We start from the raw sequence: 72,089 nt of genomic DNA on the forward strand, positions 1-72,089 counted from the left end.
CTGGATAGCTATTCCTGTTTTGAACTGACACTCGGTCTCATCTATTGCTAAATCCACACTTGACTTGTATTTGATCTTTGATACCTTTGAAAGCTTTATAAGAGAGAGGGATGGATGGTAAGGAGTTTTACTGAGTTCTAGATTGCTGCAGTTTCAGCCCAGATTGACAGCTGTTTGATGTTCCTTGTGTAAAATAAGTTTGGCGTTGTTACAATTCTAGAAGACCACCATCCCTATCACCAAAAACTACCATCACAGTTAGCAGTCTTGGTCTCAGCAGAGGCCAATGATTTAATGGTAAAGAAGACTGAATTACCTTGTCCCTTTAGGAGGTCCCTCCAGGTAACAGCACAATGGTGAAGGTGCTCTGCCTATGTACGTTTCGGTGGTAGAAGACTTTTTACTGTAGGACTGGAACTAAAATTAACAAGTGGTACAGAGGTAGCTGACTTTTCTCCTGGGCAAAATGTGAAATCCTCAGGCCTACCTCAGAAAAATGATCAGGCATCTCATTTGTTTTCTTTTCGGTAGTGCAGAGAGTGCACATATGCCTATTATGGACTGCGATCTTAAGACAGCGATTTTTCTCATGGATTAATTCTCTTCCTAACCTCAATTCTAAACCCTCCCTGTAGACTACATGAAAAGTAACATGATAGCAGGTTAAAAACAAACCAACCAACCTTACTTCAATTACATGAATGGGGCATTTGCTTGGTTATGTTCTCTGTTTCTATCCATTTTTATTCCCACTCCCTCATTGTAGGAATTTCACATTTAATACCAACCAATCTTCTATTTATTATTTCTTCAGGTCTATGTTTGCTTCTCCTACTGGTTTTGTGTTACATGGAAATTCGTTGAGGTCCTCTGGGGGAAGCTTGTATTTTGTTATATTTAACACAGGGGTGAAGAGGGCTTGAACTGAAAGCTCCTGAAGAGAGGGAGGTGGTAGTGTCCGGGATCACTGGATAGCATGTTATATTTTTGAGAATACTTCTTGTGATCAGTTTTTCAGCTTTTCATTTTGTTTAGATTATAAACAGTAGTCAGCATGCTCTCTTTATCTGTCCAGTTCTTACCCTCTTCCTTCAGAGCATGAGAATCCTGGCCAGGTATGGTCTTCTGTGGGAATAAGATGTGAAGAAGCAGTTGGGAAAAAGAGACATTTACTCTACCCACTCCTCTAACACAGGCTGTAACTCATCTCTCAGCATGCAGCTGCCAATCAGCCTGAAGGAAGCCAGAGCCTCCCAAAAAACATGGCTATCACATTTGCAGAAATATGCAATCCAGCTGCAAAATAACATACACACACACTGGGTCATTGTGGTTGCACTAGCCATGATTTGGGATCCATAGATATGACAAGCAGGACCCAACCAGGGAAAACACAGTCTGTGGCCACCCCCTGATTTGGACTTTGAAGCCAAAATGAGATTTTTTGGGGAGGTTTAAGTTTACGTAGGGGCAGAGAAGACTAATTTCATCTCTTCAGAGAAGGAATTATGTAAGCTCTACCATATATAAAATAAATAATTACACATTTATAATTGGTAGAACATCTTCCATACAAATTTGATCACGCCACTTTAGAATAATAAATAATAGCAGGGGAAAGAATTTGCATAGTATTGCAAGGGAAAACAGATACTTGTAGCTAAGGTTTGAAATGATTGCAAGTTGCTGAAGGAGAGAGACACAGGAAGGCTTTTTTGATGGCAGGAGTAGCAGAAGTAACTTCACTTGCACTGAGAGAGGTAAAAAATGGAGGGTCAGAGAAATCTGGTGAACTACTGATGGGCACAGTCTGCAAGAAACCATGTTAAGTAAAATCCTGAAGATGTACAGCCTGCTAGGTTAGATGCTAATACCAAGCAGGCAGAGTGGAGAACTAAGGGTTAGTCAGATTACTTAGAGTTCCTAGAAATGCATTATCAAATTCCTCCTACAAGAACATAAGAATGGCCATATTGGTTCAGACCAAAGGTCCATCTAGCTCAGTATCCTGTCTTCCAAGAGTGGTCAATGCCAGGTGCCCCAGAGGGAATGAACAGAACAGGTAATCCTCACGTTATCCATCCCCTGTTTCCCCCAAAAATAGATTATTGCAATTGTTAAAACTATTTCACGGTGAGAAATTCTACGTGAGAAATGTTCACTCTTTCACATTCCATTGCCCATCCATAATTTCCACCAAGGAAGTGCAGAATATTAAATAGCAAATTGTCAGTGTGTGTAGAAAGCACTATATATCTTTAGCACAAAAAGTGGAAGGCAAATCTTTCTGGAAACAGAACAGCAAATTGAAATATAAGATGGAAAAAAAGTTTGTATAAATCACAAGAACATATAATGTATCTTGTATTACACACTTTGTATCAGTTGGTGGGTATTTCCCATCTATTTTCTCTCAAGGGCATTCCCCAGAAGTCATAAGCAGAATTAGTCACTTCTGGAGCTTCAAACTGTGCTCCACAAGACTTTAGAGCAACTTTTAAGTAGTCTACAGGAGCCAGTTTAATGAGGAAGAAAAAAAATCTGACAAACCGTGAGATGGATTAAATAGGATAAAATTAAATAATCAGAACTACTAGTTTCTTTGCTGGGTGTCATTTTAAATGAAAGCTTAGGCCTGTGTGGCCACTAAGCAGAAACTGACAAGTACAGGATGCTGACTCACTGAAGCTACTGTGGTTTTATGTTGCTTATGAGAGTGCATCAGAACTACAAAATTAGCCACAGTATTCTATTGAATTTTGCATTGTGTAGCGTTGCATGTATAAATTTCTTAAACTTTAAAATGGTGCTAAAGCCATTTGATGAGTGAGTGAGCCAATCCCTCTCCCTTAACTTTTACTAAAATCAAATGAGACATTGCAACTAACACCCAATTCGTTCTGTCTATTCTGCATAGATATTCAGGCTTCCATGGAAATGTTCACAAGAGAAATGGCTTGTCTGTGTGTCATTGGCCAAAGTTGAGCTCTCCCCACATAAATGTCTAGTGCTGGCTGCTGCCTTTCACCCATCAGATGTCTGCATGTCAGTGGCACTGTATGTATATAATATTTAAAAAATCTGAGCCTTTTTCAGGTGGAAAGAGTCTATTTTGCATAAATATCAAATATGATATCGAAATATTATTTCAACTGTATTGCACTCATCACCATGGTTATCTGGGTGCCTTACAAAGCTTGAGTTGAGACAGTCAAGATCTCTGAGATGAAGCAGCGTGCTTCCCTACAGGTGTACCAGTTAGCTAGAAAACCAAGATCTCAGCAGTTGCTAGCACTTGGGCAAAAATATGTTACCACAGTATTTATTTCAGTTCTCATATCACTGATTTCTTCTTTCTCTCTTCCTCTTCCTAATTGTGTGTGGATTTTCTTTTTTTAATGTATGCTGTGGTATGTACTTTTATTAGTGAAGGCAAAGGCAAACAAGTGTGCCTTGCACTTGGAATGGAAGATGGTGAAGCTTAAAATAGTTCTTAGATTCTGCCAGAATTCATTCCAGTCTTGGATCAGCCTCCAAGAAAGCTGTCTCCTGCATAAATGAATTATTCTTCCAGTACACAATACCATTGCACCAGAGGAGCAAGGTTATAATGGTGGTCCTCCTGGTGTTTTAGATGATTTTTTAGGTATTGTAGACCCAAATCCTTAAGCATTTTGAAGGTAAGTGCTGAAATCTTCAACTAGATAGGATATTCTTTGGCTAGCAAATGTAGTGATTTGAACATATCTTTGAAGTTTGCACACAGTATTAGTTGTAGTTTCCTGTGGGCTACTGTTTTATGCCAAAGTAGGCTACATTGCTGTAGTCCAGTTGGGAGGTAACAAAGGCATATATTATTACCAAGGCCAAATCATCCGCCAATAGGGGGGGCAGACTCTCATTCAGCTGTAAATGGTGGAATCCTAGAAAAAACGTAGGGCTGGAAGGGACCTCCAGAGGTCATCAAGCCCAATCCTCTGGGCTGAGGCAGAACCAAATAAACCTAGATCATCCCTGACAGATGTTTGTCTAACCTGTTCTTAAAAACCTCCAATGATGAGGATTCCACAACCTCTCTTGGAAGTCTATTATGGAGCTTCATTACCCTTATCATTAGAAAGTTTTCCTAATATGTAACCTAAATCTCCCTTGTTGCAGATAAAGCCCATTGCTTCTTGTCCTACCTTCAGTGGACACAGAGAATAATTGATCCTCCTAGTTTTTACAGCATCCCTTAATATATATGGAGACTGTTATCAAGTCCCCCTGTCAGTCTTCTTTTCTCAAGAATAAACATACACATTTTTTTTAAATCTTTCCTCCTTGGTCAGGTTTTTCTAAAGTTTTTATCATTTTTGTTGCTTTCCTCTGGACTCTCTCCAGTTTGACCCTGTTTTCTAAAGTGTAGTGCCCAGAACTGGACCCAATACTCCAGCTAAGGCCTCACCAGTGCTGAATGGAGCAGGACAGTTACCTCCCACGTCTTACATGTGGCACTCTTTTTAATACACCTCAGAATATTAGACTTTTTTCGCATCTTGGATCACATTGTTGACTCATATTCAATTTGTTATCCACTGTAAATCTGAGATCCTTTTTAGCAGTGCTACCACCTAGCCAGTTATTCCCCATTTTGTAGTTGTGCATTTGATTTTTCCCTGACATTGGCCACTCTCAGAAATCCCAGAGATCCTCCGCACCCAAAAGAGCAGTGTTCCCCAGTTTTACCTTAAACCACCGCTCATATAAACTACACAGCACTTGTAATTAAACGAAAGAAGGTTTATTTAAGAACGAATAGAGATTCCACTAGGAACAACAGAGAGTGATGGAAACAAATGATTATAATACAAAACAAAATCATAAAACATAAACTAGGGCCTACTCTTTAAAAGTTTCCTTTTCTATCTAAGAAAGTAGATTTCAGTCTGTTGCAGAGCTGGTTGGCTTCCCAGGAACCAGGATCCAAACTTTCATGAAAGTTGCTCAACAAAATGAATGGATACAGAGTGTCTCTCTCTCTCTCCACCACAATACTGTGCTTAATTATCTATGAGATGACAACTCCAAATGTGGAATTACATTTCCATACATTTAGTTTTAAACGATTTTATTCTTTCCTTTATTTGTTCTGCATGGTTTGTTTAGGAGTGTTTTTTGCATTTACTTTAAGGGTAAATGAAATAGTAGATTTGGTTTATTATTCAGTTATTGCAGACATGGTGAATTTGTACAAGAATAGTGCTATCTTAAGTATCTGTTCTAATAGTGATCTGTGACCAGTAATAAACACCGAATTGTCACGTGGCGATTGTTCAGATCTTTGGTGTGCCAGTTAATGAGATAACTAGCAAGTGAAAAAGATTACAGCACACGTTGTGTATAGGGTTGCCAACTCTGACTGAAACTATTCTAGGAGATTTTTCCCCCCAACATGACATAATGTCATTTTCTTAAAATATCCTATTAAAATCTCCTGGATTGCTTTCAGTAGTCACCGGGAGATCGATGCCGATTCCGGGAGACTCCAGGCCAATCGTGGAGGATTGGCAACCCTAATTGTGTATGTGGCATGTTCACGACAGTAGTGCATGGCAGTCTAATCAATGCAACCACTAACACAGCATTAGATTGACTTACATTTTCAGAATTTGTGAAGGAAGAACCTCAGTTGATTAAACATAATCAGTGCCTTGTGTAGGCCTGTGTGTCATGTGGGGATAATTCCATAAAGAATGAGCAAAAAATTTGCAGATACAATCTTTCATGGTAACCAGGTCTCAATATAGTATATTCTATCAGTGACAATATAGCAGTATATTACTAGTAAAAAATAAAATAAAATAAAAAAGTGTTTTATTCTCCTTTACAAGTAAGAAGAATTACCTAGCTTGCATCCTCCTGCAGATTTTAAAGCCCTACTTAATGAGATACTCAATACTACATTTGGACAGCTGTCAACAACTCAGCCTGTACTCCTACATGTGTGTTACCGTTAAAATGCTGGTGATAGAATGGCAATAAAGACTACATCTTCAGAAAATAATTAAAATCTTAGAAGATGTTGACTTGGATAATTCTAATGGCATTGAAATATAAATGTTATTTATAGAAACATGGGAAACACTTGGACACGTCGGCATGGCTGCCAGAGAACGAGTAACCCAGAAGTAGCGAATGGTGAACAGAAAACCATGTTAAAACAGAGGACTAGGTCAAACAGTTGTTCAGACCAAGAAGTTCCACAGGAGAGCGATCTACAATCATTCGAAGAGGAAGCAAACAGAGATTTAATCCAGGAAAAGCAAGATGGTGACATTTCTGAAGACTCTGACAAATTAAGGTAACGTTTTGGGTTTTATTTTATATGTTCCTGATGGAATTGCCTTCTATTTGAGTGTCTCAGTATATTCAAAGCATTTTTAAAAATGAATATTAAAAAATAACCCAGCACCCTGTATTTTTCTAAACAGATAAGCACATTACTGTTTTACAGAGGATAGTGCCATACCAGATCATTTTGACTTCAGATTTCCTTATACAGGTGTCTTCCTTTTTAAAAATTGTGCGCTACATATGTGCCAAATGCTACCGTGTGCTAGATGTATATCCATTCTCTAGTTATTGAAGTTCTTCTCTCTTTTTCTATATGAGAACATTTTCAAACTATTGTATGAGTATTTACTCCTCTTTTTAGTCTCACCTATATTATCTAGAAATATTCATAGAATATTAGGGTTGGAAGGGACCTCAGGAGATCATCTAGTCCAACCCCCTGCTCAAAGCAGGATCAATCCCCAACTAAATCCCCAAATGGCCTCCTCAAGGATTGAACTCACAACCCTGGGTTTAGCAGGCCAACGCTCAAACCACTGAGCTATCCCTCCCCCCTTGTATCCCTTTGAAGGAAAAAGATACTGCATGAAGGCAAAAGTCTTTATTCTTTTCTACTACCAATTTTCAGCTTTGTGGGTGCTTGTGAATTTGATGCTTGTGAAAGGAATAGGGTTTTAAATAGATCTGTACTCAGAACTCATATAGCAGGAACAATGGCTGTGCAAATGTAGATTTACCAGTGTTGCCCCCACTATGCACCATAGGTGCTGGAACTAGGGATGTTAGGGGTGATGCTGCAGCCGTGGCTTGAAGTGGTTTTCATTATATACAGCGTTTACAGTTTGGTTCAATGACTTTCAGCACCCCCACTATACAAATTGCTCCAGCACCCCTGCTACGCACTTCAATCCTAGTGAACTAAGTGGTCCAGCTCTAGCACTGAAAATAATGCACTGTCTGACCCTTTGATCCTTGGCCTCTCAGCTTAAATTGCCAACGAGGATCCTAATTGTGATTAGTTTTTATGATGCAAGCACCAGTTCATTAGGAACTAGACTAAGTCCATTAACTCGCTTTATATAGGACACAGAGTAACCACCAGGTTTCGGTCACTAGCAAAGGTTTCATATCCCATGGCAAATCCTATCAAAATGTTTGGCTTTTCTCTCAAAACTTACATTTCTCACTTTTTACTACTCACACTGATTTCCTCATAATTTTTCTTCTGTATTTAACAGTGTAGGCCCTGACTATATTCAAAAAAAATTTGAGCATAATCCTGACTTGTATTTGTAGTCTCAAAAAGTATTTATTTTATCAGTCTTTTTTTTTCTATATGTGACCTTCGTCCATGTGTCTTTTGTTTGTAATGTTATGAGTGTGGTCATTAGTGTTTTCGGTTTTATATTATACAGTTATTGTGCAGTGTTCTCATTGTTTTAGCAGAAGAAACTCTTGCAGTACTATACTTACGAATGGCTATCTCATCTCAAAACATTTGAAACGATTTGCTCTAAAGTGAAAATGTTACTTAGTTTTTTGTTTTTTCCTTCTCCGATTATTTTCTCCCTATATTTTAGTGTTTATTTCCCCTAGATTTCTTCAGCGTGTTTTTTCCCAGATTAATTCCACATTGCTATAGAAAAGAGTATCTGACTGTAGATAGGCATTAACTCCTTTCAGGGGTTCTCAGGACAAAATTTTTGGTGGCCTCAGAGTGCGGCCATCATCTCTTGCTGGTGGCCTCTCTCACACTTTTTCCTAAAATACTTAATTAACTTTAGGAAAACCAAATAAATATGCACATATACACGTCCAAATCATTGTAACTTATTTATTGCTAGCTAGTAAGTCTGTTGGGAAAAGTGATATTAACAAACATACAAGTATCACTTCACAGCAGACTTACTCAGCCCTGGCAAGCCTGGGGACAAATTAAGCCCTGGATGGAGGGTCATGGAAGGCAGTGGGGGCCAGAGGAGATCGGGGCAGGGGGCAGGTAATGGGGGGCTGGAGCCTGAAGCCCTGCGGCCAGAGCCTGCTGCCCCACCATGGCTGGGGTGAAGCCGAAAGCCTGAGCCCCACTGCCCCTGAGACGGTAGGGAACTCACAGACTGCCTGCTCCTACAGCGTTGTGCCCCGGGTGACTCCAGAGGGGGGCAGGGCCCAACCCCTGCTGGTGGCTCCAGCAACCAACACCAAGGCGGTGTATCCAGGAGCACAGGGGAGGAGGAGGGGGCGCTACTTTGCCCTCTTCCCCCACCCTCTCATCACTGCTCAGGAGGATGTGGCTATAAGAAAAGCCCCTGGTGGCCGCATTTGAGAAACACTGTTTTAGACCAGTGGTCTCAAAACTTTTTTGATCGCGCACCCCTATCAGTAAAAAATTTTTGAGCATGCACCCCCTGCTGCGCCGCAGGGCCGGCTCTACCATTTTTGCTGCCCCAAGCAAAAACAAAAAAAAAGGCGCTCGGACTCCTGCCCGAACTGCCGAAGCGGCACTGCTCCGGTGGCGCTCCTCCTGCCGCGCACCCCGAAGGATCCTCTTGAGCAACCCCTGGGGTGCGTGCACACCACTTTGGAGACCACTGTTTTAGACTATTAGATGTCACCGGTGATGTCATTGAAAAAGTGATTTCTTTAAAATTTAAATTTCCAGTAAAGGCTGATTTTTTTTTTTTTAATATATATGTAACCTCCATGTGAAGATAGTTTGGACATTAGTATAGCAATTTCTTATGGGAAATAATAGCATGGGTTTTCTATAATCTTTTCAGAGTATTATTTATTTCAGTTTCTTCTTTCAATCATAGATGTCAAAGGAATTACTATCACTAATTTTTTTCAACCTATATAGGCGTTTCATAATGTCCTCTTATTATATCTAGTTGCTTCCTCTGCTTTTATCTTAAATTTAATTTCTCTTTCCTCTTCAGGCACACCCCATTCAAATACCTGCTAACTATTCATGTCGCCATATGATAAATGATATGTACATTTAGCTATTTCACTCTTTTTTTTTTTTTTTTTTTTTTTTCATGTCTCCCATAAATTCTTGTTAATTTGGACTGCTTCTGTAGTCCCTTTCTATTTCTGTGTATCTTCTTCAGAAATTGCCTAAAACTGAACACGTGCACTGTGCAGGGAGAGGGGCAGTTCCTTTGTTGTGCCATTCGCCTTTGTGTATTGCAGCCCAGGCTTGCATTTGTATAGCACTACAAGTGCTTGTCTGCCTCCCTACCCACTGCTGCACCCCAGATCTGGCTTGGATTGTTTCTCCCCAGACATATCAGGCTCTGTGTTACCCAAACAGGCTCTCATTCTAGTCCTTTCTCATTTTCCTTTATTCAGAGCACTCTCGTTTTCTCCTTCCCCTGCGCTCTGTACTCCTGGAATTCTGCGCAATGCAGAATTTTGCAGAAATTAACGTGCACACAGAATTTCATTTCCCCCACAGAAATGGGCTGCAGTGCTGCTAGCCGCCACTAGAGGCTGCTGGACCCGGCAGAGCCCAGCTTGCACATAGAAGACAAGGCCAGTGGGAGGGGGAGGGAGCTAGAGGGTTCCTGGCAGCTGCAGTTCCCAGCATGCCCTAAGGGAAGGAGATGGCAGCACGCAGGAAACTCCATGCAAGCCTGGGACCAAGCATCGGGCTGTTTCTCCCTCTGGATCTCTGGGGGGAGGGGGTGCAAGTATCTGGGAAAGGGGGGGTGTGGCTGGGCTTGGGGGGAAAGGGGTGTGGGTATCTGGGCCAGGGGGCCCCCATGACTGGTCTTTGTGGGGGAGGAGGTTTGGGTGCGTTGGCTGGGGGGGATCCCTGGCTGGGCTCTGGGGGTGGAGGGCTTGTGGGTGTCTGCCCCCCCTGCTGGGCTCAGCGGGGGGCATCTGGTCCCCTGGCTGGGCTCTGGAGGGGGGGCAGAGAAACAGGAACTGGGTTGTCATAGGGGTTTCTTTAGCACTCTATTCCTGGGGAATTTTGGGGTGTGTCTGTATTGTTACAGACATACTCGCTGACAGATATTTTGAAATAAATTACCAAAATAATTGAAACTGGTGTGATTATATAGTGTTATTTTGACAAATAAAAATTGCAGAATTTTGCAGAATTTTAAAATGTTGTGCACAGAATTTTTAATTTTTTGGCGCAGAATTCCCCCAGGAGTAACTCTGTTTGCATGTGTGACAGGTGTGTGAGTGACTCAACATGGTTTCCCCTTCTGCACACCCTGAGCCCATGGGAAGCTGCATATGGCACCCCACTGCCTCCGTCCCTGCCCAAGCTTCTATCTGCCACCTACCTGCTCCCTCCTGACTTCTATATTGCCCGCAAGTCCTATCTCTTTCTTCACTACCCACCTGTGAAATTGGTATGGCCCATCTCCTCCAGGGCTGCCTAGGAGCATCTTAGTAGGGCTGGTGATATCACTGGAGTGGGCAGGGAACGGGGAGGAGGAGGAGGAAATGGCCATTGTCAATGTGCGTGTGCTGAAGGCAGGGCATGGGAGTGAGCTAAGGCGATATTAATTTAACAATAGGCGTTCTGCCCATTTGCAATAGGAGAAGTGGAGGAAGGGAAAAGAAACATTTTCCATGCATGCATCTACAGCTGAGCATGATAGAGAAAGAGGATTGCTGTACACTTGTGGTTCAGGAGTGCGATAATGTGCGTCTTGTGTAATCACTTTCTTTGGCCTTGGCTACACTTGCAGCTGTACAGCGCTGTAAGGTAAACCTGTCTTCGTACAGCTGAGTAGGGAAAAGCGCTGCAGTCTGTCCACACTGACAGCTGCCAGCGCAGTGGTGTGGCCACACTTGTAACATTTGCAGCTGTGTTGGGAGCGGTGCATTATGGGCAGCTATCCCAGCATTCATGTGGCTGCAACGTGCTTTTCAAAACGTGGGAGTGGGGTGGATTGTGACAGGGAGTGTGGGGGGAGAGAGAGTGCTTTTTGGAGCATGTCATCTCTCTATTTTGCAAGTTCCGAACTCCCGGCCCCCTGCTCATTCATTCACTCACTCACTCAAAGCAAGCTGCAAACTGTTTACTTTTCTCTGCGGTAGGAGCTTTGAAACCGGCACTTCCGCATTCCTGGAGCCGGTCACAACAATGGAGAGGATTGGCCACTTGACAAGGTGATTAGTGCAGCACTGCAAGCTGTTTACACTCACACCGGTGAGTCCTAGGCACTCCGCTGCAGCTGTTATTCCTCTCGGAGATGTGGAGTACCTGCAGCGGTGTACCCAGGGAGATACAGCGCTGTAAGTGCCCTGCCAGTGTGGATGGGGAGTGAGTTACAGCGCTGGGGGAGGCTTTACAGCGCTGTAACTTGCAAGTGTAGCCAAGGCCTTTGATGTTGGGGTTGCTTCTGAAGTTGCACGCCCGATGCAGGGACACTGTAGATCAGTGGTTCTCAAAGCCGGTCCGCCGCTTGTTCAGGGAAAGCCCCTGGCGGGCCGGGCCAGTTTGTTTACCTGCCGCGTCCGCAGGTTCGGCCGATCACGGCTCCCACTGGCCGCAATTTGCTGCTCCAGGCCAACGGGGGCTGCGGAAAGCAGCGCGGGCCGAGGGGTGTGCTGGCCGCCCTTCCTGCAGCTCCCATTGTCCTGGAGTGGCGAACCACGGCCAGTGGGTGCTGCTATCGGCCGAACCTGCGGACGCGGCAGTTAAACAAAGCAGCCCGGCCCGCCAGGGGCTTTCCCTGAACAAGCGGCGGACCGGCTTTGAGAACCACTGCTGTAGATCACAGGCAAGGGGTGATGCTGGTGTAGTGTTTACAAACTGCTCCCAGCACAATTTGCTCCAGGTAGCAGTTACTGATCTCTAGGGATTGGTTTTTGCTGCCCTGTCATAATTTGTAGTCTGGCTAAGAATATAAGAACAGTCATGCTGGGTCAGACCAATGGTCCCTTCTGACAATGGCCAATACCAGATGCTTCAGAGGGAATGAACAAAACAGGCAATCATTGAGTGATCCACCCCTTGTCCACTCCCAGCTTCTGGCAAACAGAGGTTAGAGACACAAGGATGGGAGCACTCCAGTCACAAATTTCTACCATTGTGAAATCTCTATTTTAAATTTAGACACAAATAAAGAAAGGTATTATTGCAGTTTGGAAATGCATTCTACAGAGCTAAACCTCAGGACTATTATATATAAAACCCTGAATGGAGATGATATTCTTTATTAGTGTCTTTCCTGTATAGATTAGGCCATACAATTTCTATGTTAAACAAACACTGAATGGACACAAAACATTAAAAACAGCATAACACATTGTAAACAGTATTTGGACTACTACGTATACTTTTTAAACACAAGCTGTTAGGCAGAAAAATTACTGTTCCCCCATTGTCACTGTTACGCATATTGAACAACTAGTTTTCAATGCAAAATTTGCAGTTCTGCACACATGAGCACACTTCCCTCTGATCTTATTTCAGAGATATTTTCTCAGGCCTTTTCCTCACTGCTAAAACTGAACTGCCTTGACCTCACTGTGTTTTTACCTCAGAATAGCTCACATACCTTAGTTACTTTGAGGTAAAAAAACAAAATCACCCTTTTTAGCAGTGAGGAAAGAGTATAATGGCTAGATTCTTACAGGGACTTAGGCATTGTGATGCTGAGCATCACAACACCTAATTTTTAAGTGTTTATCTAGAAAATCACAGGAACAACACTGCAATTCACAAAAGCTGAGTTAGGTGCCCGTACTTCCTATACAATGAATGGGAAGAAATTGGCTTCTGAGAATGTGACTCACAAAAGCCAGGTCACTAGCTGGACTCCCCCAATGTAGCCAATGGGAGATGCCAATGAGAGACACGTGTCCTAAGCCTTGCCCCTCTCACAGAAGTTGGGACTGCAGGGAGGCACCTATCCCTGCTAGCTATCCGCAACTGGGAACCACTCTCCTGGGCTCAGGAGTCTTAGGCGCCTAAGCTGTTTTGTGTCAGATTGAGCTAGGCAGGTGCCTAACTCCGCACAAAGCAGCCGGAGGAGGTGGTGGTAGTAGTGCCTACCTTGTAAGTTTAGCCCAGTGGTTGGAGAACTCACCTGAGATGTGGGAGACCACTGTTCAAATCTTCTCTCTCCCGCTGCCAAGGAGGGAGTTGAACTTGGAGTCTCCCATATTCAGGTGAGTGCTCTAATCACTTTGCTAAAAGTTATAAGGTGAGCAATGGCACAACCACCCCACCTCCTTCTCCAACCAGGCTTTGAATGAAACCCCATCTAGTAGGCAGCCTCTGAGCACTCCTACCACATTGGGCCCAATCCACAAAATAGGCATTTGCCAGCCTATCTGCCTTGATTGGTGAGTCGCTCTGGGGATTTGGTGGGAGATAGGCATCTGTATGCCTAGAATAAGGCCTGCCCTGAGGCTCTGCTCCCACTTCCTGTTTTTCCCCCATGGCCCTGCCCATGCTGCTCCTCTTCCCAACCTTGCTCCGCCTCCCTCCCCCGAAGCGTGTGAGAGCTCAGGGCAGCTTGGGCTGGCCCAGGACTCGGGGAGGCTGGGGTCATCTGGCGGGCCAGTGCTCAGGTCAGCTCAGGCTGGCCAGCTGGCTGTGGCTTAGGCCAGCTTGGGTTGGCCAGCAGCCCGGAGTGGCTGTGGCAGGCAGGCCAGGGCCTGTTTGGGCCAGGCGGTAGCCCAGAGCTCAGGGCAGCTATGGCGGGTGAGCTGGGCCTCAGGCCTGCTTGGGCATTAACTTCACAGCTTTAGCATGTCTATGTAAACCAGCCTTTACTAAGTAAAGGGAAGGGAATAAGGGAAATTGAGGGGGGAAAACGCACGTGCACCCACACACACTGCAGACATTCAGATGCAAATACTTTTGATTATGTCCTCCCCACAGTCAGTATCAGAGTTGTCAAGCCACAAACAATAATGGTGCATTTAACATCTCTGAGTCAGCATTATAATGTGTCTCCTCACTACTAAGAAAATGTTTTTACTGTGGGGTAACGAACATGCATTAGCTTTCCCACTGTAAAAATATAGTGGAGATAAGACACGATAGTTTCACGAAAAGGCAAACTAGGTTTGGTCAGCACTGTGACCCCTGCCAAACCAATGCAAATGAGTTCCTGATGCTGCCCCCTGACCCCAGCTGCTTGACACACTTGTGCAGTAAGTCCAACCCGGCCCTCCCCTCCGCCCTGGCCGCACAGCAGAGAGCGCGGCCTAACCCTGCCCATGTGAGGGCACTGGGCGGCTTCAGTGCGTGTTACTGAGCACGCTCCGTATCAGCAAAGCTGCGGATTGCGATGTCACGTTATTGCCTAAAACTTTGGACGCCGCATAAGAGCAAAAGGGGGGAGGGACGTGACGCGCAATGCATTTGCACTGGGTGAGGGAGCGCTGCGGTTTAACCCCTCGGCTGCTGGTGGATAGCTCCATTCTTTGTCCGCCTCGCGCCATGGTTGCCGCATGGGGCGGCCGGTCTGAGCTGGGAGCACTCCTGGCTGCAGAGGTCCGAGTGTGTCGGGGGGTTGTCATGGTGACTGGTAATAGGGCGCTGTTGTAGCATGAGGACCATGGGCCTGACATCGAGACCCCCTTCTCCCTCGTCTGCTGATGTGAGGCAGGGGGCTGAGGAAACGGGTAGGAGTAGGCCCTGTGTTGAGGGAGCTCCCCTGCTCTGTCCCCGGCCCCCACGTGGGGGAGGGTCTCCGCTGAACTGGGCTGGTCTGATCAGGTCACTGTGTGATGGTGAATGTAGCTGAGCCGGTTCCATGGCCCCAGTGGAGGCAAAGCCCCTCTGGGCCTGGCTGGCACCAGCGCTGTTCACCTGCCTTGGGGCTGGGTCACCTGACACTGCTGCTCTCCAGGCCGGAATGGTAGAGGAGTGGGACTTTCAATAGCTGTGAGCCTGGCAGATAATAGTGATGGTCTTTTTTAAGCACAGTTACCACTTGATGTTTTCACACTTGCAGGAAATTGTGTGCACATGTGAGGCAATAATTATTTAATGACCATCTCTGAGCAGTTCTCAAGCAGTGTTTTTCTTACATTGCCTAGCTGTACGTTTTGATTACTGTTGCTGGAAATGTTTTTCTGTTGGTCTGTGCGTGTACGGTGAAATCAGCGTTGACTCATGTTTACTGATAAAAATCCTTCCAGGCTTAACGACCAACACTAATGTTCCTGTTTCGGTAACTCTTTACATGTTGCAGAGCTCTCTGACATGCAAGCTCAAATCAGTCACCTGTGGAAATGAGCAAGGGAGTGTTTCTTGCTAAGTCTCAAAAAAATAAAAATGGCTCTGCCTTTCAAAACAAGCCCAACCCATTTCAGAGGGAGGGAAGTGGGAATATTTATACAAATTCCATATTTTTTTTTAGAAATAATGTAAATACACACATCTATTATTTTAGAAAGTGTAATGTGTAACAATGTTGTATGCAGCAAAACTAGTCCTAGAAATAAAAAAAGGGGTAGAGGAGTGGGACTTGCATACAGCATCTGCCCCCCACCCAACCTGCAAGGAGCTTGGGGTAGGGGAGTGGGACTTGCAATGAAGCATCTACCCTGCAGGCTCAGTGGGCTTCCATGCACCTTTTCCGGGCTGTAGCATCCTGGGCTGTGGTTCCCCTTAGCCAACCGGGTTTCACCGCCTCCCCCCATCCTTACTTGGGCTGGGACTGCACCCCTCAGTGCCTCCTCTCACTCCTGCTCCTCACAGCCACAGGCTGACCGGGGAACAGCTGCACCAGCTGCTTTGGGTGACTGCAGCTTGAAGTTCAGACTTCAGAGCCCCCCACAAACACCTGGAGAATGCAAATGCTGAGCTTTTTATATGCACCGTGCAGGTTCCGGGGCGGCTGGAGGCGGTATCTGCTACTCAGCGTCCCGGCTTCGTCAGTCATCTCCCGGGAGTCCAAGGGAGGTGAGTGGTGAACCCGGGAAGGTGAGTAGCACATACCGCCTCCTCAGCCGCCCCAGAACCTGCATGGGGCATAACAAGAAGCAAACACTTCCGGCGGAAGCCCACTCCCAGCCGGCGCCCAGCCCCAAATAAAGCAGAGCGGGCTCCCGCCGCAAGCCCCCGGACACCCAACTCGATGAAATTAGAGCAGCTGTCACGCAGCAAGAGCCCCGGGCTGCGTCTCGGCGCGGAGCTGCCGCGGGCTGAGGCGAGTGAGCAGGAGCCGAGAGCAGCTGCTGCGGGAGCCAGCGCGGGCGCTGCCGGAGGATAAGGAGAGTCTCGCGGAGAAGAGGCCTGCGCTGAGAGGCCGCCTGGCCGTGAGCCTGGCGTAACTTCGGCTTCCCAGTCAGCCCCCGGAGAGCCAGGCTGAGCGACAAACCGCGCGGGGGGCTCCCGGCACCGTGAGTCCTTCGCTACCTGCGCAGTTTCGAGCGAGAGAGAAACGGGGGTTTCTTCAAACGCTTCTTGGGTTTTGTGCTTCTCTTTAAAGTCATACTGGAGGAATATTAGCTGAGACTATTTCAAACATCGAATCTATCCCCCCTTGTAAGTATTCTCACTCTTCTTATCAAACTGTCTGTACTGAGCTATCTTGATTATCACTTCACAAGTTTTTTTCTCTTACTTAATTGGCCTCTCAGAGTTGGTAAGACAACTCCCACCTGTTCATGCTCTCTGTATGTGTGTATATCTATCTCCTCAATATATGTTTCACTCTATATGAATCCGAAGAAGTGGGCTGTAGCCCACAAAAGCTTATGCTCTAATAAATTTGTTAGTCTCTAAGGTGCCACAAGTACTCCTGTTCTTTTTGTGGATACAGACTAACACGGCTGCTACTCTGAAACCTGTCATGTATTGAGTGTTCTTTTACATTTGTTTACTCCTTTTCTATGTCAGGATTGAATAGTCTATAAATAAATACTAGGATGGAACGGGAACCAGATGCATAGAATTGTGTGGTTTAAAAGGTGTAACATTTTGCATTAACCTTGTTGGAAAGTTTTATAAATTCTGTAAAGATTGCCTTTTATACTAGAAGTAGATTTAGAGTATAAATTAACTAGAATATTGTATTCAGGTATTTTAGAATAATTATAGATCTTGGCATTTAACATTTACAGGTAGGTTACAAACCTCAATTAATCCTCAGCACACCCATTTTAGTTACTTAATCTCAGTTTAATAATTGAAGCACAGAGCTGTCATGTGACTTAGACAAAGTCTACTGTTTTGTTCCCTTATTAAGAGTCAACTAATAGGACCAGAGCATCCTATCTATGGGTAAGTGTCTGAAGGGTAAGAATGAAAACAAGAGAAGGCTGTTTTAGGGTTATTTAAAGAACTAAAAACCTTCCCTTTTTTAAATGGAGACAAACTTAAAATTTGTTTGTACATATTTTACCTGCTGCTATTACAAGATGCAAGTGATGCTGAAAATTACCATAACTGAAATAGTAAAGTGGATACAGACATTTTCCCATTTGGTTTAGTTTGTATATAGTCAATTTCACTGTTGCCCTATATTCAGTTTGCCCTATTTGGGGTCTTTAAAAAACGTTTCTCTCTCAAATGTTATTTGGAGTTTGGGAGACAAAAATGACAATGGAGTCCAGGGAAAATCTAGTATCTGAAACTTTTAATTAAATTTTTAAAGCTGATCAGATTTCACAGTGTCCTTTTATGTAGAGCCAAAAATGTAAATGGCATTTCAATAATTATAATCCATTCCCTCAGAAAGTTTGCAATCTAAAGGTATGGAGAGGTAAAATACATAGAATAAAATGATGTCTGTTTATCAGGTTTAGCAGAATATGTAGATTTTCAGAAATGTCCTGCAGGAGTTGGACTCAGGATTCATTAATTGAGAGATTGCCAAATGGTAGGAGTGAAAAAGGCAAATGCTAAAGGGAACAATAGGAGAGTTGCTAAAGGACAATGTATAAAGCAAGGAGAAGTGTAGCAGGAAATAAGGACAGAAGTGGCAGGAAAGAGGTGCAATTCATGTCTATTATTGTAAAGAGGTGCAATTCATGTCTATTATTGTAAATACACTTCACAATATTAGAAATGATTTCTGGGTTTGTATTTTTATTTCTGATACATATAAATTTTTCTGTGATATCTATAAAGCACTAGAAGTCCCTTCTCTGGAGTAATTTAAAACTGAAATGGATAAAGCAATAGAATAGTGATTCTTAGACTTGTGCATGACTATTGGTTAATTCCAATGGCGTCTTAGGGGATACTTGGTATATGAAAGGGCAGGTGTCTAAAGAGAGCAACTTTAGCTTAAGCAGTAGTCTGTAGAATGAAAAAGTTTGAGAACCATCATGTTAGAAAATAGACACTGTAGCTAAGAATCCTGCGCTGGCTAGATCTAATACATCTTCTTCATATCCAAATTTTCTGACATTGAGGACAGCCAGGAAATATTTTGTGTCAAAACATTGTACCTTTGGCAAAAATATACTCATTCATCCTCATGAATGTACCTTACATATTTATGTATTTCAAAGCCAGGGTATGTTTCAGCGAAGGACAAGCAAGTCCACTGGCCCTTCGGCTAGTGCAGAAGAGACACAGAAGAAAGATACTGCAATGATAAATTTGACTAGACATGAAAAGGAAAAATATATTCCCAGTGATGAACCTTCTTCAGCAAGTGCAGCTGGTGACCAGAAAGACAAACCTGCGTTAGAAACCAAAAAAGAACGTGCACATTCAGGACATGGAAAAACTGCTCAGGCACATGACCTGAAGGCATCCCTGACCAGCCACGATTCCCATAAAAACTGTGAAGTAAAGCTGTCGGCATCAAGTAGCTCTTCAGCAAAGGAGTCCTCTGTAGACAAGTGAGTTTTTTATCGAAAGTTTGCTGCAAATCAGGTATTTTAACTTCTGTTTTTAATATTAATGTAAGTAAAATAGGCATAAATGCCAAAGGAATTAATAGTTGTGTGCAGGTAATTAGTGTGCATTATTGCTGCATGACACTTAGCTTGAATCTTTCACTTCCTGAGTTGAAGGGATTTGGCTGCATCTCAGTAACCTGTGTGTAGATGGACCTCTTGGTACTCCATAGCAGTCCCCTTTGGCCAGTCTAGAAGAAGTGCTGATGAGCTTTGAAGACCTTTAGGCTGGATGCAGGGCCTTGAGAATTGTAGGAATACAAGGTGGTACTGTAAACCAAGGAACCAATCTTTTATAAACACTTAATTCTAGGGGCAGGGGCTAACTACTGGGAATAGGAATATATTTTATCTTAAAATTCTTAGTATCTGCTATGAAAGAATGCTCTGATATTTTGTACTCAGTGGAAGTTCTGTCTGCAAGGCCCACAAGAGTAGATGGGTTTAAACATCATCTGCAATCTTTAAAAGGAGAAATTAAGAAAAAATGGGGAGGTGGGCAGATGGCAGGATGGGAACTAGCCGATCATTTTGTGAGCACCCTCTGCTGGATCTTCAGGATTAGTTTAATGAACTAGTTTTTATTCCCAGAACTTTTCCAACTCTGCGTATTTCTAGAGTTTTGATCTGTTGACCCTGACTTTTTAAAGAAAGTTTTGACTTAAATATAGAGGAATGCTGGTATGTGAAGAAGGAACATTTTGCTTCCCTCAAGAACAAAGGCAAAACTCTAAGACCTGGTGTGCACTAGAAAATTAGGTTGGCATAAGATAAAATCTACATCCCTGGGTGGTGTAGTTAAACCAACCTGAGTCCCTGCGTTGACACTGTTAGGTCAGTGGAAGGATTCTTCCATCGCGCTTGCTTCCGCCTCCCAGGGAGGTGGATTACCTACACCGATGGGCGAATCCCTCCCGTTGGCATAGGTAATGTCTACACTGAAGTGCAACTGGCATAGCTGCAGCAGCGCAGTTGTGCTGCTCTAGCATTTTGAGTGTAGACAAGCCCTTATTGAAGTGAGAGCAGGATCAGAAATAATCTCTCTCGATATATCTATATATAAAACCTCAGGCCCAAATCTGTGATCTCATGCAAGTAAGAGAAGTAAGATAAAGTTGGGGACTACTTGTCTGAGTGAGGATTTGCTGCAAAGGCTCCATAAAGAGAAACTGGTGTTCTCAAAGTGGGAGGCCTGTGGGAATCATTAGGGAAATGAACCTATTGACGTTTTAAATGGGTATTTATAAATAGTGGAAAGTGAAAAGAAAATAAATAAATATAAATGTGGCTGCTCCTTTTCCTTCGTATAGATTGATAAAATGGTAGAGCAAGGAAGTGCTTTACCCTCATTATTCCATGACCCATGCCTTATTTACTAAACACCATCCAATGTGTACAGTGAGTACAAAATTATTCATTTCCTCATGGTGCTTTCTAAGGCGCTCATCAAACAGCATTATTTTTAATTTTAGTTGAGAAAAGTGAATAAGTATGAATATTGGCTTGAAAATGCTACTTATTTCATGTTTTCACAAACTTGCCACTTAAGTAATCCCCTTAAACAAGTATTGCAATTTTATGTATTTGAAACTTCCAGCACAAAATAGTTTTTCTGTTTTCTAGTAGATTGATCTCATAGACTTCATGAAGTCCGCCTCCTCTATTTTTCATTTATTTTAATTTTTGAAATTAGCTGTTGCTGTGTAACAAAGGCTTTTGTGCTTCTATATAATTTATGCAGTTGAGTATCTGGACTTACCAGTATTATGAATAATACATCTAATCATCACCATCATTAAAAAGGATTTACATAATCCTCCCTTAATAAGATCTCATTTTAAAAATGTAAAATAAAAATGGTAATTAACTGTATTGAAAATGCAATAAAACAGGAACTTCCCCCCCCTCTGATGCTTCATACAGTATTTTGAATCCTGTGATCTCAGTCCTGGTAACGCTTCTTTGTTTAGTAGTCCCGTTGAAGTAAATGGAGACTAGTCATATTAATAATTGTTTGCAGGATTGGGCTATTGTCTCCCCCCTCCCCCCCCCATTTGTAGGGTTTTTTTAATCTTTTTTTTTTCTTTGTCCGCTCTGAAAATTCTTGGTCTGCCTTAGTTTGTGGTATTCCATCCTTACCATTTCTCCTCTTCGCACTTCGGTTATATTATCCATTAAGATTCCTACAAATATCTGGGGTTATTTTTATCCTGGTGTGTACAACATGCAGCTCTTTTTCCCCCTTTTAAAGTTCTTGGGTACCATCTTCCTTCCTGACTGTTTTTACAATAGAACAAAATCTGCTTCATCAAAGTGTTATTTAAGAACTACTATTAATGTTTGTTTGAATTTAAAGTAGAAGATTTACTTACAGCCTGTTTGGGGTTCTTGTTCTATTCAGGTCATCTTCCTTTATGCCCATTGTATTCTCAAGTTTTCTAATGGCACCTGTTTTGAGAAGAAATTTCTCTCTTCCTTTGACCCAGATACACACAGAAATTGCAGTGGGTGCAACCTTTTTTTGTGTACACTCAACTTGAGTGTTTTTCACTCAATTTTAAAGCAAGTGCTGCTCACACCAATTTTGCTGACACCCTGCCAGCAGAAAGTGGGGCAATATCCTAAAAGAATTGGCTATTATCTTGCCCTGAAATCAATTAACTATTACATACAAAAAACATTCCTGGAAAAAAACAACATTCTTTAGACTGCTAAGTTGAACACTGGAAACTTGGTGTCAGAAGTTAGGTTGCTCATTTAACTTCAGTTCACCTTCCTTGTTCTTTTGTATACAGGCAGTTAATTAAAGCCTGTATTCCAGAGCATTTTTTTTTTCCCATAGGACCCTCTGCCTCATTCAGTGCACAGATTGGATAGTGATAAGAGAATGAGGTAGCTGTCCAATATTTTTATTCTTATAACTCTTACTGATCCCATATCTATTTACTGAATACCATCCAAAGCCTGCTGTGAATACAGAGTTATTCATTTCCTCCTGGCCTTTTTGTAGGGCACTCATTCCCATAATATCAGAGTGCCTCACAAACAAACATTAATGAATTGATCTCCACTGAGAGATGAGAACATTATCCCCATTTTGCAGATGGAAACTGAGACAGAGATTTGCCTGAGGCCACACAATGAATGAGTGTCAGAACCGAGATAAGTACTCGGGACTTCTAGACTTACCAGTAGGAGTTGTGGGGAAAAACAACTTGAGAGAGCAGGACAAATGTATGAGTGTGATTGTATGACGAGGTTGTTCGTAATGGTAGGGGGCAGAGCTCAGCAGCCCTGAGGCTCACTTCTGGCTTATGTCTCATGTTCCTAAAATCTCATGTTTCAGGGTTTCAGCTGGCCACCTTCAGGGGTCAGGAAGGGATCCTCCCCCTCACCCCACAATGTATTCTGATTTTTATTTTTTTTTTTTAAATTGGTCCTTTGAAGGATAAAAGATGGCCACAGCTGGAGAAATGGGACACTGGGCTGGGTGGACAAATGCTCTGAGGTGGCACCGAGCATTCTCTCTGGCTGGCTAGTTCTTGCTCACATGCTCAGGATCTGATTGTCATATGTGGAATCGAGAAGGAATTTCCCCCTATGTCAGATTGGCAGTGTCCTCAGGGGGGTTTCATCTTCTTCTGCAGCGTGTGGGTGCGGTTACCTGCCAAGATCATCTAGGTATATCTCACTTAATCATTTCCCTGCCATTGTGGGGTGCTTAGGTCTATGGTGCACCTCGGTCCCTCCTGTTTTGCCCGTGGCACACAATAGTCTAGCCTCCTGAGGGTGTAATACTTTGGGCTAACTTCAGTTGTTGGGTTTAATGTGTGGATGGATGCAGGATGGTGTTGATGTCCTGTGATATACAGGAGGCAGATGATCCATTGGTTTCTTGTTCATTTTTCCAGACCACACTGCCTTACTGACAGAGATGCTAAACATCTGCAGCTCCCATTTACTTCATCTGCAGTTGTTTGTGAGTGCTTAGCACTCCTGCAAATCAGGCCCTGGATGATTAAAGTTGGGCACCTGGGAAATTTTGGAACACAATTACCTGGAAACACTTTGGTTTAAGAGACTTGCTCAGTATCACATAGAAACTCTAATGGAAGCAGGGATACAAATGAGTGCTCCTATGTGGTGTTCATCAGTCTTAACCATAAGATTACCCTTTTTCTTCCTTCAGTCCACTGTCTCATTCACTACACACCTCCCAGCTTCTGCAGCATATGAGGCAGAGATCTTACAAACATCTCATTCAGCGCACAACTGAGTTCCGTCCATCCTGTGCACTGAATTGAAAAAATAGCATGTGATCATGTAACTAAGGAGTATCCTAATGTATATATGCACAGGAAAGCAGAATAAGGTTGCATAGCAATTGAAAGTTTGGAAATGGCAGAGGTGCTTAATGACTTCTTTGTTTTGGTTTTCACCAAGAAGGTTGGTGGTGATTGGACATCTCACATAGTGAATGCGAGTGAAAATGAGGTAGGATCAGAAGAGGCTAAACTAGGGAAAGAACAAGTTAAAAATTACTTGGACAGATTAGATGTCTTTAAGTCACCAGGGCCTAATGAAATGCATCCTAGAATACTCAAGAAGCTGACTGAGGAGATATCTGAGCCACTAACGATTAATTTTGAGAAGTCATGGAAGACATGAGAGATTCCAGAAGACTGGAAAAGGGCAAATATAGTGCCCATCTATAAAAAGGGAAATAAGGACAACCCAGGGAATTACAGACCAGTCAGATTAACTTCTGTACCCAGAAAGATGGAATGGAGCAGATAATTAAGCAATCAGTTTGTAAACATCTAGAACAGGGGTAGGCAACCTATGGCACGCATGCTGAAGGCGGCACGCGAGCTGATTTTCAGTGGCACTCACACTGCCTGGGTCCTGACCACCGGTCCGGGGGGCTCTGCATTTTAATTTAATTTTAAGTGAAGCTTCTTAAACATTTTAAAAACCTTATTTACTTTACGTACAACAATAGTTTAGTTATATATTATAGACTTATAGAAAGAGACCTTCTAAAAACGTTAAAATATATTACTGGCACGCGAAACCTTAAATTAGAGTGAATAAATGAAGACTCGGCACACCACTTCTGAAAGGTTGCCAACCCCGATCTAGAAGATAAGGAGATACGTAACAGTCAGCATGGATTTGTCAAAAACAAATTGCGTCAGTCCAACCTGATAGCTTTCTTTGACAGGGTAACAAGCCTTGTGGATGGGGGGAAGTGGTAGACATGGTATATCTTGACTTCAGTAAAGCTTTTGATACTGTCTCGCATGACCTTCTCATAAATAAACTAGGGAAATCCAACCTAGATGGAGCTACTATAAGGTGGGTGCAAAACTGGTCAAAACCATTCCCAGAGAGTAGTTATCAGTGGTTCACAGTCATGCTGGAAGGACGTAACGAGTGGGGTCCTGCAGGGATCAGTTCTGGGTCGGTTCTGTTCAATATCTTCTTCATCAATGATTTAGATAATGGCATAGAGAGTAAGCTTATAAAGTTTGCAGACGATACCAGGGTGGGAGGGGTTGCAAGTGCTTTGGAGGATAGGATTAAAATTCAAAATGATCTGGACAAACTGTAGAAATGGTCTGAAGTAAATAGGATGAAATTCAATAAGGAAAATGCAAAGTACTCCACTTAGAAGGAACAATCAGTTGCACACATACAAAATGGGAAATGACTGCCTAGGTAGGAGTACTGCGGAAAGGGATCTGGGGGATCATAGTGGACCACAAGTTAAATATGAGTCAACAGTGTAACGCTGTTGGGGGCCCCCCTACCCCCCAAAAAAGTACAAGACTGCTATGTATTAGTCTCTACTAGCAATTATTCTAGTCTATGCTTCTATGTATTATTAATTAGCATCCAGTACAGTGCCCACAATATGCTTGGCATTGTTCAAACAGAAACAAAAGTAGTGTCCTTCCCCAAAGAGCTTACACCCTGAACAAGACACACAGCTGAAGGGTAGAGGGAAAAGGAACAACAAACTGATTGATGTGGTCAGGTGATAACTGGATATGTTCTGTTAAAGTTTTAAGAATATGGTTTTTGTTATTTATAGCCTTAACAACATTGTTATTTATAGCTCTTTATTTCTTTTATTCAAGTCTATGCCCACTTATCTTACAAAAATGAACTACAATTTCTGAAGTTATTTGCAGAAATACCTTCATGGCCTAACTCATTAGTCCTCTCCACACCAGTCTGAACATGCTACCCACAACTGTGCTTAAAAGTACAGTTATCAGGGTTTTAGGACAATTTCCATGATTATTGTGGGGAGGGATCTTTTTATTCTGAAAACAGTAATGCCATAAACAGCCTGTTACACAATGTTATGGCATAAATTATAAGATTTGTTTTCAGAAAAACTTTGCTCTCCACTAGCCAGAAAAAAAAAGTTAGCTGTGGCCAAACATAGTGGAGGTTAGCAAACTTTCATCTATAGAGCAGAAGACCTACAACAGTTTCAATTTAGAATTTTCTAAGACTTGAAACTAAATGACTGAAAGTCTGCATAGCTAAATACAACTTGATTTCCAAGTTTACGCATCTATGCTTATGAATTTTAATCTCATATCTGACAGAACTGATTATCTGTACTACGTATAAAGTAGGACTCAACCAAGATTCTTCAAGGAGGCTCAGACAACCTTGGAAGACACCAAATTGTTAGCATCACAACATTATCTGAATATTAATTGCTTTTAAATAGTCCTATTTAACTATTTATACTCAGAGCCATAAATCTCCTTCCTGAAGATTCAAGCAATATCATAAATAGATTATAAATAGACAGAATTGTTTTCTGTGACAAATCTTGGTAAGACTGAGTTGTCTTAAGGGGAAAAGCTGTTAATCACATATATAATCTTTAATGAGAATCTATTTTATTTTGGAGTACACTCTCCACCAGCTGCGACTTAGGAACCTGAAAATAGATTTCTGTACATGCCAAGATATGATGAAACATTTCTAACAGAAATATCACAGACAGGCTCCTTTTTTCAGTGTACTTGCTCAGAGGTGTTCAGACAGCCACTAGAGTAATCCACAGTTAACAGGCACAATGGCTTTAATATGTCTAGTTACAGATATTTGATGAAATACTATTTTAAAGTTTCACAACACCTTTTGATCTTGGGTGATGACAGTAAAGCTCAAACATTTTTTGTAAATTCTCTTTGGAAACCTACTCTATTACAGGGGAGGCTGATATTGACCCTATATATGTAGGTTACCAAACTCCTTCCATTATAAGAGATACTTGCAAGTATCTACCACCCCACTCCCATGCCCCTCCCCACCCCGAGACTGCCACAGGGAGAAAGCTCTGATGCCAGATAAGTGCCTTTTCTTTGTCCTTGAAAATTCTGTTCAGTTTGGCTGACATATAAACTTTGAGTCACCTTCCTCCCAAAAGGAAAATGGTATGTTACCATTGAACATAATGAATTTTTTTTAAACCTTTTTTGTTTAAAAATTTTTTTAAAAAAATCTAGTAAATTAAATGTAAGAAAACCATATTAAAAGAAGGCTATTTAGGATGCAAAGTTGACCACTTGAAATTCTGACATTTCATAGAACTGGAAGGGACCTCAAGAGGTCATCTAGTCCACTCCCCAGCACTCATGGCAGGACTAATTATCTAGACGATTCTTGACAGGTGTTTGTCTAACCTGCTCTTAAAAATCTCCAATGATGGAGATTCAACAGCTTCCCTAGACAATTTATTCCAGTGCTTAATCACCCTGACAGTTAGGAAGTTTTTCCTAATGTCCAACCTAAACCTCCCTTGCTGCAATTTAAGCCCATTGCTTCTTGTCCTATCCTCAGGTTAAAAAAAATTCTTCCTCCTCCTTTTAACAACCTTTTACATACTTGAAAACTGTTATGTCCCCCTAAGTTGTCTCTTTTCCAGACTAAACAAACCCAATTTTTTTTTTTTTCAATCTTCCCTAATCGGTCATGTTTTCTAGACCTTTAATCATTTTTGTTGCCCTTCTCTGGGCTCTCTCCAATTTGTCCACATCCTTCCTGAAATGTGGTGCCCAGAACTGGACACAGTACTCCAGTTGAGGCCTAATCAGGGCAGAGTAGAGCGGAAGAATTCCTTCTTGTGTCTTGCTTACAACACTCCTAATACATCCCAGTATGATGTTTGCTTTTTTTTTTTTTCCTTCCTCATGGCAAGCAGTGTGGGGGTGTTAAGATTTTGAAGTGCAAGTAAAAGTATTTTTTTTTACATTCTAATCGAGCAAATGAGTAGATAACATGCTTGATGGTAAATATTCATGAAGTTTTGTAAGGCTGAGATTGTGTTACAGTCAGATTATTATGTAATTATATGCTGAATGCCTGGCAGAATCGGTTAGAGGAATATGCAGTACATCAATATTTAAGACATGCTTTTGTCTTTCAAGTTCATGACATCCAAATCAATCATAGATTACTGGCTCCTACTCAGTATGACACCTTAGCATGCTTTTTGCTGCCGTTCAATCCCAGTTAGAGCTTGTGCATAGGGTTAAGGTAAGTATTGTATTTTTAATTTATTATATATTTTTACAGTACTTGTGATATCACACATGATAAATAACAGTAAGACCCTTTAAACATAGCTAGAGTTGGCCAATATTGTAAAAATAATTACAAAATAAAAAGGGGACTTATTTTACCATTCCATGTGGTCTTCAGTGGGGTTCACATCACCAGCAGAGCCCATGTTAGGGAAGGAGGCAGTAATCTATTACTGGCATGGATGTCCTGGAACTGAGAATATGATCTACCTAACTCTTTTTTGGGGGGAAGCATTCACCACATAATTAAGATTTTTATTTCCTTTAAAAATGCATAATAAATGTAGATAATCGTAAAACATTGAATTTTCTAGTAATATTTTTGAGAATGATTTAAATTACTACATCCAGTGGGAAATGGAGTAAATGTGAATGCCGACAAGATCTATGGTGTTACATGAAGTGTGTATCAATGTTATTTCAGTGAGGAGGACATGTACCGTGATGCAGAAGAAATAGAGAGAGAAAAAGTATTACCTGTTTGTGAGACAGGCTCCTCAGGTACATTTGAACTTTAGTCTATGGCATTACACACGTATAGTAGAATAGCTTATTATTATAATAACACTTCTAGCTTTGTTGCCCTCATCCGCAAAGATCTTGTGCTCAACTATATCTGTGTGTAAATGTGGTGGCGGTTACTGCTCACAGTTGAACACAATGCACATTTTCATCCAGTGAAAACTGTAATATAAAATCACTTTGGCTACAATCAGACTTTTACAGTCTACCTGTAATTTTTCTCTTTCGCTCTCAAAATTTCCTCACACCCAATTGAAAGAGTTGATGATGGATGACCTTTGTGTGTTGTGCTTGTACATGTGTAACAGGGCTTGAAAAATTTATCAAACACTACTAGCTAATAGGCAACATGAAAGTTCCCACTCCTGGGATCTATGGTCCGTGTTCTTCACTGTTAGCGCATCGCTACTAACTACTTGGAATAGAAGTTGGTGGGATTTCCAGGAAGGGTTGTGTTCCTCAGCCCTGCCTAGGGAAATAAACTTCTCCTACCACACTTAGGGTATGTCTACACTACGGGATTAATCCGAATTTAGATAATTCGAATTTGGGAAACAGGTTGTATAAATTCGATTGTGCGCGGCCACACTAAGCACATTAATTCGGTTTTTAACCACATTAATTCGGTGGTGTGCGGCCACACTAACCCTAATTCGAATTAACAAAATCGATTTTGGCGCTACTCCGCTCGTCGAGGTGGAGTACAGAAATCGATTTAAAGCGCCCTTTAATTCGAACTAAATGGCTCTGTTGTGTGGACGGGTGAAGGGTTAATTCGAATTAACGCTGCTAAATCCGAATTAATCCCGTAGTGTAGACCAGGCCTTAACTAGTAAGTGTTTGATAAATGTGGGTGGGGTTCTTGCACCTCTGTCTCTTCCCTTTTTGAGGGAAGGGAGGGAAGCTCTCCTTTCATTCTCTCTGGCTGCTGAGGGATGGAGAGAGTTTACCAGTCTCCCCTTTCCTTCTCATGCTTTTTTTTTTTTTTTTTCCGGGGGGTGGGAGGGGAGGAGAAGGGGGAGTTGCTGGGGTCCCTTCCTTGCTGGATCACACCATCATTTTTGCTTGCTCTCTGCTTTCCTGAGCATTTTTTTTTTTCTTCTGATACTAACAGAAGATACTATTTTTATTATTAGAGCTCTGCTACATCAACTTCTCTTTGATTAGTACTGGTTTTATTTTTGAGTGTATTGATGAATAAAGTACAACCACTTCATTGTGTAGCTCTGTTTTATACTTTTCCTTAATTTAATGTGTGTGTATATAATAATATAAATGTGATCAATCTTGGCAGAAAATAAACTCAGTGTTGCACCTGAAATGGACATCATAGAGTACTGCCAAAAAGAATGGAGAGGAAATACACCGGCGGCAAAACGTATGAAAAAGGTATGACCACCTTTCTCTCCCCTCCCTTCTACCCCCCCACCCCCCGCGCTTGGAAGGGTTTTTTGTAACTTTTTGCCAAAATAGGCCCATATCCTGGAAACACATATTAAGTGCATGATTCTTTTATGTTGAGTTGGCTTACAGGTATGAGCTACATGCTGTACACAATAGTTTAATCATTACTTTTCTTTAACTGCTAAGGGCAGTGACAGACAGAGTTTTGAGAAAGACTTTGTTTATTAAGGTTTTATAGCTACAAAGGCACTTTAATTGATACTCTCGGTCATGAAAATGTTAGTGGTACCAGGTCAGTGAGATGATTCCTGCCCACCAATTTTAAACCCTCTATCTGTGTATAACAAATAGCTGCCAACACTTTCTTTGCAGTTTGAAAGCCACTGAGGCTGGGTGGATGACCAGAAATGGTAACTTCCAAAAAGAAAAGTTTGAGACTTTAACCTGAGCCTTCAATTCTTTTGAAAAATGGCTGGGTTTTTTTGCATGTTCTCTTGCTTATATTAATCTTTTTTTAGGGGTACAGCATTACTTTCAGGTAGATCTAGAATGGGAGAATTTTAAAAATCTGTTTTGATTGCTAAATAGTTTGCAAAATCATTAACAGAATACATAAGATTTATAAAATACAATTTTTTTTCCTTTAAATGACAGAGACTTTTTACTTCTCTGAGAGCTGATGAGAGAAATAAAGGCCAAACTTTGCTTTAGCTGTAAATGCCATTGACTGTAGTATGGGGAATACAGAATCTAGATTTAGGGTCCTCTTACTTAAGCAAAGGAGGAACTGATCTTCAGCTTAGTCTTAGTTCTTTGGCCTTGCTTTCTCAATATGAACACATAACGTATGTATTTTGGGTGGGGAGAAATTTACCAGAGCACTTCAAATGCACACGCTTCTTTGCTGGAGGGAGCGTAAAAGAGAATGAACCACACGTGACAAATACTGGTCATGTTGCTTAATGAACTGCTGAAAGATGCTCAGACTATGGGGATGAGAAAAGAATAAGAACGTAGAGAATAGAGCTCTTGTTTTAAATTTGATTTATTTTTTAAATCTTTAATCTAAGCATTCTGTTTATTTGGGGTCCTAAACAGTTTTTAGTATTTTTAAAACAACTTTTAAAAGCCTTTTTATTGACCTTGAGTACTTATTGTTACTGTGCAGTGGGCTTTAAGTGTCATTAGGCCAAATTCTATTCTTGCAACTTATTGCAAGATATGAGAGCAGAATTTGACCCATTGAATGAAATTTGTAGTGTTGCTGAGGTTCAGTTCAGGCCTGACCAAGAAAAGACAAAATGAGGACAGAATTGATTATAAGGTATCATGCCTCCGGATAACTTTCCTTGTTCTGCTGGTGAGTGCATTGGTAGTGTGCACTGCAACAGAGTGACTGGCTATACTCACAGGAAAAAAACCCCAAGAACTGGTGTGGTGTGGTGTGTTTTTAATGATTTAAAAAAAAAAAAATACCTCTCTTCAGCACATCCCAAAACCAACTGTGATACTGGAGCAGAAATACAAGCAGTGTTAAATAAATATACAATAATACAAGCAGGCATTAAATAAAACAAGTGTGTGGTGTGGTATGGTGTAAACAAGACACACTTCTATGGCAATTTTGCTTAGTAACAGCTGAACTAAAGCAAGGCTGTTTTTTGTCATACTTGTGCAACTGGGTGTCAAAACACTGTCTGCTATACTTACCAGAGGATTGCATGTTTTGTATGTATCTGCCAATTTCAACAGAAATAAAAAGTCTGCTTAGAGCCATTCAAGGTTTTTTCTTTTCAATCCGTCTGTGTATAGTTCTAAAGCACCCATTGCCATAGTTCTTAGCACTGTCATGCAGGGTGTCCTGTGCCAATGGGACAACCATCCTGTATCATGTTTTTGGCTTTTGGCTTATGTGGTGTTTTCTGTCTTGCAAGAACATTACTAGATACACACTCTTTTGCAATCCTCCCCCCCAACCCCCAATAAAAGTTAATACTTCGATGGAGGAGGAGGAGGAGGAGGAGGCATCTAACAAAGTGTTTTTAGGGTGGAGTGAGGGTAGCTGAACAAAGGGTATGATTAAAAAAATGAGGGGGGAAATGTCAATTTTTGTATGATTGTTGAAGAACCTACTTTTTCAATATGTAAAATTAACAATTTTGTTAATTTAACACTGTTATAAAACTGGAGTCCTCTATATTTACGCAGAAATGTGCTTCAGGCAGTGTCACTGCACATGCCTCCACACTTACCTGCCAGGGAGCCTCAACTCCTGCATTGAGAACATCTGCAGGTTGTAAGCAGCTGGTTCAGGATCATTCTGCATGTTTTAATTAATGTGCTAGTTCTGATGCTGATATTTCACATGGTCCAGCCAACATCTTTAGTAATGTCCTTTGGTCCAAAAGGTACAATAGGTAGAATTTTCAAAAGTGCCTAAGAGTCAGGAGCACAAGTTTCAGTGAAAGTCTGTGATTTGTGCTCCTTAAGTCACTTTGGCAATTCCCTGAACCTTCTAATAAACTCCTACTTCTAATGATTGGTTTGGTTTCTCACTTTGGCTGCTGTGTGGTGTGGTTGTGTTTTTTTGTTTGTTTGTTTTTGTTTTTTTTATATTTAAATAGCTTCTATTCCTATTAGATTTCTCAAACAAAGGCGTTTGAGCTTTGTCTGTGGAATATTGGGCCAAATGCTGTTGACTGTTAAATAGATCTGTTATTTGGGCATTTAATTTGAGCAATTATGTCAGGTTTAATGCGGGTTTGATGTATTTTATGCATAGTTACTGCAATTTATTTTGTATTTTTATACAGGGATATGAAGCAGTTTCTCAGAAGTTTACCTCTATAAGGAGAGTGCGAGGTGATAACTATTGTGCTCTCAGAGCAACATTGTTCCAGGCACTGAGCCAAACTTCTGAACTTCCTGACTGGCTTCAGAGTGAGGACTTAACGTTGGTATGCTTCAAACTTATATCTCCTGATAAGTAAGAACTAACTTTTTTTCTCTATTGGGCAATCTTATGGCCTCATTGCTGTACTGCATGAGCAACGCAAAACACTGATGAAGCTATCATCACAACATGCTGGTGAAATCAGGACATACTATTGTCACAGTTTCAGAGATAACTGCACCTATATTCCTTTTCTGTGCTCAATTCCAGGCGTGATCAGGCAGGGCTCAGGTCTCCAGCCATCACATGTCTCTGGGTAGGGACCCTTGTCCTCCTTCCTTCTGATAGTGGTTTTTTAAGGCTACGGGGCTGCCTGCCATATCCCCTGTGTGTGGTATTCCCAGCAAGCCAGTCTTCCTCCAGGCCAACAACATGGCTTTGCTTTCTCTCCAAGGGCTGTGAACAGTGAATTGCCAGCATTTACAAGTTACCACACAGCTCTGTCTCAACAGGCATGTTTATTCTTGGGACAAAAGCTTTGCACAGAATACATACAAAAGTTTCTACATGCTTATCAATAAATATAATCCCTCTGTCTTATGGGCCTAACAGGGCAATGTCCTTCCAATGGGCTCAACGGGTAATGATCAGTGGCTCCATGTCTAGTTGGCAGCCGGTATCAAGCGGAGTGCCCCCAGGGTTGGTCCTGTTCAATATCTTCATTAATGATCTGGAGGATGGTGTGGATTGCACCCTCAGCAAGTTTGCGGATGACACTAAACTGGGAGGAGTGGTAGATATAAGATACAGAGGGACCTAGACAAATTAGAGGATTGGACCAAAAGAAATCTGAGGTTCAACAAGGACAAGTGCAGAGTCCTGCACTTAGGACAGAAGACTCCCACGCACTGCTACAGACTAGGGACCGAGTGGCTAGTCAACAGTTCTGCAGAAAAGGACCTAGGGGTTACAGTGGACGAGAAGCTGGATATGAGTCAACAGTGTGCTCTTGTTGCCAAGAAGGCTAATGGCATTTTGGGTTGTTTAAGTAGGAGCATTGCCAGCAGATCGAGGGACGTGATCATTCCCCTCTCTTCGGCATTGGTGAGGCCTCATCTGGAGTAGTGTCCGGTTTTGGGCCCCACACTACAAGAAGGATGTGGAAAAATTGGAAAGAGTCCAGTGGAGGGCAACAAAAATGATTAGGGGGCTGGAGCATATGACTTATGAGGAGAGGCTGAGGGAACTGGGATTATTTAGTCTGCAGAAGAGAAGAATGAGGGGGGATTTGATAGCTGCTTTCAACTACCTGAAAGGGGGTTCCAAAGAAGATAGATCTAGACTGTTCTCAGTGGTAGTAGATGACAGAACAAGGAGTAATGGTCTCAAGTTGCAGTGGGAGAGGTTTAGGTTGGATATTAGGAAAAACTTTTTCACTAGGAGCGTGGTGAAGCACTGGAATGGGTTACCTAGGGAAGTGGTGGAATCCCCTTCCTTAGAGGTTTTTAAGGTCAGGCTTGACAAAGCCCTGGCTGGGATGATATAGTTGGGGATTGGCCCTGCTTTGAGCAGGGGGTTGGACTAGATGACCTCCTGAGGTCCCTTCCAACGCTGATAGTCTATGAACCCTTCCGCAGGATAGCGGCCCCCTTGGACAAAAGCTCAGATTCGTTTGCTGGACCATAAAGAAGGCCCTCTGTCAGTTCAAAACTCACCTTATTATACCAAAGTCACTTTGTTTGAATCTTTGGAAAACTCAGTTTGAACCATCTATGCAAACCTCCCCAGGGAGTCGTACAACTCTAGAGTTGTAGTCTCAGTGATGTGCCTATATAATCTCACTCTCACTCAAACACACAGTTTTTAGTTCCTAGAGGAGCTGTGGTAACCTCTCCCATGGAGTAGCATAATCACATATAAACCATTCACAAATTTAATACAATGGTCTCTGAAGATACTGCATGGAGTTGCAATATCTGTCACAAATATTAATCCAGATTTAAAGATGGTGGGTGGGTGGGAAATTGAGGCAGAGAGAGATATAAAGTGATTTTTAGAGCTGGGCACTGAACCCAAGTCTCCTTAGTCCAGGGGCTGGCAACCTTTCAGAGGTGGTGTGCCGAGTCTTCATTTATTCACTCTAATTTAAGGTTTTGCGTGCCAGTAATACGTTTTAACATTTTTAGAAGGTCTCTTTCTATAAGTCTATAATATATAACTAAACTATTGTTGTATGTAAAGTAAAGAAGCTTCATTTAAAATTAAATTAAAATGCAGAATCCCCTGGACTGGTGGCCAGGACCCAGGCAGTGTGAGTGCCACTGAAAATCAGCTCGTGTGCCGCCTTCGGCACACGTACCATAGGTTGCCTACCCCTGCCTTAGTCACAGCCCAGTTATTTGACCACAGGACCATCCATCTTCAACTACTATTCTTGGTTCCTTTATTTTATATAGCATGAAAGTCACTATATGGAATTTATTGTATTTGCGACAATATTCAAAAAAATTAATATACCTTAATTTAATTAAATATTTGAGATTTCCATTGAATTAATCTTCAGTGCAGCTTCGACAGTTTGTGAATAACTACCTTGAGGTTAAATGTATTGTTCCTCTTGGAAACTGTAATCTTTTGGTATTAAGGGGAGAATGTATTGAGTTCAGTAACTCCCTCGTACACCTAAACATCAAGTTGGAGGTGCATTGGTAGTATGGTGAAGCTTATGTCAAAAATATTTCTATACTAATGTGGATAACTAGACTGTTTGGGCTTTTGATACTTGCATTCTGTTGCTTCACCAGCAGTAAATTCACTTAAAAAAAAAAAAAAAAAAAAAAAAGAAGGGGGGGGGGGGTTGCTACTAGAAACTGCAGATTCTGTGGTCTAATACACGACGTTCAGAACCCATGACAGATGTGTTTTTCATTGTCTGCAGAGTTTGGTCAAAATTATCCTATGATGCTCTAATGCAAGCTTAGCCAAAGTATTTGGCAGTTGAACAGTGCTCTTGTTACAATGCTATTGTGAAACATTCTGATTTGCTTCAGATAGTTCATTAATGAGACAAGTTGAAAGTACCCTTACAATGGGCAATTGAGGAACTCGTGCACGTTTTGAATGTTATTTATATTTTACCTTGACTTTTTATTACAAGTGCATTTGGCATTACAAGTAGTAAATGGATATTTTGTTTCCTTTATTGTACGGTCATAATTGTATATTTTAATCGCAGAACTATTTTGGTATAGAAAGGCTCAGTGCCCTAATTATCTACTACTTTTGAGACAGTAAAGCTCTAATCCCTTTAGTTAAATCCAATTTTAAAACTTCCAAAATATGATAGCTTTTCAGCAGAAGTACACTGACAGAGTTGTCTTGTAACTTCTGACAGCAATACTGCCACGGATTACATCTGCAGCAACAGCACAATACAAAGGACTTCATAAAAATAGTCTCTAGGGGTAACCCACTCCTGCAAATGAAACCTCCCAACATGCACTTTGAGGGGTTGTATCAAAGAGCATTAGAGCACGAGAGCTTCCTAGAGGTGTGTAATTCCTACTTGGTGGGTTTTTAAATATATTGACTTCATATTAACTTTTTTCTACCAATCAGACTGTAAAAAACTTAAAATGGAAAATGTTGAACCATATATCATTGTGGGTTTTTTATTTTTTGCAATTTTTAAAAGGAGGGTAGATTACCATAATAGAATAGTAAGCTTTGTGCTGTGCTGAAATTCATTCAGCAGTGGGCATAAAGAGAGCAGCGGAGTGCATGCGAGGGAGGTGTATTAGTGGCAATTAGCAATACTTCAACCCTGAGTTAAAAAATAAAGTTTTTTAAAATTAAAAATATACTGATTTTAAGATTCTGATATTGCATATTCTTGTCTTCAAATGGATATTTGTATAATTATGCCCCCCAAAAAAGAAAATAGAATTTTGGTGGCTCTTTGAGTGATTGTCCCTTTATGTAGTGAATTATAGTTACTTCAGGTTACCCATATACTCCATGTGCCCAGGAACAGAGATTTTTCTGTAGCAGTGTCTGTGTGGTCCGCATATGTGTCCCCACTCTCCTGGTGCTCTGCATTAAGGGAATAAAAGGGGTTGCTGCCGGATCACCACTGTCTTCATCCTAGATCCTAAGAACTGAGCTTCAGTGTTCATGCTGACTTCAGCTTTTTCTGTAAGTAGTTTTTAAAATCTTCATAGCAAGCTTTAAGGGTTGGTTCTCTATTTTGGAACACCCCACCATGACAGGGAGCAATTTGAATACTCCCCCACACTCTGAACTCCCAGTGGTTGCAGGGGAGTAAGCCAAAGATCCCCAGCTTCAAAAAATCACTGTGTGTGACATAAGCCCTTCCTGGTCACACACTGTCACAACACCTGTCTGCACTCCTTGAGGGAAGCACTTGTCCTGTCAAGGTATGGCATCTACAGGTTGTTCCTAAGTGGAAGTCATCAGTCCAGGGAGTTTCTGCTCCAAAGCTTGCTCATGGAGGAGGCCAGGAAGGCAGGACCATCCTCTGGCCAGGGACCCCTGCTGTATGTCAGCCTGAAGAAGGTAGGAATGGCCCCTCTTCTACAGTCCTGGGGAGTTCCAAGACCTTTGACTGCAAGAGATTCTGGAGAGCAGAGCCAGGGCAGGGAGACATAAGCACGCCCAGAAAAGCAAAGGTTAGGGCGCTTACCCATCCAAGCCTTTTTAAAAAGAGGCAGAAATTCCTTGTCCCTTACCAAGTCATCAGGAGCATCATGCTCTGTATCAGGATGACCTGGTACAAGGAAGGACTGGATTGGGACTCCTTTGAAGGGCAAACCGCAGCACCCTCTGCTACTGGGATGATTCCTTCTGATGCAGTCGTGGCTGCCATTGGAGCCAGCACCCTCTTCTTCTGTGACCTGAGCTGTGGAGCTATCTTCACTTACTCAGCACGCTTCTCTGCTCCAGAAGACCATCTGCTTTTTCTATCCACCTTATAGTCCATTCATCCAATCCATATTTTTTTAACTTGCTGTCAAGAATACTGTGGGAGACAGTATCAAAAGCTTTGCTAAAGTCAAGATATATCATGTCCACCGCTGTTCCCATATCCACAAAGCCAGTTTTCTCATCATAGAAGGCAATCAGGTTGGTCAGGCATGACTTGCCCTTGGTGAATCCTTGTTTACTGTTCCTGATCACCTTCCTCTCCTCCAAGTGCTTCCAAATGGATTCCTTGAGTGCTTCCATGATTTTTCCAGGGACTGATGTGAGGCTGACTGGCCTGTAGTTCCCTAGATCCTCCTCCTTCCCTTTTTTAAAGATGGGCACCACATTAGCCTTTTTCCAGTCATCCAGGACCTCCCCCAATTGCCACGAGTGTTCAGAGATAATGGCCAATGGCTCTGCAATCACATCCGCCAACTCCCTCAGCACCCTCGGATGCATTAGATCCGGCCCCATGGAATTGTGTATGTCCAGCTTTTCTAAATAGTCCTTAACCTGTTCTTTACTGCTGAGAGCTGCTCACCTCCTCCCCATGCTGTGCTGCCCAGTGCAGCAGTCTGGGAGCTGACCTTGTCTGTGAAGACTGAGGCAAAAAAAGCATTGAGTACTTCAGCTTTTTCCACATCATCTGTCACTAGGTTGCCTCCCCCATTCAGTAAGGGTCCTACACTTTCCCTGACCACCACCTTGTTGCTAACATAACTGTAGAAACCTTTCTTGTTACCCTTCACATCCCTTGCTATCTGCAACTCCAATTTTGCTTTGGCCTTCCTGATTACACCCTTGCATGCTCGAGCAATATTTTTATACTCCTCCCTAGTCATCTGTCCAAGTTTCCACTTCTTGTAAGCTTTCTTTTTGTGTTTTAAGCTCACCGAAGATTTCTCTAAGCCAAGCTGGTTACCTGCAATATTTGCTATTCTTTCTGCACATTGGGATAGTTTGTTCCTGTACCCTCAATAAGGCTTCTTTAAAATACAGCCAGCTCTCCTGGACTCCTTTCCCCCTCATATTAGCCTCCCAGGGGATGCTGCCCATTAGTTCCCTGAGGGAGTCGGTCTGTTTTTCTGAAGTCCAGGGTCCGTATTCTGCTACTCTCCTTTCTTCCTTTTATCAGGATCCTGAACTCAACCATCTCATGGTCACTGCTGCCCATGTTGCCACCCACTTCTACTTCCCCTACCAATTCTTCCCTGTTTGAGCAGTAGGTCAAGAGGAGTACGGCCCCTAGCTGGTTCTTCCAGCACTTGCACCAGGAAGTTGTCCCCAGCACTCTCCAAAATCTTCCTGGATTGTCTGTGCACCAGCTGTCCCTCTGGATCTGCACAACCCCTCGGGTTCTTCTTTTGACCCTATGGGAATTCCCTGGTGTGCATGCACCCTTGCACCTTTGATCAGAGAGATTCATTAGTAGTGTCTGTTCGGCCTTCGCATGCACTGATGATAACTTCGTGCTCCAGACTGAGCTGCATGGGCGAATCACCTCTGTTCTTTCTCAACTGCCTCAGCCTGAGACGGAGCTTAGTGTGTCTTCATTGTGCATGCTTCAGCCGCTTGCAGAGTTTGGTCTCCTTAGTTTATTTAGTATTAGTTAGCTACCAGCTGCTGAAAAGGTTTGTTTTATTTCCTCTATGGAAAATCTTCCCTGTGAGGGGCATGCCTGATTCACTGTGGTTTAAATGTTGCCTCACATGTAGAGAGGCTATCCTGGTCCATGATAGACACTCTCAGTACATTTGCTGCCTGGAAGAGTCGCACATTCCACAGAAGTGAAACTTCTGTTTGGTGCTCAAATCCAAGGCATGGAAAAGCTGGAAAATCAAGCTGCGACTGTTAATGATGGAGCACTCCCTTTTCCCCACTTCAGAGCTAGGTCAGGACAGTCACTTGGAGGAGGAGGATGGGTTACTCACCTTGCAGTAACGAGTTCTTAGGGGTGTATTACCCCTCTTGTGTAGTGCACTACCCAGCCTCCTTCCCCACTGCCTGGTTTTCCCCCTACTGAGAGCTAACTGTAGAGAAGAGCTAAGATGGTGGCAGCCCCCTTTATTCCCTCAATGTAGAGCACAAGGAGAGTGTAGGTGCATGCATAGACCACATGGACGTTCTTAAGGAAAAATCACTGGTCCTGGGTGCATGTGCAACCTGAAGTGCACTATGCTCTAGGGACATCACATCTGGAAGAACTCAAGTAACTACAAGGTGAGTAAATCATCCTTCTGTGCTGTTGTGGTAAAATTTACATATTTAAGAAATCCGGGTCTATGCAGATGTGGATGCTAGCATCTCCTAAGTTATCCCTTTCTTTTCTTTCAAGGAAAATCTTAAACCAAGTCTGCCTTTCTTTGATCATATGTTAACTGCTTCTACAGTTCAGTTACACCGGACACTTTGGGTTGAATATGTATTTCTTTGGACTATTAGTTTTCTCAAGCCACTTAAAATTTGATCCTAAATCAGTTTCAAATACTATATTATTTCAGCTCATTAGTATTTGACAATTAATACACAATCGCTGCAAATCTTTGACTGTTACTCAGCGTGAGCATAAGCTGTGCTGATAAGGTTTTAAGAAACCCCTTAGGTGCGGGTTGGGCATGTAGGCCCAAAAAAAAAAGGATAAATAGAAGGCAAGAGTTGATTACAATATTTTGCAATTTTCTAAAACTTTTTGCCTTCCTTCAAGAATATTGAAGACTACAAAATATTCATATGGGGGGGAACTCTTGGCCTTACCTCAGCTTTATTTAGGTGGCCTAAGTGGTCTATTGTTAAGTTTTGGGTGTTATGCCACTAGCCGAGTCCTCATCCCCATTCAGTCCTTGGCTTGTCCCTTTTTTTTAAAAAAAAAAAAGATTCTTAGTAATGTGGAACTGAACCAATATTAATTTCACACAATCCCTCAAACCACCAGCAGTTGGTGACTGTTACCATTCACGTGCACTTTAATTAAATTTGTTATTGGAAAGGCTATGTGACTGGCTCGTGGCCTGGTAATGGGCTAATCTCCCAGCTGCTGATTAATTCCAGCTCTTGTCCAACAAGAGATGGAACAAGCTCGTTGGTTCTTTTTTTCTTTTTTCTTTTTTTTTTAAAAGGGGAAAAAATTGGTGTGCACTTTTTGTACACAACAGCTTTTTTTTGAAGAATATGAGGGTACCGTTGTAAGCAGCAATATGTAGCAATATTTTCAGTAAAATATCACAATTTTACTTCCAAGATTTGACTTAATAAGTTGCTTGTTTTTTTTTTTCTCAACTTTGTAGCTTCCAGAAAAACTGCTGAGCAAATACGATTGGATCCAACAGTGGCAGCTAAGACAGAAACTGGGCAGGAAGATGGGAGAACTAAGTGACGAAATTAAAGACTACTTAATACTTCTAAGGAAGAAGGTTGGATAAATTATATGTTCACTTTCCTTAGTGAGTTACAAATAAGTATGTTTAGCTCTCCACCAATTCAACCTAAATTCTAGTAGAGTAAAATTATTGTTCTAGGAAGGGTAATTAATTACTTAACATATCTGGAATTTGACACCAATTAAAGGCAATAGAAAATGTCTAAGAATAGAAAATGGAATTTAGAATTCTTTAGTATTAAGTTAATATTTAAATCTTCAAATTCACCCCTTCCATGTTGAGGCATAGTATTTCTTTGCCTAAAAGCACAAGAAAAGTGGGAAGACTTTAACCTATTCCCGGAGCAGTTTTACCAAGATATTCCTGCCATACAGTTATGGAACTGATCAGACCTTCATGTTATGATGAACATAATATACACATAATGAAGGAGGCAGCTTGAGACAATGTGGGTTGTATTACTGCAACACAGTAAGTGTTGCACTAACCTAGTGCCACAATTCGTTATATGGTCCTACTTGGTAGTGTAACACTCCTGTGAGGGTGACTCAGCCTTTCACCCTACTTAGGTAGATAATTGTGTTCCAAGTAAGAGAGTTCATTTGGGGAAGAGCTGTGTGCTTTCTGGATGAGACCTCACAAACAGGACATTTCTAGTCTTCATGGGCATGGAAAAATCCCTTGTTTCTAAGGAGTTGGAGGTTTGTCCTGGCACTCTGGTCCAATATTTTCCATCTACCCCTTCACTATTGCTGTTAAGCGGTCTACTGGCACTCCATCTAGCTGCTGTTCTGAGTCCCAGGGGTGAAAGGATTTCCTGCATTTATGTAGTACCACGTAAAGTGTTTTTAGAGCCTTAGGGATGAAAGATGCTATATAAATGTAAGATACCAGAAGGGTGTGAGGAACTATACTGCACCACTACAGTGTGACATTTTTAATGAATCTTCTTGTGTTTCCTAATTTGTGGGAACTTTCTTTTACCTTCTTGAATTAGCTGATGCATGGACTAGTCTGTCAACATAACATTTTATTACTATAAATACATAGTTCTAGGTTCGCGCTCAATATTTCGGTTCATGTTTACCGTACATCCGTAGTTAGAGCAGAGGTGTGTTCCCTATTGGACAAACTCTCTTAGTACCTGAGAGGCAGTGGGGTGATGGATGGCTGCAAGCAGTGATAGAATGACTGAATCATAGCAAAATGAGTCTTTACTCCCCTTATCATTTGTGTGTTTATGTATGTACATATAGCCGTTATAGCATTTATCATCTAACATTTCCCAAGTGCTGTACTCTTTATCGATTAGCATTTGATTTTTCGTATTACAGTATGGAAACTGCTTACTCCAGGGGTTCTCAAACTTCATTGCACTGCGACCCCCTTCTGACAACAAAAATTACTACATGACCCCAGGAGTGGGGACCAAAGCCTGAGTTTGCTGCCCCAGGTTGGGGGGGGGCCCAGAGCCCAACCGTCACTGCCCTGGGTTGGGGGGCCAAAGCTCAAGGGCTTCAGCCCCAGTCAGGGGGCCTGTAACCTGAGCCCTATGGCCCAGGGATGAAGCCCTTGGGCTTCACTTTCATCACCAGGCTGCAGAGCTTGGGTTTCACCTTCATCACCAGGCGCCAGCAAGTCTAAGCCAGCCCTGGTGACCCCATTAAAACGGGGTTGTGACCCACTTTGGGGTCCCGACCCACAGTTTGAGAACCCCTGGCTTAATGGAATGTTTTAATGGTTCCTTTATTCATGTCTTCTGTGTGCATATGTTTACATTTTTATTTTAAACATTTTAAATAGGCACAGATTTACTACTTCAAATGCTAATATTTGCTTATATGCATATTTATGCAATTTCTGTAAGAATATTCGGAGCAAAATAACTAAAGCAGTGCGGGTATTTGAGATGCAGGGAGAATATGAAAACTATAGGTATTGTTACAGCCAATGAAAAGGTTACTGCCTCTCTCCTATCAGAATCTGTCTCTCCACCCCATTCTGCCTTACTTTTTCCCCTTTCCTTTTCTTTCTATTGATCTTGGCCTCATCAGATTCTTGTTGCTACAGGAAAAAGACAGCAGCGGCTACAGCTATGGGAGTATTTAAAATAAATAGATTTTATTTTTTTTTAAGTTTAAAAAAAAAAAAAAAAAAGGCATGAGAGCCCTTTATACATCTAATTCAAAGTAGCTGTGCTGAAAATGTGTCAATCTACACTTGAAGGTCCTTCTTTCCTTTTGCAATTATGAATGATCTGCTGTCACTTATGTTGATAATACTATGTTTGCTTTTATAGTGGGAGAGTATGAGTGAAATGAAAAGTCCTGTAGCGAGACAAGCAGCTTGTGATGAATTGTTCTCAAATGAAGAGGAGGAGTACAGTCTCTATGAAGCTGTGAAATTTTTGATGCTGAACACAGCTATTGAATTGTATGATGATGATAAAAAAGGAAAGAAAGTACCAGTGTTCTCATGGCTATTGTTTGCCCGGGATACATCCAGCAGCCCCAGTCAGCTAATGAATAATCACTTGAATCAAATAGGTCACACTGGAGGCCTTGAGCAAGTAAGGAGAGCTATTTATGCCTTCTAGTATACATGGCAGTTTTCTCGTGTCTAGGACTTTCCTGCTGTGGTAGAAGCAGAACTAACCAGAACACGAAAACATTTTCTGAAATGCTTTGGAAATCAGCAAAGCTGTAGCAGCTTAAGTTTGATGTGGTTTGATGCTTGTAAAAAGGTAGCTGCTCAGTAAATGGAATAATAGCAGTACTTGTTAATGGTGATCTAGTTAAGAGTCTGTGCTCATAATTGTAAACCCCCGTTTTCTGAAGCGTATAACTCCTAGATAACACATTTTGCTCATATTTTTATACATATAGTTTTTTTTAGTAAAGTAACTGAAGTATTCCATGATTCTTATTGTACCAGAACAGGCCACTTCTCTTTATTTAAAATGTTGATTTTAAATGTCAAAATAAAGATAAGTATATATGAAAAGCTAACAGTACCAAATTAATTACATAAGGGAAACATATATGAAACAAGAACTGCATAATAAATCCATTTTCTGACTGATAGACATTTTTACTGGTCTTGATTACCTGAAAAAGGTGTAATTCATCCTTGAGGAATTGCAGCTACCTAAATGAACCATGACTTAATGTATATATCACAAACTGGTTAATGAGGATATTGGTGTGAAAGGTGGTACAAACATTTTAAAAAAATCAGGGAACCTGATCTCAAAAGAAGACCGGATTCCTTAAATCAGTGGAACTGCCCTCAGAAGTGTAGTTGCAGGATAAAAACCCTAAGTGCAGTGCTCAACTGTGCATGTGTTAATAATAGCTAAGGACCGGATCTTGTTCCCATTTAAGTTTTTGTACTAATCTCTCATTGACTAGGTGCTTAGCCGACTTTACTTGAAAAGGTGGAACTATCACCTGCCTTTAACTTGTTGACTTTTTTGGGGGTCCAGCTTTGTCACCCGTACTCACATGGAGTTGAACTTTACTCAGTGACTAATCCTAATGAAATGAATGAGACTGTTCTGATAATAAGTTATAACTAGAACAGGGTATGCCTGGCCCTGTATGAGTTCACAAGACAGGTGGGAAGCAATGGGGGAAACTCTTCCTCTGCTACCTCACATCCATGCAGGCAACAGGCCTAATAAGGTTCTTGTACTTGCTGAGCACCAAGGACTGCAGAGGCTAATGCTGCTGACCGTGCTAGTCTCTACTAAATGAGGGGGGGGCAATGGCCCTAACCTGCATGCATACAAAAATTACCATCAACCTTGCTCCAACTGGCAGAATTGGCTGGGTGCAGATGTGAGTGGATGCCCGTAGTACCTTCAAGTGTGGTGGTGGTGGCGCAACACTCATGTTCTTCCTGGCATTTCCTGGGGAAGTACCATGCCTTAGAGTTTTATTGAGCAACATATGTCTGCACTGCTGCTGTTGGGGCACAATTCAACTCTATTCCAGCTATTTGTGCAGTCGTCCTTGTTTCACTCTGTCAAGGGACATTTAAACGATCTAAAGAGGAGTTGGGACATGGATTCTGAGTGCATAGGTATTCCCATTTTTTAAAACTATATTTCTTTTATAAAGAGAATGTTACTGCTTTTAACATGTGTAGCACCAGAAACTAAAGTCCTGAAATAATCAAACTTATACAGCACAAGGAGCGTCAAGCAGAGGTTACCCCTCAGCCTTACAACTCTCTTGTGTAAGTTTAAAAAATAATAGCAGGTATTAAATGCTGCTTTAGTTATACTAAAGCAAATGTATATCAAAGTGCTTTAAACAGTTTTTGGTTTTTAAATGTAAGAATTCAGGCTTTGTCCAAGGGGAGTCAAATCTAGCCGAACCCCTTGTAATTACACCTCTACCCCGATATAACGCTGTCCTATGGAGCCAAAAAATCTTACTACGTTATAGGTGAAACTGCATTATATCAAACTTGCTTTGATCGGCCAGAGTGTGCAGCCCCGCCCCCCCCGGAGCGCTGCTTTACCACGTTATATCTGAATTCGTGTCATATTGGGTTGCGTTATATCGGGGTAGAGGTGTACATGTCTTAGACTGAATTCTGAACATCTAGTGCACTTGGACTGACTCCTATCTGTCTCAGTGGAGTAACGGAGCATTCAGTGGTTGGTAGCCTCTTTTCAGGAAATATAACGGTATAGGTCCACAATTTTCAATCCTGAATGCTTAAAGTTAGGTACCTTAAGCACTGAAATAAGTGGCATTATTTCTTTCAAAAGCTTTGAACACACATAGCTCTCATTTTGAAATGAAGTGGCTTGATTTTCAAACATTCGAACAAACTATTTCACTGCCTTAAGCACTTGAGATTAAAACAGTATAGCCAAAAATTTTAATGAGCACACAGTGTGAAATGGTTGTGTACTTGAGCCCTGAGGATGGCCTATCCGTAGGATGGGATTTCAGCGAATTTCCCCATGCAAGGGAATCTCAGTATCTGAGCTTCGTTGTCCATTTTAAGGGTCGTCTTATACAGAATAACACTCCTGAAAAATATACATTAGTATTATGGATTACATTCTAATTGTTCGTTTTTTGTTTTGTTTTGTTTTTCCAACCCAGGTGGAAATGTTTCTTCTTGCATATGCTCTGCACTATACCATCAGAGTTTATCGATTGTATAAATACAGCACTGATGAATTCATCACACTTTATCCCAATGACCCAGAGGAGGACTGGCCTGTGGTGACTCTTATAACTGAAGACGACAGACATTATAATATTCCAGTCAGAATGTGTGAAGAGACTAGTTTGTAAACGAGATTTTGGCAGATTTATAAATTTGATATCCAAATCTGACCTGGACGTTAAATTTCCAACACTATATTTTGAAATAAAGTCATGATGAGATTTACATGATGAAACCTACAGTACTTTGGATCTTGAGTTACAAAGGTTTGAACTGAAATTCCAAATAGGATCTTTGTAGTGGGCTGACTTGGGGCTAACAGGCCTAGTAGGCATGCCATGACTCAACAGTCCCCAAAGTCCTGAGATGGCCTTGCTTGGACGGTCCATGGGCATGGTGGCTGAGTTACGGTCCGTTGTTCCCTGGTGCTCTCTGGATTCTCCAGACCAGGGGAGGGGAGAAGGTAGAAAGACCTTGGCCCTTCCTCTCCACCAGATCCCAGCCCAAAGGGAAAGGGGAGAGGAGCGTCTCTTGCTGATACACCCAGACCAGCGTCCTCTGGGCCCCGTTCTCTCTTCAGTTTGGAGGATGATTGCAGCACTCTGCCCCCTCCCAGCGGAGAGTTCCCCATAAGTCTCAGCAGTTCAGATAGTCAAAGGGGTAGCTCACTTCTCAATGTTCAGATATTCTCCCTTGTCAGGGAGCAGAGGAGGAAAAAGGGTCAGGCCCCCAGCCTCCCAGTTAGGTCTTACCCACAGTCCAGACCCTTCTCCTGTGGTTTGCTCTGTCCCAGAAGCTGCAAACTGGCCTCCTCCATGCAGACAGCCTCTCCTTCATTCTTCCCCCACTTGACTGTCAGAGTCCCCTTTTAAGCAGGCCCTCCTTTTGGAGCATGCTCTGCAGCTGCTGAGGGGCAGGGCCTGGTGGGCCCTATTCTGCTCCTTCACTCCCTTAACCTTTGTGTGGGGTCTGTAAACCCCATCACAACCTCCCTTTAAAGAATACCTGATTAGGAAATAAAGTTGGTCTAACACTTGCTTTGTGTAAATGAGTTTTCATGGCGCTCTCTGGAACAAATCTCTGAAATGGATTATGTATAATAAAATATGTAAACTAAGGAGCAGATATGATGGAAATTAAAGCTTGTTGGTTTGTTTTTCCCCTGAAAGGGCATGGCAGAGAGACTTGATAATGGGGGTTACAGAATAGTTTGCCTGGAGGTCAACAGTTTGGATCCTACTCAGCTCTGTATTGTCTGAAAGTCATTAACATGTGGTGGCATTTTGGGAGAGTACATGAAATAAACTAGTGTCAATCCGGTTCCTAGTGACCACATGCCCATATCACAAAAGCTGTTATCATAATTGGCATATTTATGGGAAGTCTCAGTGGAGAGGCTAAGGATTTGAATGGATCTGGAGATTGCACTAGAAACCTGGCTAGGGTTGAGCCAAATGGGCATGCAATGTGAATCTAGCCCTACTGCTGCCTCTCTTTTCTGAGGGCCAGCCATTCTTCAGGGCTTTCAATCTGGCACCTTTCACAAGGGTTTAAAAAAAAAAAAAAAAAAAAAACCTGAATAGTAATGCAGCAGTGCCCTGCAATGTGGTCATAGTTACAGGATTTTCTGTCATAGCATATGAATTGGTTTAAAGCTGAAATGTGGCATGCAAATGATCAGAATAGAAGTAAAAATTACTTTAAATAGAATGCAAACCAGACAGTGGTAGGGGAGTATCTGTCCCCTTTTAGGAAGCACTTTTTACCTAATAGGATTGGACCCGTTAGGCTGATTTTTTTTATTTTTTATTTAAAGGTACACTAAAAAACACAGCAGTGTAGAAAATTTGGTTGTGCTGTTCCATTTGAATTATCTTTTAAACTTATCTTGCATGCTTAGTCCATAATAACTGCTTTTTGAAAACCGCCTGATAAGTCCTCGGTTTACATGGGATTTAAGTGGTTTTTCATTTTAAATAGTGAGGGCCAACTTTGGCTGTCGGTTATTCCTGATTTTTCACCTACATAAAGGGAGGTAGAATCTGGCCCCCAGTTCTTAACTAGTGTCTGAAGTAGTTACTGTGTTTTTTCCATGTAGTATGTATGGGCTTCTGGATATTCTGAGTGTAGTGTGCTTACTATGGTATATAGTATATATTGACCACACTTAGATATCACATGCTAGCCATAAATAATGGCTCTATCTTTGTTATATCTATATTGAAAATTATTACATGATGTTTTGTGTTAGATGGTTCCTGGAAGCTGCAAGGGCAGAGCATAACAAACATTGTGATAAAGAATATGTTGGGATCAAACGGGATTTAAGGCTTGTTGCAGTTTCTATCAATTTACTAGTGGCATGGGAATAACCAAGAAATTACCTGAAAAGTTACTGATAGCAAAGGAAAAGGAGAAGACACTTACAAATTAAGTTTACATTAGTTGTTACACTTCACCTGGACTTTGTAATGGGAAAATAGTATACAAGTAGTTTTTTCTGATTGATTTTCTATCTTGAACATTGCTGTCGTCTTGTTTTTTAAGAAGGGTTATTGTACTTGAAACTAAAATGTATGAGCGTAAACAAAACTTAAAAAAAAAAATCGTTTGTTTTTTTGAGTTGTGCAATGTGCAGGCATATTTAGGGTGCAGACTTGCAGCCCTTACTTATGTGAGCAGTCCTGGCGCCTGGAAGGCAACATGTGAAAGTGAGGGTTGTGGCATCAAGCCCAAAAGACTTGCATAATTGATATCCATAGAATGTGGTGGATGCCTGAATACTGCTAAACACTTGGAATGTTTCTGTAAAGGTCAGTGGCAAAACTACCACTGACATCAGTGGGAACAGGACACTTCAGGATATTCAGAGACTAGAAACAGCCTTGCATGTTACAACTTGTGAAAATATTTTAATGCAAAAAACTCAGTTTTCAACTACATTGTATACATATGTTCAACTAAACATCTATTTCAAATATATTAGATTTAATACTGACTGCAGGTGTTTCCTTTATCTGGTGCTCCAGAATGGACAGTTATTTGCTTTCAGACCCTTATATTTTCTTCTATACTTTGCTGAACAAGCCTACAGTGTGGTGGATGCCACCTCTGTGGAGACAATAAATAAAGAAACTAAGATGGTGGATGGAAAAGGAGAGTGGTGGTGTGATCCAGTTACTCTTGTTCCCTTGAGTATTCTTCCGTGGGCATTTACCCATGTCTGCAACAGCTGCTCTGAGTGACGATTGCAGGGTTGGGCCCTTAGGTGGCCACAGTTAAAATACTGAAACTGGAACACGTTGGAAAATATAGCACATACGGTAGCTAGTTATCCAGCTACCTAGCTAGGTACTTACGTGACTCCCATTAGTGTAGTATCTGAGCACCTAGGTAGTAGAGATGAGAACTTTGCAGTCTGGTGTCTGTTTTTTGTAGTTCCCACATAGTCTGTGCATTTCTCCCCTCTAGTCTTGCTACTTGTTACCTGTCTTGTGTTATGTGCAATTGAAAAATTAGAAACTTTTCCGTGGTGGGACCATCTCTCTATTTTTCTTGAAGCAGCTAGCATACTGCCAGGTGCTGAATAAAAATATATATTGACCTGATTCTGCTCCCATTTTAGTCAATGCCAAAGTACACCTTGATTTGAGTATTTATTCCTAGTTGCTTTTTAAAACTCTTAAATATATATTTGTCAATAGAGCACAAAGATAACAGAGCAGCTCTTTAGTGCATGAAAGTGCTTAATAAAAGAAAGAAAATGTAGGTGGGTGATCTTTAAATTTTGGAACGCTCTTGATTATCTGACCTTCCTAGCACTTGACAGTGGGTGCCAGCTGTGAAGGCTTCACGACATGGTATCTCTAGAGCGTGGTTCCCAGACTTTAACAATGTGTGAACCCCTTTCATTAAAATGTCAAGTCTCATGAACCCCCTCCTCAAAATGAATATTTCCAGGGATTTTCTCCTTTACCAGAGTATAAATTATAAAAGCAGTGATCTTGGAAATATAAAATTTGTTTTTATGACATGCTTATTACACATTATTTGTTATTTTATAATTACAGTATTTTTATTACATTATGAAAATGGCAACACTCTTCCAAGATCTCACTTTTGTAGCTTGTATCACTTTGAATAAACCTGTTATAAGACAAGGCACCTATGTTTCATCAAGGAGTATCAGATGTGAAACAGCATGAAGGTATTTAAGAAGCCAGCTCAAAGAGTTCCTCCTAAACAAGCATTCAGGTCTTGAGTAGTCCAGGCAAACAATGCATGTTACAACAAAGATTAAACTTGTTCTTCATAATAATTTTAAAAACAATACTAGCTGCCTATTTGATTTTAAAAACAGCAAAAAATATCCAGCTCCCTTTCCATTTCTTAGAAGGAGTCTTGAAGTTTAAATCTCCTCAGTGTGATAGATATGCTTGCTTTGATCTGCTTAGCTCTTGGAAGTCCAGGGGCTCCGCGCCCCATGCTGCCCGGGGTCCCTAGAGACCGCTCTGTCTGCCATTAGGGAATTTTTTCCCCCGAGAACCCCCTGTAACATTTTGTGAACCCCCAGGGGTTCACGAACCCCAGTTTGGGAACCACTGCTCTAGAGCATAATTGAATTATTTCATTTTCATCCTTTGTTATATTGAGGCTAAACCCAGTTCTAAATCTATTGTATGAGTGTGTTCATTTCTTGATACCATAGGTTTTTAGGTTGAGTATAATCTAGGAGATTGCAAAAACCATTGACAGTATATTTTTGCCTTGTCTACATCTCTTTCCCAGATTAGATGGAAAAATTTAATCTGAAAAAACCATTCCTGGCCCAAAAACCTAAGACTTGCGAAGTGTGAGTTCTGATCTGACATTGGTTTAGTGAATTAGTTAAAATAATCTGTTACACTCTGAGCAAATGTAGTCGAGCATCGCTTATCTTAATGGTAGCTGTTTTACTAATATACACACACCGAGTCAGAGTGTATTAAGGAATAATGGTATGGAGTTAAGGGTTGCCTAAATGCCTGAACTCGGTGTTCAAAACAGCTTCCTTTTTGTGCTTCACTTCCACTGAAAAAGCTCACTTCTGAATGGCCTTTACTACTACTTAAACATTCGACTAGTGTAACTCCAGGATTGCCAGTCTGTTTTTGTTTGCTTTGATTCTAATATATTGCTTTGAGGGGAAGAAAGGGGATTAAAACTGGCCAATTAAGGTTCCTGGTGGACTAGGACTTTTTCACTCATTTTACATCAGTGAGTGATTTATATCAAGATTTCCGTTACCAATGGTGCACCTTCGGCAGATACAGAAGGTTATAAGTGTAGAGCAACTCTTGTAGTTCTGCTACACATTGAAGCCCAAGGGGATACAGTACGTGTAGGACTATGCAGATCCTCTGTCCAAAACAAAGTGCTTAAAGTACTCTGAAAAAAAAATGGGGGGGGGGAGGGTCTGTCAGAATCTGCGAGCAGTAGCTTGGCAAGACTGTGTTTAAAGTCCATCCCTCAGTGACCCGGCTCAATTTTTAAATGGTTTATATTTTGGGGTGGTGGGTTGCTGCATCTTGAGGTTCTCCCCCTCTCTCACAGACACTAAGCACTGCCAAACCCCCCATACTGCATTGAACAATAGGGTAGACTGCAGCAGCTACTGCACTTATACTCTGCCCTGCAACTGTGGCATTGGGGGAGGAAAAAAGATTGTTCCCCTCTACCTCCACCCTCAGTCTGTGGAGAGCTGCACAAAAATCATTAACTTTGGCTTTGCAAAGGAGACAAGGAATTAGGGAGTTAGGTACGAGCTCACCAGAAAGTTAGCTTTTACTGATTGCCAGCAGATGTCACTGTAGGCGAGAGAGAGAATGGAAAGTTTTACAGCTTTATTTTGCCCTGTTCATTCATTGATTCCAAAAGAGCTGATGTGATCCTGGGATGGGAACCTTGAGTAGTGAGGACATTTTACTTCTCTGTTTGGCACTAGTGCGACCACTGCTGGAATGTGCTGTCCAGTTCTGGTGCCCACAATTCAGGAAGGCTGTTGATAAATTGCAGAGGGTACAGAGAAGAGCCACAAGAATGATGAAAGAATTAGAAAATATGCCTTAGAGTGAGATGTATTGAGCTTGATTAGTCTGTATGTAGCTACATGGGGAACAAATATATAATTAATGGCCTCTTCAATCTAGGAGAGGAATGGCTGGAAGTTGAAGCTAGACAAATTGACACTGGAAATAAGGCATGAAGTTTTAACAGGGTAATTAACCATTGGATCAATTGACCTAGGGTTGTGGTGGATTCTCCATCACTGACAGTTTTTCAGTTAAGATTGGATGTTTCTCTAAAAGATGTGTTCTAGGAATTCTGCTGGGGAAGTGCTATGGCCTGTGTTATACATGAGGTCTCGCTGGATGACCACAGTGGTCCCTCCTGCTACATTGCATATGCTGCTGTTTCCAATTGTTATCCTATAAATCTACTGTCATTTAAACAAACACGTTAAAATTAACTGTAAATTAATGCCTGCTTTAGGTCCAGTGCCGTAGCCTTTATTTGATACAATTCGCCCCACTAGTTACAGTGGGCAGGTTTGTCTTGGTAAGAACTGCAGAACTAGGCCCTCCCTCTGTTTCTGAACATGATCCTTTTTGCTATAAAACATGGTTTCGTGTAGAAGGCTAAGAGAAATAGTTAAAAAAATCTGCAGCAAGTGTCTGCTATTTTGATAATACAGTCAATGTTGAGGGCCATGTGAGAGCCTGAATTTGTCCTGTTCTTCTACCCCCCCCCACCCCATCCCATTTCTGGGATTTCTCTTCTGTAGTGGACTCCACTTCCCAGCATTTAGGCCCTGATTCTGCAGTGCTAAATTTGAGTGTTTTACTCCAGTGAATGAGGTGGTTGAGTTGAAGGGGACTCTGTGAGTGAGAAATTCCTCCTTGCTGGCTTTGTGTTAGCTCTGGAAGCTCCTCTGCTTCATGTCTCTGAGGTTAGGTGATTGGGTCAGACTGGGCCAAAGGAGCATACTCTCTTTTTTGTGGTGTATAGCCAAGCAGGAATTGATAGAACTGCTTCTCTCCAGCTGTCACCTGAGCCAGCACTTAGAGTGGACACATTTTACATAGCTGTGGGCAGGAGAGCTGGCAGCAAAGCAGCTAGTAAGAGAACAATACTGCCGTGGTTAACTAATGGTGTTGAAAAGAGGGATGGTACATTAAAGGGTTAATCCTTTATTTTTCTGCAAGTGCCTTCTACATGTTCCCACAAACCCTTGCTAGACCAGGAAAAGGCTTTCCGAGATAAATAGGCACAGCTCTTGTCTTCTTCCTTACCACGGCCTGATTTTTTTTGTCATGGAAGCCACAGGGAAGAAAGAAGGGCCTGAATCTAACTGAAGCTAGGCATTCAAAATTCCCTCTTCTGTTCCTCAAGCATGTCACCCCCTGCTAGCCAGAACACATCTCCCCAGAGAGAAGAGGGGTGGCAGATTCCCCATGCCTACTCTAAAATGGATCCTTGACTCCCTGAGGAGGAGGCTAGTAACTAACTCTGTTCCCCCAGTGAGGGCACAAGGAGGAGGATGGAAATGATTTTTTAAAAAGAATCAGTTGAATTGATTGTGTATCCTCTAAGGCAGAGCATGAAGCCATTCCCCATCTACACCCGAAGGCCCAAAGGGCAGTGCTGATGCAAATGGAAGCTGCATCAGACAAAAGAGAAGTAGACCCATATGAGGCGAGCAAAAAAGGAGCAGGAAAACAGCGTTTCTTCCTTTTCCTCTCCTGCTGGGTGTGGCTAGGGAGTTTTCAGAATATGTGAAACTGATTGGGCAAGATATACAGAATATTTTCCCATGGGATAAGAGGTTATCAGTACTGTTGATATTCAGCCTGCTCAACCACACACGACAGCCCTTTAAGGGAGCTGCTGCTGCTGCCGCCCAGATATTACTGGGCTCATCAGTTTAAGCGGGATCATGTTGGAAAATGTAGCCCCAGGAGGGGTCAGGTGAGCAAGAAGAGTCCTGTAGCTAGTAGGATTATATAAGGGAAGCCAGTCGCTCAGTTAAGAGATAAGGGAGTGACTCTACAGAGAAGGAAGGAGTTGTTCAGCATTAGTGTGCTAGGGAAATGAGCACTGGGAATGAGCTGTCCACTTAGAAAACAGCTGAGAAAGGGCCAATGAGGAGGCTTGGCCTGGATACAGGTGAAGATTGAGGAGGTATTTATAGACTGAGGAAGCTACATAAAGGTGGCATAGGAAATGGCCCTGGGAAACAAGGTCAGGGCAAAGTGGGAAGTTAAGGTTGGGCAATCTACCTACAACAGAGGGTAGGCATAGGTCCCCCTATGCTACCTCCCCAGGAGTTGGTATGGTTACCTTGTTGGTGTTTGGAGCCCAGGAGGTCTGGAAGCTGAGGCCCACGGAAGGGCTAAAGTCTCCATTGAAGAGAACAGACCCATAGAGGCAGAGCTATGCTCTGAAAAGAGTAGGAGGTGAAAGACTGTTTATTTGAATTTCCATTATTTTACGTTCTGGAAAGGTGAATTTCCACCTCAGTGCTGTGACTCACTGGACACAGACAATGGCCTGTCAGCCTAGGAGAAAGGCCTAGACGGATGAAAAGCAGTACGGAAACTGAAGCAGCAGAGTCCTGAGAGGTAAGAACTTGTTACACACACCATGGTTCTTAATATCTTTCAATGCCTTGAATTCATGAGTTTAAAAACCAAACCAAAACCACACGAGTGAGAGAAAGTAGCATTATTCTTCAGAGCATTTAATCTCCCTTCCCCTGATTTCTCTGACACAGCAGAGATTGCACTGCCCAAACCTGAAACTGGACTTACTGTGTCATGTTACACCCCTGTCTTGACTTCTCAAATCTATCAGTGTAGAAACTTGGAGGTAAATCCTAGCAGAATCTAGTCATTCAAGTCACTAGATCATCAGTGTCTTCCAGAAATGATTCTACAGCACAACAATGTGTAAGAGAAAATGATTTATCACAAGACATAGGGACATGGGAAACAGGAATACCAGCCATACTCTAATTCCTCCAGGATGGTCTTCAGTTTAATGCAGGATTCAGTTCCTGGAAGAGCATAGAAATGCAGGGCTGGCAAGGACTTCAAGAGGTCAAGTCCCAGCCCCCTGCGATGAGGCAGGGCTGAGTAAACCTAGAACAGTGGTCCCCAACATGGCGCCCGCCGGGGCATCTATGTGCGCCTGCGTACTGGCCAGCGGACAAGCATCTGCCAAAATGCCGCCGACAAGCATCATCATCCAGAGGCGTTGCTGCCGAAATGCTGCCGAAAATCGGCATTTTGGCGGTGACGCCTCTGGATGACTCTGCTTGTTGGCATTTCGGCGGCGACGCCTATTGACGTCACCACTTCTCGGCGGCATTTCGGTGGATGCTTGTCTGCCGGCCACGGTCCGCGGTGGCTCGTCGTCTGGCACCCGCCAGACAAAAAAGGTTGGGGACCACTGACCTAGACCATCCCTGACAGGTATTCTTAAAGACCTCCAATTATGGGGATTCCACAACCTCTCTTGGTAGCCTGCTCCAGAGCTTAATTACCCATATACAGTAAAAGCTGTTTTATCTGGCACTTCACCAACTGGAAAGCTCTATAAACCAGTATTTCTGATCTTCATTGAAATTCCAGTTTATAATCGGGTTGGGGCGGGGCAGCAGGGGGTTGGAGTGCGGGAGGGGTCGCTCCTAAGTGGGGGCATGGCAGGCGGCTCTGCGTGCTGCCCCCACCTCACCCTGAGCACTAGCAACGCAGCTCTCATTGGCTGGGAACCATGGCCAATGGGAGCTGTGGGGATGGTGCCTGCTTGCAGAGAGTCTCCCGAGGTGAGCAGCCCCCTGAGCTGGCACCCCGCCACCCCCTCCCATGCCCCAAGCCTCTGCTCCGAGCCCCCTCCTGCACTCAAACTCCCTCCCAGAGCCTGTGCCCTGCACCCCCTACTCCCTCCCTCTTAGTTAACCAGCATTTTTCACATACTGGCACCACCACATATCCCCACATGCCAGATAAAACAGCTTTTACTGTAGTTAGAAAGTTCCTAATATCTAATTGAAATCTCCCTTGCTACAGATTAAGCCCATTACTTGTTGTCCTACCTTCAGTGCCCACCATCCTCTTTATAACAGCCATCAACATATTTGGTGACTGTTATCTGGTCCGTTCTTCCCCCCCCCTCCCACCCATATCTCCACTCTGTGCCTTGTTTTCTCAGAACTAAACATACCCAGTCTTTCTAACCTTTCTCCATAGATCAGGTTTTCTAAACTTTTTATCATTTTTGTTGCACTCCTCTGGACTCTCCAATTTGTCCACACCTTTCCGAGTCTGGCATGCAGAATTGGACACACTCCTCCAGCTGAGGCCAGAACAGTACCAACTAGAGGGGGACAATTATCTCCCATGTCTTATATACAACATTCCTGTTAATACACCCCAGAACGATTATAGCTTTTTTTGCAACTGTATCACTTTGTTGACTCTCATTCAATTTGTGATTCCCCAATTACCCCCCAGAGCCTTGTCAGCAGTGCTGCCACCTAGCCAGTATTCCCCATTTTGTTGTTGTGCACTTGATTTTTCCTTTCTATGTGAAGTACTCTACCCTTATCTTTATTGAATTTCATCTTCTTGAATTCAGACCAATTCTTCAATTTGTCAAGATCCTTTTGATTTCTAATCCCATCCTCCAAAGTGCTTGCAACCCCACCCATCTGTGTCATCTGAAAATTTAATAAGCACACTCTCCACTCCTTTATCCAAGTCATTAATGAAAATATTGAATAGTACTAGACCCAAGACTGACCCCTGTGGGGCCCTATTAGCTATGCCATCTCAGTTTGATAATGAACCATTGATAATTAGTCTTTTGAGTATAGTCTTTGAATCAGTTGTGCACCCGCCTTATAGTAATTTCATCTAGATGGCATTTTCCAAGTTTGCTTATGAGAATATCAAGTGAGACTATCTCAAAAGCCATACTAAAATCAAGATAATCATGTCTACTACTTTCCCACTATCCACTAGGCTAGTAACTCTGTCAAAGAAGGAAATTTAGTTTGGTTTGTTCTTGACAAATCCATGCTGGCTATTCCTTATAATCCTATTATCCTCTAAGTGCCAACAAATTGTTTAATAATTAGTTCCATTATCTTTCCAGATATTGAAGTTAGGCAGACTGGAATTCCTCTTTGTTCCCCTTTTTAAAGATAAGTACTATGTTTGCCCTTCTCCAGGCCTTTGGGACCTCATCCAGCCTCTGAGTTCTCAAAGGCAATTGCTAATGGTTCTGAGATTGCTTCAGCTAGTTCCTTAAATACCCTAAGGCAAATTTCATCAGGCCCTGCTGCCTTGAATACATCTAACATATCTTTCACATATACTCCCTCCCCCACCTCCCCCGTTGCTAATATTGTGTTGCGTATCTGGTCATTGTTAACCTTTTTAGTGAAGACTGAAGCAAAACAAGCATTTAAACACTTCAGCCTTCTTGATGTAAATCTCAGCCCTAAATAGTATCCTCAATATATAATTACTTCCTTATTCTGAGCATCACATAATCTGATTCCAGAGGTCAGTCAAGCTCAATCTCCATGATATCCTATTTTCTCAGGTGAGATCTTAACTTGATTCTTCCTGTCTTCACCTTGGCACTGTTTGAACCTCTAATCTAGATTTGTATTTCCAGTCAGTTGAAGCTGGCTTGTGTAGTACTCACAGTACCAACATTTATATCTAAAGTCAACATACCTTTTCACAAATCTCAAGAAATAGTACTGTTCTCATTTTGTTCTCACCTGGAACATGCACATGAAATATTTTGTGTGCTGTAGAAGTTCAAAAGCTCCCAAAATAACCTAAGCTACTCTCCGCAATTTAGAGCACTTCAGCATTGTTCCTTAGCATAAATGTGTAAGAAAATATAATAATCCTCCATTGCAACATAGATGCGATGCTGCCCATTGGAGGCCCATAGCACTTCAGGCAAAACTATTCTAAAAAGCAACAAAAACCCACCATCCAAGAGTGATTCTCACATTCTGGGCACAGAGAGTGTTAGCACCTCTTTTTGCAGTTCTGATGCTAAGTGTGACCTGGGATCTGCAGGCACCCACAGATGCCTTCTTTTGAGAGGCGAGTGTTCCAGTAAACAGCCTCCAAAGGAGGACCTTCTAAGGCTTTTTCACCCTCTAAACCATTGTCTTCCACTACTTCACATTGAGGCTTAGTAGAAGTATTGTGCAGAAAAATGGTAACTTATTGTCTGCTCACGTATGTGATTTGAGTAGTGTGGGTGGGACACTTTCCTGGAGACTTGACATCTAACTCAGAGGATAATGACTCTACTGAGCCTCCCTGTTGGCTTAGGGAGTGGTTCAGACTTTGTCTTTATTGTGACTTAAGTTCAATTATTGTGGAGTTTCAAGTGAGATGTTATTGCAAATTATTAGCAAAACATTGCTAGTTAAAGAATGTTTTCACAGCTTTGGAAGAATTCTTCTGGTGGTTTGTCAGATGGGTGGGGTCAACAGCTACAGCAGCTCTTCAAAGCCATTGAGCTGGCCCTGATAGGAAGGGAAGAAGAATGGTGGGCTATTTTTTATACATTGACTTTTTAACAGGAGGAAAAATGGTTTTATCTTTGGGGTGAACAAAATAAGTAAGTTGTCCCATATGCTTTCATGTTCATAACTCCTGGGGGCTTTGAGGGTACAGAGCTGCTCTTGAAAGCTTTTCTGAGGCCTGTGCAGTGCTTTAGGTGCTCGTTGACTTCAAATTAGGTATTTGCATCTGGCAGGATCACATCCTTAGCTGGAAAGCAATTGTAAGTGTCTAAGGGCTTATCTTCACTACCAGCCTGGATCGGCGGGTAGAAATCGATCTCTCGGGGATCGAATTATGGTGTCTCGTTGGGACGTGACAATTGATCCCTGAATCGATGCGCGTACTCCACCCAGCCCAGGTAAGAGTAAGCGCCGTCTATGGGGGAGCCGTAGCGGTCGATTTGCCGCCGTCTACACAGCAGGGTAAGTCGGATCGGATACGTCTAATTCAGCTACGCTATTCGTGTAACTGAATTTGCGTATCTTAAATTGATTTCCCCCCTTCCCCCACAGCGTAGACCTAGCCTGAGTTATACTCTATTGGAGATGCATCTGACGAAGTGGGTATTCACCCACGAAAGCTCATGCTCCAATATGTCAGTTAGTCTAAGGTGCCACAGGACTCTTTGCTGCTCTATTGGAGATGTTATTTTACTTGCTTGACCCAAACGGGGATACTCTGACATCAGAGGAAGTAACAGATGAAGAAATGAAAAGGAATCAGAATCATAAGCAAATTGTTTGAACTTTACTCGAAGTAAAATTAGAGTATGAAAGCTATTTGACAATCTTGGAGCACAAATCCAAAAAGGAGGAAAGCATAGATCATTTCTTTAACAATGCAAAAACTTACATCTCTATGTTAAATACATAAACAGCACTCAATTTTAATGCAATATATACTTTATGCTGACTTTAACAGTCATTTAATAATCAAAGGCTGTACAAACTTATTTTTACCTTGATGGTTTACTTTAAAGTAAACCCACAGATTTGAAGCAAAACAAGTAGTATGTGTTTATTAAAAAACCAAACTGACAGCTACAGCATATGTACAGATCATAGAATCCAATGTTTTTTGTTTTAAAAGAAATCACCTGGATTTCTACAAATGTGACACAAAATGATGCATGAGGTAACTTTTTCAAATTCTAGGATCCCTGTACCATGCTTCCAAATGGTGCTCTGACTTGACACCTGAAGTCTTTGGAAAATTGACTTGTTTAAGTAGTAATGGGTGGCCATTCACTAAAAATACCACTTGGCATGAAGATTATCTGGCCCTGAAAGACTTCTAGTGACACCCTGGTATGTGAAATACACATCTCCCTAGTTTTGTCAGCTTTAGCCTTCTTTCTATCATGCAGCAGAATTGTAAAAAATTCAGCTTTCCCTAGAGATATGTTAAGTGAATTGAACTGGGTCATATTCATATTGTAGCATCCCCTAAAGTATGGCCTGTTGCCAAAACCCCTACTTTGCAAAGATGCTCTGACAGAAACTGTATAAAAGCTGCCTCCCCTTCCCCTTGCTTTTGTGAGCAGGAGTGTTCAGCATTAGCAACACCCTTCAGTGAGAAGTTCATTATAACACCCTTAGGGGCCACCCCTGTTTTTAAAATATTTACTGTGATGAACTTGCCACTAAGCTAAAAACAAGCCCGTTTTTGAGAATCCAAAGGCACAATTAGAAGACAAGAATGTTAGTTTATTTATAGCCATGGCTGTGGTGCTGCTCTCTGTAATATCCAAGTACCACACCACCACTTGTGAATCTCTCCTCACAACACCCCTGTGAGGCAGGGGAATCTATCTCCATTACTATTTTAGACAGCAGCAACCCTTGACATCACAAAATTTGGCCAAACCTGCCTTAAGCTCTTCACTGAAACTGATAGCGTTCGGAGACATTTTCCACAGGGTGCTTTTGTGGAACCTATCCTGACAGACCATGTCAATGCTGGTTCCCTGTTGTGAAATTTGAGTGCCACTCTCCCTCCACATCCCTCTTTAGGTCTTAGCCTTCCCCTCCCCCCCTTCTTTTAAATTTCAATGTGGGGGCTAGGTAGTGGCTGGCCTTGCACTAGTGCTTAAGAAATTGTGATAGGACACTGGGTGGAATGTGCTTCCTTCCTTCCTTGTCCAGAGACAAAGGGGCAGCTGCAACTTCTGCCCTTGTGTTCCCTGCATGTAAAGCTTGGCATTGTCTAGTGCCCACAGTGCTGTTAGACACCCTGAAAGGGAATGATAAGGGAGAGGGTCCTTCTGCACTGGCCAGTGGAGTACAGGCACAGGTATTCTGTACACTTTCAAAGGGTAGCATGGCTCCTTCACTTGGCATTCACGCCCTAGGAGCTCCCAGAAACGTCCTGCCTGAGACTGAGATAGCAAGAGTGCCTTAAGAGCTGGGGGAGCTGCTAGGCTCGCAAATAAATTCCCGCTGTAAAAAAAAAAAAAAAAAAAAAAAAGATTTTTAGTGTTTAATTTTAGCCCTAGGTTGGAATTCTAGATACTGGGGCTGTGGGTGCTCCTTTGAGTTCTGTGCCAGAAACAAGAAGAGCAGTATGAGGGGATGGACAGGCACAATCCCAAGTGCTAGGCTGAGACACTTGTTAAAAGAGGCAAGGTTTTCCTTACATCCTCCCCTGAGGAGCTGGCTTGAGGGAGGACCTCTAATCAGACTGCACAGGGTGAGGGGAGGGTAAGGCCTGAAGCAGGCAGGGGAGGAGAAAGTTATAACTCTTAGTCATTGTTATAAAATGACTACCAGCTTCCTGCCCCAAGTCCTGCTGGGGGGGGGAGTTCCCAACCTTTTCAGCGGACAGATTCTGGGGAGTCCACCAGCCCAAACCACACCGACATGTCTTCGGAGCAGCATCTACAGGCCCCAGTCGTCAAGCAGGAAATATCTTAGGTTGCAAATCCCTAAATTTGATCTAAAATTGAACACCAACAAGGAAACTGACAGATCAAAACTTTACTAAAGTGGCAGTGGGAATACAAAACACCACCCACCTTTTATGATTTCTTTACTCTTCCCAGTTTAAAAATAGAGGCTGGGGTCCTAGTCTTGTGCGTTTGCTATACAGTAATATACAATATATTGCAGCAAGCTTAGGTCAAGTCTGAGTTTAAGCAAAGTGCACTTTTGACTATATTACTTAAAAACAGTGACTAATTATATAGAAAAAAGCTTGTTGATACAGCCTAATATGTAATCAGATGCCACCTATAAAAAGGCATATGTACTATCACCTTTTTGATCTACCTGCAAATGAGGTGAACAAATCAGTAACTGATAAGAAAATATGAAAGTTATCAATGGGAGCCTCTCCATCATTTCACTATGGCTCAGGAAAAAAACCCTCTTTTTTAGCCTTACTCAGAGGCTCCACCATAATTACATTAGCACTGCCCTTGAAGAAAAAACATTGAGTTCAATGATAGTGATATAGTATCAAGCTCTCTCTCTATCATACTCACACATACAAACCTCTAATCCCCACCGCACAGGATCATTCTAGTTTGAAGTTATATTATTTCCAAAAGAATTGCCAACCTTTTCTTTCTTGGACTTGCTGATTTGTGGCTAAAGTGGTTATTATTCCAACTATAAAATAAGGCACCACCTAATATTTTTAGTTGTCTTTGGTACCTGATTTATTCCGCCCCCACTGTAAGTAGTGGAGGCTGTAGTGTGTGTGTGTGGGGGGGGGGGGATGGAATTGAAAAGGGAAAAGAAAATGACAAGAGTACTTGTGGAAACAAAGTTTTCCCCAGATTTTCTCTGTGCGCTGTTATGCCGTGTGTCACAAAGGAACATTTTCAGAAATGTGCTTTTAAAAGTACATCTAGTGATGCAAAGTTTAACTTGCTGGGTAAACCAAGTGTAGTGCTGCTTTGCATCATTAGAACAGCAAAACACAGTCAGACCAAAGTAATGAATCTGGACCAACACTTCTAAAATTAATATTCACTTTTCAAAAACTCTCTCTCCCTGCACTTATTTCTTTGTCCTCCTTCCCAACTCAGCACATTAAAGTAAGTTCTTTTCTGGATTGACTTATTTATATTTTAAGCTTTTTAATCGCTGCATTACTAAGCATTAGTCACCAGACGGACTATATTTTCTTTCTTGGCTTAGGCTCTCATTGTGGGACGTCTTTCCTTAACAGGAGCCTTCAAAATAGAGAAGGGAAGAAACTGAAGATGATAAACAAGAAACAGCAGCGACGTTGGTGAGATGCTACTAATAAATATAAGACTTTGAGTTAAGCCGATAACTTACTCTAACAAGGTCTTGTATTGCTAGAGAAGAGTATTTTCCCTGAAGGGTTTCAAAGACTCTAAAAGCATATAGAAAGCAATAGTGTGTGTTTTATGTTTTGCCCATGAATTTCTTGGTGATTATGAAATGTTGAGCTTGACCACAGTGGAGACTGAATATCATTCTTTAACTACAGCAGAGATACAACAGCCAGCAAAACTTCAGTTCACCCTGTACTACTCTGCCACTGTACCTCCACTCTGATCTTCAGACACCGCTGTAGAATGAGAGCATTCTTTGGTCATGGCCCATTCAAACTCTGGCCTTTTTATGGAGAAGGTGCTAATTACTGCCAACTGGGGTGGTGGTTTTAGTGACATGGGCACCTAGTTACTGAGAAAACTGGACTCAGCTCGCCAAACTCATTTTTACACAACTCACCCACAAGCTATCAGAAAGCTACATTCAATCGCTGAGCCAGCCATTCCCTCCCTCTTCTATACAGTTCAGTTGTAGTTTAGACAGAAAGAACAGTAGTGATGTTACCTAGCGTATTTGTGTTTGCCTTGTGAGATGAAAGTAACTGTGTCCCAGTTGTGATGACTGTATCTTCATATCATGACATTGCATCAGTATGTGACTGAATCATGTCATAGCTCCCAAAAGACATGTGTGAGCCTCTATTCCATATGGACAGGAGACGAGTAAGACCCTAAAATATTGGAATTGTCCCACATTTACAGTGATGGGTAATGGAAACTCTTGTCAATGGGGATTTGCAGAGGTGTGACATTCATTTATTTGTATTTGTGGTGGTAACAGCAGGATTTTAAAAACAAAATAAAATTTGTGAAAAATGGTAGACAAATCCCACTAGCGCTATGTGAGATGTGATGTTAGGCTAATCGTGGGATGAGGGAAATGCCAATGATCCGTTTCAGTAGAATAATCACTATTAAAATCATTACAGTTTTTTACCTTTTCCTTAATGAACGTTAACATGGCATTCCCTAAACCATGTAAAGCTAACTCCTTGCCAATGGGTAATTATGTAACTCTTAACTGGCAAACTGTAAAGGCTTTAATGGCAACTGCTCTACTAGCATGATTCTGCCCGAGTAGCACTTCTCAGTGCTTCAGCCCTGTTCTCGCCAAACGCTATGGCTCAATCCCCTCTTTAAAGAATATTTTCTCCCTGCTCTTAAAACAAAAATTTCAGTAAAAATCCCCAGTTCTCAGCAGCAGCCAGTAGTTCTGCAGTCACTCTGAATACTGAAGTAGTAGTTGTCTTGACCAAGGTTTTCTTTCCCTCAAGCTTCCCTCCTTGAGCACCTCTCTACTGTGCAGAGCAAGAATGGCAACCCGCAGAGAACAGCTTGGGCCCCCTTCTAACCTTTGATTGGCTGTCCACCTCATGTAGTTCTCACTCCCCCTCAGCCTCTGACTGGATGCCCATAAAACAGTTTTTAGTTCCCCTTCAGCTTAGCAACCTGGTGGGCTCTGTCTACAGGACTGGTTTCTCTGTCAGAAAGTCATTCAATATACTCATTTAGAACACTTCTTAAAAACTGCCTGAAATCCATCTAATATTAATACCATGGTGTTCATGTAGTTTGTATCCATGCATCAATAATCTCTACTAACCAGACCTTGGTAAGCAATATATATAAAGGGGTTTGTGAAGTTCTGTTCATTGCTGATGAAACTGTTAATTAAACCCTGATAATCCACAGCTGTGTTTAATCTGTCACATTACAAAGATAAAACCCTTAACTAGACACACAACTCACACTTTCATTTTATAATTCCCAAATCTCTGCAAAATGCCTTTAGATGAATAGAGAATTTTGTAGCCTATTGATGGGAGAGAGAATAGGTGGCTGATTCTTGTCGAACAAATCAATGCCAAGGCCGGCCAATGATACAATAGTACATTCTGGCCTAAATAGTGCTAGCCAGCTTAAATTGCCTCCCATCACCGATGACAGGCCATTTCTAAATACTGGATCACAAATCTCTAACACAGCAGAAATCAAAGCAATCTCACCACACTGTTTAAACAACAGAAGCCACCCTTCAAAACGTTGGATTTTAACAAATAACCTTAAAACCAATCATTTCTTTTCATGCACTCCTGGCATTCATCAACCGGCTGCCTATTTTAGACCCCTTTTGTGTCTGTAAGATGCTGCCATGACTAAGCAGAAAATAATACCGAGGCAGACAGCAAGATCTGTTCCTCAAAGGAAAATATTTATAAGACAGCAAAATAAATTAACTCAAGCTGAAAAGAAAACCCATAATCCTCTGTTATTCCCCCAATCCTATGACCCTGTGTGTGGAGCTCTAACTATCAAGCAGATAATTTACTGATCTTTCCTTGCACATCTGTGCACGAAAAGGGGAAGTTGAGCTGTTTACTGGGAACCATATGGTGCCCTGTCATGTACTTGCCAGGAAACCTAGAGCCTTCTCCATCAAGCCCATTGTTCAGTAAGTCTAAGAAAGCTGCTTCGGGCAGTAACAAATGTTCCTTCAGTATCAGAGAGTCTGTAAAGGAAGGGCTCAAACAAAGTAGCATAACCCTGTGTATATATTAAATATCCACGCCCCTCTAAAAAAAAAAATCATCAGTCATCAGCACTCATCTCGTTTTCAGTCATGTAATGCATGTTCACACTTGGTCTTACACTTGAGCTGCAGAATACAAATCAGTTTTGTTCCTCTTGTATTATAGTTTAATTTCCATAATTTAGCAATTTTCAACAAATACATGAAAAGGCTAGTATCCCCCTGCAGGTTCACTCATGAAAATATTGTACCCTGGTTCTTTACAGTGAAACCTTCAAGGGGATAACTTTGTTTGCCACAGTGATAGCGTACTAATAATGAGATAACCATGCATAGGGGAGGCTACTTGAATTCAGCAAAGTCCTTTTACAAAGGAAAAGGTATTGGGTAAAACTTTCAAAGGTGCCTAAATGATTTAAAGCACTATTGACTTTCAATGAGACTTTGGTGCCTAACGGATTTTTGAAAATTTTACCCATTAATGCCAAAAAGAGTGGCAGAAGAGTGTGTTTTTCATAAACCTCATAATTATGTGTACAACTAATACATGTTCATTGCAGTACAGACTAGGTATCCCAAGTTCTAATTTAAACCATGTAGTGTAGAAACATGTCTGTTACTGCAACAATGCAATTTAAGGAAATACACAACACACTGGAAATGGGATTAAACAGAATCTGTTACACTAGCCACAGCTGGTGCTATAAAAGAACATCTGAAATCTTGCTCAAACCCTGCTGTTCCTTGATCACTGATTATTTTTACAGATTCAATATACAAGGAGTATTAAACATTTATTCTCCACAATTGAAATTTCATCTTAGCTGCTACACTAGCTTAACACTTCCAGTTGTATCACCAAGAATTTGGCATTTGCCATATGCTAAAACTTCTAGCTAAACAAAAAGCTTTAGCATTTAAATATTAGATTTTTTTTTTATTTTTACTTTCTTGTTTTTGTGGAATTTTAACTACATAAATATTTAACGCTCACAAATATTCAAAAATACTGCTGCTTAAATTTCTAGTTATGTACCAGAAGAAACATTACAATAAAATATTTTCTCAGTTTAGCTCTGCTTTTGCCAGAAAACCTGCATGTTGAAAATTTGAACACAGATGTACTAGAGAAAGCAAAACTATGGCACTAGAGAAGACCTTGAACTGGTCACTATGGTCTACATCAATCTATATACAGGGTATATACAGATGGCTGTGAGAGTCTGTACTCATGAATTGTTATGTGTGTACAGTATTCATACAGCACAAAGTTGATTTGTCTGAGTTTATTTCTTCTACTGTAAGGAATAGTGGGAAAAACCTCCTGATAGCATTGAAACCGTATGGATTTAATTTCACCCGTCCTGTGGCACTATTTTCAATAGCAATGGACTGATTTTTGCAAGTCATTCAAAATTTCATTTTTTATCTTGTACATATAACAAACAGTACAAACGTTGCAAATAAGATGCAATGGTCACTGATACAATACGTTTCACTACTGGTATAACCAATACATGAGCAAACATCGGACTGTATCAGAGACATTTTTACTGAACTTGGAAAAATAGGAAGTGTACTGTAGCCTAAAATAAATTACACATAATATACAATATATATATTTATACACATATATGTATATATACACATATTGATATAGCCTTTAAAATAAGTTTTTAGAGTTGATCAGTTCTTTGAAGTGTAAGGACTAGCTGGTAAGTAATCTAGAAACTGAATTTGTCCATAATTAAATAATAATTCACTTCTAAAACTTACAAAAATATACTTTACTAAATAAGATTTAAAATTCATAATTTAAGGATGTATCATATAGGATGAAATTCATCCTAATACACATCACTCATGTGAAGGCCCTCTATGCTATTTAAGCCCCACTTAAACCTAACAGTGCCCACCTTGTTCACACTGTACAACACTTACTCATGTGGTGAGCAGTTCTCCTCATTCCCATGGAACTATTCTCACAAGGGTTACTCAATGTGAGCAAGAATTGTAGAATTGGATCCCTAATGTGGGACTTCAGCGTCCTGGCAGGCACTCAAACTTCTCCCATACTGATTTTGATTTACTTTTATAGGGAAACAGGTTAAAGCAATACCCCTGTATATTTAATAGGGCTATATGTATTAAAGGGCTATACCATGGTGTACTCTAAGTTATATGTATGTTTTTGAACACAGATTGTAGAAATAATTGTATAGCAAACTGTAGTGTATAAACTAATTATACATAGAACTTATGTCAGACCAGTGGACCAGAACTTTGGTAAAGCTTTTCTTCTTCTTCTTCTTCTCTTCCCTTAGAAAAGAATCTTGGGTATGTCTACATTGCAATAAATCACCCACGCCTGGCTGTGTCAGGTGACTGGGCTTGTAGGGGTTGGGCTGAGGGGCTACAAAATTGCAATGCAGACCTTCCGGCTTGGTTCCAGAGTCTGGGCTCCAGCCCCAACATCTACACTGAAATTTTATAGCTCCACAGCCCAAACCCCAGGAGCCCTAACATAGACCACCTATGGGTGTTTTATTGCAGTGTAGACATACCCTTAGATGCAACTGCACCACTCTACCAACTGCTGCACCCTGTTCAGGAAAGGAGAACGGAAACTGGTAATAAGGAAACTATGTGTAAGACTTGGCAACAATGTTCTATAAAACTTCTTAATTAAATGTGTACAATTTTGGAAAAATCTTGCATCTCAGATAACTTAATAAAGGCTAAATAGCATTCTTGTCCTGTATTTCTCGCATCCCTTTTATTATTTTTATGTACCATTTGCTCACTAGGGCTCATGCCTTCCTACCTTGTTTTGTAACAATATACAGCATAACACCGAATGACGAGTGAAAACAAACATAATGGCCCACCGTGGTACATTAGTTTAGATAGCAAAATCACTGTCAAGCGAGTAAAATAAAGCTGCATTTTCAAAGGTGTTTTTTTTTTTAAATTCTCAATAACAAAAAAGGGAAGAAAGGACAGCAGCAGAGTCAATGGCACAGAGACACACAGCAGGGCTTTGGTTGACAAATGCAGATTGTCCAAAGAAGACGGATGCGTATTGAGGAAAATGCCCTTTCATGTGATGCAGCCATATCTTTTGTGTTTGCATGGAGCGAGAAAACAAATTCAATTGAACAAGCAAAAGCAAAGACCTTTCTTTAGGTCCCTCATTAGTGTGAGCATACTCAGTATGCTAGAGAATTTATCTGAAGCCTATTAAATCAAGGCCTCTTTATTACAAAAATAAAAACGAAAAAAAAAAGTATGAGAGAAGAAAAGATGCTGAAGTATCGTTCTATGTGTCCCTGCAGAGAACAATCACGTCCCGTTTATTATTCATTCTCTTCTCTCATTTCTACGATGTCTGTCATTTCTTCTATCTGTGGCATGTCAGTCATTACTGAGTCTTCGCCTTCTGTAGCTGTCTCATTTTCGTTCCGCTTCTTTTTCTAGGTCGAAAAGAGGTTGTATTCATAAGCACATGACCATCTATATTGTTCATTGTGCCGCAGCTCAATCCTACAAATGTCAGGCCTTATCAGAAGGAATGTGGTCTAATGTTTAGAATGCAACATTCCTGGCTTCCACTCTTGGTAGGCTACTGATTTGTCATGTTAATTAAAAAACTTCCTTTAACATCCCCATGGGTCCATTTTGTTCTCTGAAACACGGGTATTATTGTTGCCTCTGTCTTAGAGGGGTGTTATGAGGCAAGTGCTTCAGGATAACTGGAGGGAAAACACTATGTACAGAAAGTGAAAGGTGGTGTTCTAACTTCCAAAATGTCACAAGTCAGGAGCACAAGAGGTAAAAATAGTGACATCCACTAGTACAGTAACATTCCTCTCAAAGACAGAAGGTATATTTACATAGAGGAAAACTAAGGAACTAGGAAGTTATTTCACTTGGCCCAAGCTCACAAAATCAATGGCACAGCTGGGAACAGAACCTAGAATTCCTGTGTCCTAGTTCAGAATACTTAGTATTGTCTATGAGAAAGTGACAAAAGCAAAGGCCAGTTCCCTTGTAGCGTGTTTACCTGTTGACCCAAGCTCTCTGCTCACTACTGATAGGAGAAGCCATTGTCAGTATGAGGCTGGCCACTTGTGTTCCCAACATTCTGCTGTTGAGCACATGTGGCTTAATGTCTGTCTTTTCAAGACAGTCATATGATTCGTGCAGGATGTTTTGGATGAGTAAACCTAAGATGCCCTCAGCCCCAATATGAATCAAGTTGAAGCATCTGTTCCTTATTATCTGTTTCTCAGCAGGCTGCCCAGTCCTTATGGAAAACAGTTGTAAAACTCCCCCCCAAAACCCACTGATATTATTGATTCAGCTGAATCAGGCATACTAATGGAGTAAGACTACGAGGACGGTGTATACAGAAAACTGGTTTGTGACTCTCAAACATTTTACCTATGTTGAATCTTTTAGCTGAAAATAAACTGATATGCAAAACTACTGTTGATTGTGCCATTACCACATTGGCTGGTGAAGAGATCATTTCAGATTCACTGGACATGTAATAGTTAACATGTCAGGCAAATGTGATCATCCAGTTGTTACCACTTCATTATACTACAAAAATAAAGTACTTTGTCTGAAAATTGTGGAGGTCAAAAATACTGCAGGAGATGTGACAATTGTACCATGCAAATAATAAAAATATTAGTGTAAACAAAAATTTGTTGTGAAACTACAAGCCAAGAATAGCTTGGGATATAAGATTTTTCGTACTATTTTTAGTGAGCAAGAAAAAGATAAACTAACAACTATAGAGAAACAAAGTTCTCTATTTAGCCACGTGTTGAGTAAGGCAGTGCGAATTTCTCTGCTCTGCTGATGTGCCTCAAGCCTGTTCTTAACTTCTATCAATGAGCTTGTAGTTCAAAAGCTTTTAGGTAGGTTCTGATTTCATAATTTTTGATAAAAGCAAAAGTGGTAAAAATGTGCAGGGCTTTTTTGATTTTTTGCCTCTAATGGAAATTTCTAAACAAACAAACAAACAAACAAAAGCAAGGATTCTTTTCTCTACACTCTCCCCCCACAATTCTGTTTAGCTAATGAGATGATTGATGCTTCCAACTGGAGTTATGCATCAAATACCTTGTGCAGTACCCTGAAAACATATCTGTAAGGGTTCAATCCTGCAGACACACTTATGCATGTGAGAAACCATACTCACATGGGGATTCCGATTGACCCTCATCCTGCAAACACTTCTACCTATGCATAACTTTTTTCATGCGAGTCCTCATTGAAATCAATGGAACTAGCCACATGAGTTAAGTTAAGCATAAGGCTATATAGGACTGAGGCCACTGAGAGATGCATGAATACTCCACATGAGTAAAGTTTCTCACTTGCTGTACTTTGAATGTGTGTGTGTTTGTGTCTGTGGAGGAGAAAACCCATCTCCATCCAGTTAAGTGAATATTTTATTCACTTCCACATGGCCTTTACACAAAAATTGTGTTTTCTACACAACTTGTCACCATACATAAGTAGTTATCTATGTTTGTCATGGTCACTGGATTCTACACAACCAGTTTCCTACCTGTTTCTGACAGACATAGCAAGCTGCTATTGCAACCATGGTAGATTCTCCTACAAAACCAGCTAGAAGTGATCCTACTCCTAGGGTGGCTCCATGGACCCTGAGAATGGCAAAAAGAAAAAGGTAGGATTTAAAACAAAAATAAAAATGGAAAATTATACTTTCAGTAAAATACTGAACCAATGTATTTTAATGAACAATTTCTACACAAGGCATGTGACAGGTATTTAATATTCTCTGGGGCAAAAATCTAGGCACTGGTAGAGAGAATAACTGATATATTATAGTAACGTTTGCTTCCTAAATAGTTTCATTATTTACTATAATCTTTTATTGCCCGAAAACGAGAGGAGACCCATTGTGAATCAAATTCTGCCCCAAGGCAATCTAAATATAGAATTTAATTGAGAATAATAGTTCTGTTGTAGACAATAACAGGGTTTTTTTTTTTTGGTTTTTTTTTAAAGAAGTCTACAGAAAAGATACCATTCCCTATATACCTATTGCATAGATTTTTCAGAAAAGTAATTTCTGTATAATTCTAATAAGTTTTCATAGCATCCTGTGGGTACTGGTTTCATCTCTATTAATATTTGTAGAATTTTCAACAAGGGCCAATAGTTTCATGCCTAGCTAGAGTCGGGATGTGGCTGGAACTTTGGAAGTGATCATTTACAGGAGTTTGAAACTATTTTGGTTCTATTTTAGTCTCTGCCTTTGGTGGAAACACGAAGAGTTAAATAAGGGGGGAGGGATAGCTCAGTGGTATGAGAGCACTGGCCTGCTAAACCCAGGGTTGTGAGTTTAATCCTTGAGGGGGCCATTTGGGGATTTAGCTGGAGATTGGACTAGATGACCTCCTGAC

At 41.5% G+C, this 72,089-nt stretch overlaps 2 protein-coding genes across 5 annotated transcripts in view; one reads left to right on the forward strand and one right to left on the reverse strand.

Moving 5' to 3' along the window:
• Nucleotides 1–6,116: 6,116 nt before the first annotated feature.
• Nucleotides 6,117–46,388, forward strand: OTULIN (OTU deubiquitinase with linear linkage specificity). Of its 3 annotated transcripts, none has more exons than XM_029912493.1 (8): nt 6,117–6,343; nt 18,787–19,122; nt 28,219–28,295; nt 29,611–29,705; nt 32,534–32,677; nt 40,881–41,006; nt 43,273–43,542; nt 46,097–46,388. In XM_029912493.1, the coding sequence occupies exons 1-8, from the start codon at nt 6,117–6,119 to the stop codon at nt 46,289–46,291; spliced, it is 1,470 nt and encodes a 489-aa protein (XP_029768353.1). In that variant the 3' UTR covers nt 46,292–46,388. The 3 variants fall into 3 exon arrangements, with proteins under 3 accessions (XP_029768353.1, XP_024065753.1, XP_024065754.1); XM_024209985.2 differs by lacking the exon at nt 6,117–6,343 and adding an exon at nt 16,335–16,668; XM_024209986.2 differs by lacking the exon at nt 6,117–6,343 and adding an exon at nt 20,490–20,577 and having other exon boundaries at nt 19,060–19,122.
• Nucleotides 46,389–66,223: 19,835 nt separating this feature from the next.
• Nucleotides 66,224–72,089, reverse strand: part of ANKH (ANKH inorganic pyrophosphate transport regulator) — a 146,937-nt gene continuing 141,071 nt past the window's right edge. For both annotated transcript variants that reach the window (XM_024209994.2, XM_024209995.2), the window contains exons 12-13: nt 71,225–71,324; nt 66,224–69,113 (exon numbers count right to left, since the gene is read on the reverse strand). In XM_024209994.2, the coding sequence (XP_024065762.1) occupies nt 68,997–69,113; nt 71,225–71,324 (217 nt within the window). In that variant the 3' untranslated portion in view covers nt 66,224–68,996. The remainder of the gene's footprint in view (nt 69,114–71,224; nt 71,325–72,089) is intronic.

This window comes from Terrapene carolina, unplaced genomic scaffold (genome assembly GCF_002925995.2).
Source record: "Terrapene carolina triunguis isolate 2854851 unplaced genomic scaffold, T_m_triunguis-2.0 Scaffold48, whole genome shotgun sequence".
NCBI lineage: Eukaryota > Metazoa > Chordata > Testudines > Emydidae > Terrapene > Terrapene triunguis.

Coding starts and splice junctions, on each gene's coding strand:
- OTULIN (XM_029912493.1), top strand. CDS start 6,117: ATGGGAAACACTTGGACACGTCGGCATGGCTGCCAGAGAACGAGTAAC. Junction 6,344..18,786: donor GAAGACTCTGACAAATTAAG/GTAACGTTTTGG, acceptor TGTATTTCAAAG/CCAGGGTATGTTTCAGCGAA. Junction 32,678..40,880: donor AGAGTGAGGACTTAACGTTG/GTATGCTTCAAA, acceptor TCAACTTTGTAG/CTTCCAGAAAAACTGCTGAG.